The 59,608-nt window shown below is 59.6% G+C and overlaps 1 protein-coding gene across 1 annotated transcript; it reads left to right on the forward strand.

Annotated features, from left to right (window-relative positions):
- Nucleotides 1–24,770: 24,770 nt before the first annotated feature.
- LOC117646327 (histone-lysine N-methyltransferase set1-like) lies at nt 24,771–56,312 on the forward strand (the record flags this gene model as incomplete). Its single annotated transcript, XM_034387204.1, is given in 4 exon segments — nt 24,771–24,788; nt 25,849–26,425; nt 32,336–32,371; nt 56,169–56,312. Coding segments are annotated over 4 exon segments (775 nt in total), but the record flags the coding sequence as incomplete, so codon positions are not given.
- Between the last annotated feature and the right edge of the window lie 3,296 nt (nt 56,313–59,608).

Raw genomic sequence — 59,608 nt, forward strand, 5'->3', positions numbered from 1 at the left:
TCGACCTTCTGAGTCAAATTTAAGAAGCAGGAGGGATTCGCGCAAAAGTTGACACTTTGTTCAGAACCACAAAAAGAAATTTCAGAGAAATTTCAAATTGCGATATCTCCTGAAGTATTCATATTTCGACCTTAAAAATTTAGGGTCATCTTACTCTAGTGGTAGGTAACATTTGACCACAAAAGGAACGAAATCGGTAGTGGTCACCTACGCAGCCTGCTAATTGGGTCTGGAATGCCCCACCGGCGGATTGCAGAGCCGCGTCTGTGGCCGCGCGAATAGCGCGTTACAATCCCATAGCAAGATTCCGCGTTCGAAACCGTACTCGTTTGACATTTTGTTTGTCGCCACTCAGGCGCCTGCCCGGGCGTTCGTCCAAAGAGTGCCCACCCGTTGAGGGAGAACGATTAGGCGCCTTAGATTAGACGACGCAGGGGGTGCCTAACGTCAGCCCAAACGACGATTTCTATACATTTGTTACTGTTTCGACAAACTTTGCTGCAATACCGCTGCAAAATTAAGGTCGCTAATCGCACTCCGTAACAAAGGTGTTTTAAAGGAAGGCCCAAAGAGTACCCACCCGTTGAGGGAGAACGATTAGGCGCCTTAGATTAGACGCAGTGGGTGCCTAAAGTCAGCCCAAACGACGATTTCAACACATTTGTTCTGTTTCGACAAACTTTGCTGCAATACCGCTGCAAAATTAAGGTCGCTAATCGCACTCCGTAACAAAGGTGTTTTAAAGGAAGGCCCAAAGAGTACCCACCCGTTGAGGGAGAACGATTAGGCGCCTTAGATTAGACGCAGTGGGTGCCTAACGTCAGCCCAAACGACGATTTCTACACATTTGTTACTGCTTCGACAAACTTTGCTGCAATACCGCTGCAAAATTAAGGTGGCTAATCGCACTCCGTAACAAAGGTGTTCTAAAGGAAAGCCCAAAGAGTACCCACCCGTTGAGGGAGAACGATTAGGCGCCTTAGATTAGACGCAGTGGCTGCCTAAAGTCAGGCCAAACGACGATTTCTACACATTTGTTACTGTTTCGACAAACTTTGCTGCAACACCGCTCCAAAATTAAGGCTGCTAATCGCACTCCGTAACAAAGGTGTTCTAGAGGGAGGCCCAAAGAGTACCCACCCGTTGAGGGAGAACGATTAGGCGCCTTATATTAGACGCAGTGGCTGCCTAAAGTCAGGACAAGCGACGATTTCTACACATTTGTTACCGTTTCGACAAACTTTGCTGCAATACCGCCCCCAAACTAAGGCGCAAACAAGGAGAAAATACAAGGCGAGGCGTGGCGGGGCGTGGCGCCTCGAGGAATGAACGCAATGTTCATCGGCGCGGCCGAACCTAACCTAACCTCACTGCCGGAGCGGCGGCGGCGAGCTGCGACGACTGGCTGAATGTCGTCCTGCCTTCTGCTTCCTGGAACGGAGTCGCATTAATACCCTCCATGCAGCGCCGCAAGCAGCCGAGCCAGCAACCGAGCCGGTCCGCCGCGTGAGACTCGCTGACAAACCTGACGGTACTGACGCTTATTCAAGGGAATTATATTGTGGCTGGCAGAGTGGCCGAGCCTTGCAGCACGATAAAAAGGACACGGCTACCGCCGCGCAGACCGCGCCCGCCCTTTCTCTCTCTCTCTCTCTCTCTCTCTCTCTCTCTCTCTCTCTCTCTCTCTCTCTCTCTCTCTCTCTCTCTGTGGTGTGAGGGAGAGAGAGAGAGAGAGAGAGAGAGAGAGAGAGAGAGAGAGAGCGTGTGCGCGCGCACAAATGAAGAGTTACTTTAATTGCCGCATGGAATAATAATAAAAATGAGACGATGGCTGTTGAGTTGAGCGAATGCGACGGCGAGACGCTTTACTTGGATTCCTGGACGAAGGGGTGGGGGAGGGGTGGGTGAGGGTTGGGCGAGGGGTGGGCGAGAGGTGTGTGACGTTTGGACTGCCTTTAGCCCTTTGTTGGGCCCTTATAAATAAAGATGTGTCGGTGCGCGCGGCTGGCCCTACCGCACCTTGCTTGTGCCCTGCTTGCTCACTTTGCTCCTAGTGCTTCTAGAGCTCCCATAGTGCCACCTGTGCTTCTTGTCGTACGCGCGGTGTGCACTGCAAGCGCCCCCCCCCCCCCGATAATCAACTCAAGGTTTTCATGTACATTGATTACTAAATTATCAAAATTAAAAAGAATGCTTATTGATTGATTAGGGCAAAGCCCACATCGCGAGCCGCTGCTGGACTGCCTGCCAGCGCGTCGTCAAATGGCGCACACGGCCGGCGCTCCCTGCGGTCCGGCCGCCCGGCAGGTCCGACTGACAACTTTTTCTCCGCGGCAACATTAGGAAAGTCTGTCGCCTCAAGCCTTCCTCCCTCCTTCCCCCACGCGGCCGTCCCTGGCCCACGCCAATCAATGGGACATAATCAACTCTAATCAAGCACACACGATAAAGAAAGAAAAGATAAATACTCATCGGCCTTTTGCTGCTCATTGCTGGGACGCCACGCGAGCTTACCTCATCAACCCCCCCGCCCTGGTCGCCCTGGTCGCTCCGGGACGGTCCCTGGGCGCGTCCACTAATTGGATTAACTACTGTTGACTGGGGGAGCGTCAATCATCGTTAGGCGATATATTGGCAGCCGGCTGCTAGCCGTCCAGGGCCATCAGACGAACTCCCCGCTCTGCGGCGCGTTGTGTGTGTGTGTGTGTGTGTGTGTGTGTGTGTGTGTGTGTGTGTGTGTGACTTGGAAATAAGGGGGTGGTCGTGTGAATGCGTAAAAACGGGGAAAAACTGAGAAGTCATCCGCATGTCGATGCGAGCCTGCCCAGCCTACCGCCCCGCTGCACCCCCATTATCACCGTGCTGTGCCAGCGGGCGTGCTGGCTTGCTTGGCGTGCTGCTGGACGCCGCGACGTCAAGGCCGCTAAAAAAATATCCAATTCTCAAATTTTGTTTCTGCAATCCGCAGCAATTAAAACAAAACACGGTCAGCGTGGACGGTCCGCAATGTCAAGCTCCGCGATGGCCATTGCAGAGAAACAAGCAGAGAAATGGTCCGCGTGAGCAGGCCCCGCCGAGCCGCCTGCCGCCCCTTTTGACTGCCGCCCGCTGCCGCCGTTGGCGCTTGGACGGTGGCGCGCTCTGGCGGCGGGCCCACGAAGCTTGCTGCTGCCAGCTCTGCCAGTGGCGCTGGGCCAGCGCGTCACACAGTCAGCCCCGCTGCTATTCGTATTCAAATCCACCCCGTTCCAGCCGTCGCCACCCCTTGCCGCGCGCCCCGCACCGTGCCGCGCGCCCATTGGTCGGCGCGGCCGGGCATAAGCGAATAAAAAGAGAGGAGCGGCACACCACGGCGTGCCACGCCGCGCGAGGCGACGGGGTGACGGAGTTGGACGGAGTGCGGCGCCTAGCGGCGCCACCCCCCGGCTGCGTATTCAAAGGAGGGCGCGGCTTGGTGGGAGGGCGGTGGAAGCGGCGTGGCGCCGCAGCACCGCGATGGATGGCTGGTTTTAAAGTCACCTTCCTCGGCGCCACGCCCCGCGACCACCCCGCGACCGCCCCGCGACCGCCCCGCGCCACCCCCTGGAGGGTGCCAGGAATACCCCGTGAAATATAGGGCTGTCCTCGCGGCGCGCCTTTCTGCCATCCGTCTTGCAGCCCCTGCCCCCTGCTGCCCCCTGCCCCCCCGTGCGCAGCGCGACTTGGACGCAAACACGTTATGGTTCACGGAATGAAATTCAGAAGCGAGAAGTCTGGACGCCGTGCTTATCCTCGACGCCGTGCTCGTCCTCGATGCCGTGCTCGCCCTCGACGCCGTGCTCGACCCCGACGCCGTGCTCGTCCTCGACGCCTTGCTCGTCCTCGACGCCGTGCTCGTCCTCGACGCCGTGCTCGTCCTCGACGCCGTGCTCGTCCTCGACGCCTTGCTCGTCCTCGACGCCGTGCTCGTCCTCGACGCCGTGCTCGTCCTCGACGCCGTGCTCGTCCTCGACGCCGTGCTCGTCCTCGACGCCGTGCTCGTCCTCGACGCCGTGCTCGTCCTCGGCCGTGCTCGTCCTCGACGCCGTGCTCGTCCTCGACGCCATGCTCGTCCTCGTCGCCATGCTCGCCCTTGACGCTGGCGCCGTCCTTGGCGGTATTCAAAAGGGGGCGCCGCCGCTGCAAATTGACTAGGCCCTGCCTCCCGGCCTAGGCGCCGAGGAGGCCCAGTCGAGGCGCCAAAGGGCCTGGCGACGGCGTCGTCTCCCCGGCGCGGCGGCCTGGCGTCCTGGCGTCGCCCGCATGAATATTTCATCCTGAAAATGGCGCCGGCGTCGGGGCAGAATATCCAATTCAGAACCGGCCAGCGGCCCCAGCAGCCCCCAGCAGGCGCAAAGGCATCGAGGCCGCGAGGAAAAAAGGGGGGGGGGGCTGCTCTCCAAGTCCAAGCAGACTGACGCTCACCCGACCTGGCGGAGTGGACGGAGTGGACGGGAGGACCGGCCAGGAAACGAAATGCCGTGACGCGCTGTGACAAGAGACTAACGCCGCGTCCGGACTCGCCGAAATATCTTTGACGACGTCCTGGCCCAGGCAGGAGGAGGACCGGGAATGGCGGCGGTTAGACCCAGTGGCTTAGCCCCAGGTAGAGACGCAGTGCGTTTAGACCATCTTCTTGCCGACATTTGGTCCAAATCATCACTTCCAGACATTTTCCACCGTTTTGCCCAGCTCTGCGGCATCTCCCGAATGCAAGAAGAAAGTCCCTGATGACGATCCCGTAGAGCGCAGGGGCAGCGATTTGGTGAGCACGGCCAGGATGGCCTGGACCCCTCGCCGACGGAGCGCAACATGTATACTGTACTACCGTGTGCAAAAGAATCCGACCGTCACTACTCCACGCGTCAGAGATTTACAACGCTAGCCTTATGGATGGTCTCTTGCGCGCGGGGTAGCGCGGGGTAGCACACGGTAGTACCCCTGCAGCGCGGAACGATCCCACTGCGCCGTCGATACCCCAGGCACAAAGGCCGGCCGTAGGCTGCTGCATTGGCAGTCTCCGAGGCGCGGGGTATACTGCTGGCGGGGCCAGGCCAGTGAGCCCTGCAGCCTAAAGGGCCTAAAGGGCCCAAAGCCAGGAAGGGACAATGCCACTGCGACGACCACAGGGCCGCTACTTTGAATGGCGTCGTTGGCTCCGGCGACGCGGTGCGCCCCACCGCCTCCCTGGCAGGGCCTGGCAGGCATGCCGCGGTGGCCACTCCCTTCGCGCGCCTCTCGCAGGGTGTATCGACCGGACGGGCCCTCCTGCACGCTGCCTCCCCCTCCCCCCTCTCTCTCTCCCCTCTCTCTCGAGCCCCTCGAGGCGCTGGCATGGGCCCGTCATCGCGCTGCGTTTCCTCATACCACGCTTTTCCGATTCGCAAATTTTCCGCCTTGGGTTGCCTCCCTCCCTTTGGTCCCATCTTTTGCCGGAGGAGCGGGCAGCCGGTGGATAAGAGGCCCTGAAACTAGGTGCTCGGGTGAAACTGGGCGCTTTTTGGCACCCTATGAAAAGTGTGGGGAAGGGCGAAGGAGTTGCCCATAGTTTGAGAGTACTGTAGTACTCAGCAGGCGTACATTCGTCGCTCTGAGCGCCTGCAGAGTACTACAGTACTCTCAAACTATGGGCAATTCCGTCGCCCTTCCCCACACTTTTCAGGGTGCCAAAAGCGCCCAGTTTCACCCAAGCACCTAGTTTCAGGGCCTCTTATCCACCGGCTGCCCTCCTCCAGCAAAAGATGGGACCAAAGGGAAGAAGGGTACGCAAGGCATCGCACCAATATCGCACGCCAGAGTGAGGCACTGCTTCGTCCGCGCGCGGTCCGCGCTGCTGGCTGAGTCGCGCTAGTCGCGCGGGGCGATCGGGAAGGAAAAAAAAGAGAAAGGAAGGAGGAGCCGAACCGGATCGGGTCGTCGCACCGCTCTTCGTCTTCCGGCTACTTCCAGCGACTTGCACTGCACCCGCCGAGGCGCCGAGCACGTGTCCGACGTGTCCCTCCACCGCCAAACTGGATCACCAGTCCCCAGGGCCGATTGATTCGTCCGTCCTCCTTTAATTGGCCTCGTACACCTCCAGCGCGGACACACACACACACACACACACACACACACACACACACACACACACACACACGCACACACACGCCCGCGCGCCGGACAGAGTGTGTGAGCGTGCGTGTGGGTGAAACATGTGATCGATCAATTGGAGGCGTTTTGCGTACTTCCATATACATTTCTCGCCACTGGGCGGGTGTCCTGCATGTATGTGTGTCTGTTTCTGTGTGTATGTGAGAGAGAGAGAGAGAGAGAGAGAGAGAGAGAGAGAGAGAGAGAGAGAGAGAGAGAGAGAGACTGCGTTAGGTAAGCGCACATCTCTGCCCATCGCTAATTGTGCAAGAGTAGTGCCAATTAATCGCTCCAAGTGACGTCCTTATTTATCTCGGTGAAATATCCAGGCGCGGCTGGGGAGGCCCCGCAGAAAGTCTCTCCATCCGCTCCTCTTTCTCCCTCTTCCGGGCCCCTCTCCCCTCCCCTCTCCCCTCCCCTCTCCCCTCCCCCGCCCCGGCCGTCTCATGACTATCATATTTAAAACGCGGCGTAATAAGCATTCATCAAATGAGTCCTCACGGCGGCCCTGCGCGCGCCGCCGCACGACTCGGAACCAAAGTGTTCGTTTGTTTGTTTATTTATCAGTTTGTCCGGGCTGGCTGGCTGGCTGGCTGGCTGGCTGGCTGGCTGGCTGGCTGGCTGGCCGGTCCGGTCCCGGAGTCGGTCGGTCGGGAGGTCCAGACGGTGCCGGCGAACTTCAAAGCGGTCCGGCCGATGTTCGTCTATCTTTGTCGAATGTCGTCCGGGCACCGGCCGCGAAGAGGCCGCGGAGAGGCCGCGGAGGGGCCGCGGAGGGGCCGCGGAGGGGCCGCGGAGGGGCCGCGGAGGGGCTGCCCCGCCGCGCCGCGCCTTGCACGGCTAGCGAAATGTCGCAATGCCGCAGTGTCGCGTCATGCCGACGACGTCGCGAGGAGGCTGCGCTCAAAGGGGCGACCGCCGAGCCCGTCTGGGAGGAATGCAGATGTGTTGTGGCAGGCCGTCGGCCCGTTGTTGGGTTTTGTTTCGTTTCCCGTCCTGGTACCGCAGTTTGTCCGCACGTTCGGAGGCTCTGAAGGAAATCGGCGACGGGCCGCTACTTGGCAAAAGTGGGCGCTGCTGTCCTCGAGCTCACCTGACCTGTGGCCAGGCTGTGGCCATGCTTTGGCCAGGCGGCGCCCCTTCGGCTGTCGGACAGACTCTCGGACGGACTGCTTCGTGATCGGCCAGCGCGGCCAGCGGCACGGCCTTTGAGGGGGCAGATTCATATTCCGTTGTCTCGCAGCAGAGTGATTCCGAACGGCCATCTCTGCCTCTCTCGCACTCACGGGGCGACCAGCGGGAGAGGCAGCAGCGTCGTTCAGCCCGCTGAGCCTCTCGCTGTGCCCGGCTCATCAATATATTCCCAGGATGGCCATGGCCGCCCCCCTCTCCATCATCCACGCTGCGCTTTTACTTCATTTTAATTGGCCCATTTTAATGCCCTGCCGGAAAAGCCCTGCCGCCGCGTCACCGCGCCACCACCCGCCGGGGAGACATTTTCCTCTCCGCTCTTACCAACCGCCGGGGAGGAATTTCACTCTCCGCGCTACCAACCGTCGGGGAGAAATTTCCCTTTTTGCACGAACAACCGTCGGGGAGAAATTTCCCTCTCCACTCTACCAACCGCCGGGGAGAAATTTCCCTCTCCGCTCTACCAACCGCCGGGGAGAAATTTCCCTCTCCACTCTACCAACCGCCGGGGAGAAATTTCCCTCTCCACTCTACCAACCGCCGGGGAGAAATTTCCCTCTCCACTCTACCAACCGCCGGGGAGAAATTTCCCTCCCCGCGAGACTGCTCTCCCAGTGGCGCCTTTCGCCCCGACAGTTGGACCTCGCCGACCTCGCCGCAATCGCTGCTTTCTGCCGAGCACTGCCGAGGTGGTCGCGCGGCGTGGTATTGATGGTACGAATTCGGGCTGGTACCCGTGGTGGCCGCGTGGAGTGGAGCCCCATGGTTCCGGAAAGGGCAGGCTAAACGGTCCAGTGGCACGCGAGCCGAGCCGAGCCGAGCCGAGCCGGGACGGGTAGGACCGGAGCACGCACGCCGCGACGGCCGCGCCCGCGCCACCAGACCCTCAGCCCAAATTGGAATGGGACCCTCGCACCTTGGGCGTCGCCTACACGCCAAAAAATAGCCGCGATGGAATGAACTCGCAGATAAATCCACTCGTCCGAAAACGAGAGATACAACCCGGTGTAAAACATGAGTTGGCCACCCTGTTGCGCGCTTCTCGGCCGTTGCGGCTCTTGCGGCCCTTTTGCCCGGTGGCGTGCGACGTGCGGCCTGCCGCGTGCCGCGTGTGTAATCCTGTAAACAAACCGGTGTCACACGCGCGTGTGTCTGCGAGGCCAGACTTTGGCGGTGCCTTTGTGCGTCGTCTGCCTTGCCGTGCCGTGCCGTGCCGTGCCGCAGAGCTGCGCGGCGTGCGGTCGCGGGCAAGTGTCGTGCGCCACGCGCGTGGCACCGCGGGCCGGCCAGGTGGGAGGAGAAGGAAAAAAAACAGCCAATTGCAACAAAACCCGGAAGTAAAAATTCACGGCTCTTTGATGGTTTGACGTCACCGTTGGACGAGGTTCGGCCCGGCGGGACTTTCCGCGTGAGGCACGCGAAGCAGGCAAAAACTTTGGGGCTGATGTTGATACGCTATTCCGGACGACGGCCGCCATGGCCCATCTGCAGCCCAAGGGGGTGGGCCGTCAGGCCGGCAGGGCGGCAGGGCGTCAGGGCCAAATCCGAGACGGCCGGGATGGCCGGGGGGAGCGGGCCGATGAGATCCGCGAAATTAATTAAAGAGGGAGAGAGAAAGAAAGAGGGAGAGAGAGCCGTTTGAGATGCAAGTCAGGCAGGGACTCAAGAACAATGTACAATATGAGGGAAAGGCCGGAATGAGAAATGGAACGAACGGGGATGGAGAGCCAAGGCAGCCAGCAGCCAGGCAAAAGGGGGTGTCTCTCTTGCTCCTAATCATGGCCGGGCGGGCCGTGCAGGGGGCGTGCGCAGCAACCCCTCAGCGCCTCGCCCACGCACCTTGACTTCCCTGCTAGAAGAGCGATGAATGAATGAATGAATGAATGAATGAATGAATGAATGAATGAATGAATGAATGAATGAATGAATGAATGAATGAATGAATGAATGAATGAATGAATGAATGAATGAATGAATGACACACCGCACAGCGGTACAGGATGTGGTAGTAAAACCCGGCTTGTGGTCGTATAGGGAGGCCATGGAGTGGTTTTAAGGTGGCCATGAGGGCCGGTCAGCCTGTCGAGGTGAAGGGTGTCCTGGAGGGAGGGAGGCTTCCACGTATACAGCTCATATATGAGCATCCCAGTACAGCATGGAGTCCGCACCCCGGCCGTATATCTTCGTCGCAGAGCCGCTGACCCGCTGTCTTGCGGCCCGTCAAGAAAACCGGTAAGACAATGTTTATTCACACCCATGCTTTGCCGACGGAAAAGGGCAGCGAGGGGGTGGAAGGAGCAGCCACTAACTTGACCCTTTCCCGCCCGCTGCCCTCCCCACCGCGCCCCTGTGATGACAGGGCTGCCATCGCCAACAGTGCCAACAGTGCCTCGGAGGTGATTATGACCCCCGTAATGAAAACGGCCAGTAGCGGTGCACGATGAATGTCTGCCTCTCTCTTCCACCCCTTGAAGGCGGGCAGCCTAGCCGGGCCCCTGACAAGGCCCCGGAGGGGGGCGGGGAATATTGCTACATAACATCTCTCGGGATATAAACGGCAACTTCCATTCCCCCGCCTCCGACTCATCTCTGCGCGCTTCATTCGCTTTTTGCGCCCTTTTTCTCACTCCCCTTTCTCCCCGTTCGCAAAACCTGGCGGCCCGCCTCGCCCCGACTCGCCCGCCTCGCCGGACTAGCGGGGATCAAGAAAATGAATTAAAGGGAGCGAGGCCTCATCCAGGAGCTGGCTGAACTCAGACCCACTCAAGCCAGGGCCAACATGAGTTTGTCCGAAATCGGAAATTTGTGTGGACGCAACCGCATTTTGCGAAATGAATGTGCATTGTTTTTCATTTTTTTTCCTGCGGTTGGTCACAGTGCGACCTCACACCCCTTTATTCCGTTGTTGGCAGCGCGGCCAAGGCAGGGAGGCGGGAAACGGAACGAGGACTAGACTTATGTCTCTGCGTAATGGCCGGTACATAACTCTTTCCCATTCATGCCCCTATTAGCGGGCGGCGGTATAAATAATTAGGATGTTACAGTGCTGCTTGATTTTATTTCACAAACCGGGAGGCATCTGGCTGTGTGCGGTCGAACCTAACCTAACCGAGGCGACGCGGCGCGCGTTGGGACTGTCGTCGTCGGCATGACGCATGCTTGTTGTTGGCACTGAAACTTGCCCGCGATGCTGCCCGCGCCTCCAGGACTGCAGGACTGCAGGACTCCAGGACTCCAGGACTCCAAGACGCCAGGACCAATGTCCTCTTTATGGCGACTCGGCGGTGTCCTATGGCGATCATCGTCCCTTGGCGTGCAGCCGTCTAATCGCAACCCGGACTCTAGCGTCGTCCGCCGCATCGGCCAGGAGGGGAGGACAAGGGAGGGACTCGCGGCCAGCCAGGCCAGCCAGCAACGCGGCGCCACTGCAGAAATGCCGTTTCGGCTCATAAACCCCACCTTCCGAAACAAGCCGAGCACATACGTCCCGGAGACTTACACACTCGTGCACACACACAGACACACTCTCCGCAAACGCATCACGCACATTGAATAAGCAGAGGCAGTGCTTTCCTATTCGGACTGCCTGCGCTCCATCACGGTGTGCATAACGTGTCGGACACGGGGCAGAAAAACAGAAAAGGGAACAGATTGATAGGAACATTATTTTCGGATCCAAGAAGCAAAGCGAACTTTGTCGGAGGAAGAAGCGTCTCTCTCACTCTCTCTTTCTCTCTCTCTCTCCCGTCGTTGCGTTTGCAAACACACTCACAAAAGGGGGGTTGCAATTTGTTTCGCAATCGTTCCGAGAACCTGGATGCGTCATCCAGACATTCCAGCACCCTTTAGCCCTTTGGGAGCTCAAGGAGGCCCACACTGTAAATCAATGGCTCGGCGACAATTCGGTAAGGTGCGGCGCAAGGTGTGCCAGTGCAGCGAGCCGAGGCAGCCGCTGTAGGCAGCCGGGGTAAAAAGAGGAGAAAACGGCCATTCTCCGTAAAGCACCGAGACGGCTCGCCCGGGCCCGGCCCCGGCAGCCCTTTTCTCGCGAAGGACGACAATGCAAATCGAAGCTAAAACAACTTCCTCCTCTACCTGTGCAGTGCGGCCTGTGCAGGTGACAGTCTGTCATTGGGTTGGCGGCCTGGTCCTGCCGCGGCCGCCCGCAGTGTAGTGTACAGTGTCGCAACGCTGTTGTTGACTCTCTTGCTTCACTCACAGATGGCGACACCGTCACACATTATTGGCCCGCGGGGAACCCCGGCCTGTCGTCCGATTCCGCTCTGTCTCTCTCGCACCCTCGGGGCGCGCACCCTGAGCGCGAGAGAGACAGAGCCTCCTCTGCCGGCAACCCTTTTTTCGCGCGCTTTTTTGCCGCCATTCATCCACGCAGTTCCGGGCGCGGCCGACGGATGGCGCTGGGGTCGGCGTCCGCCGGGACTCGCCGGCCGGCCGGAGAGTCGTTTTCGCGTCGCTCTGTCTCTCTCGCGCTCATGGGGCGTCCCGTATGGGTGCGAGAGGGACAGAGGGACGGAAACGAAACGACTCTCGGGGCACCCTGCGCACGGAGACAGGGAGTCGGGCCCGGAAGGTGACATCTCGACATCCCGCCTTCGCATCCCACGAGCATTTCGTCCACTGTCATGGTGGATGAGTTGTAAGACCCATACTTTCTGAACTAAAAAGCGAAACTAAAAAAGAATGAACGTTTTTCAAATACTGATCATTGGTCGATGTGTCAGTTTTGGAGTATATAATTTGCAAACGAAGAAAAAGGGCCAATTACTGCGCTGACAGTGCTTCAAAAAACTTGCAACGAACAAAGTGCAGTGAATGTTCCAAATCTATGAACTTCTTTCTCAACGAACTCGACGACGTCGCCGCTGCCTTGTTTTGTCGGCGGAGCGCATTTTTTATGTCTTTCATATAAAAAGAGCGAATGCCGTCGGGGGGGAGGGAGCTTTTTTTTATAAGCTGCCGCGGAACTCAACCGTCGAATTACCGTTTCCCCTTTTCGCCGAAATTATATTCACCCTTCTTTACAAAGAAAGGGGAAAGTATTCGAATGATAATTACGCGCAACCGTCGCAGTGACATCAAGCAGCCAAAAAACGGAAATTCACCAGCGAGATTGATCACTGGGCCGCCGTCTTGGACGAAAACGCCGTCAGGTCAAATCCCAATGAATTCCTCGAGTGGTGGTGCACTGCAAACCATGTCGCAGCCGACCGCAACGGCAGTGGCAGGGTGGGGCACCGATGCCACGCGAAAATAGTGTCAGGCGAATCTCAGTTTGCGATCGCTTACTCGGAGAGAGAAAAAAAAAACACGCTAAATACGCGCTGTGGGTGAATCACGCTGCGAGATATCGAAGCGTTGCTAGCGATAGTATCGCGGGCAGCACGGCCAGGTAGGCCCCGATGTCAAATAGGAAGGTCCTTTGCTTTGCGCGGCTTCGCGGGGCCCCCCCTTTCCCTTATAATGGTTCGGGCTTTCTTCTTATCGCGAAAGGTTGGGGGGGGGATGAAGAGAGGAGAGAGAGAAGAGAGGAGAGAGAGAGAGAGAGAGAGAGAAGAGAGAGAGAGAGAGAGAGAGAGAGAGGACTTTTCAAAAAAATGATTGTCCTCGGCGCGGCGGAGGAAAAAAAGTTGTCATTGACCGGGCACGGCACGGCACGAGATGACGTTATGCAGCCCGGCTGCTGGGTTGATGCTCTGTCGTCAGGGAAAAAAGTCCTTTGTAATGCTAAGTCGTCCGTATGCGATCATATGTGTGTGCGTGGAAAGGGGCAGGGAGGGGGCGGTCGTGGGTTCACCCTCGGGGAGAGGCGGGGGGGGGGGGTCGAAGAGAGGATTCGCGAACGCTGAATCGAGCGAGTTTAGTCGCGACGGCGGAGCGCAGCAGAGCGGCCTCGTGGTTGGCAGGTGAAATGATCCCAAAAATTTGGTTTTCGGCAAGAGGGGGGGGGCAGCCAAAAGACTTTGGGAAAAGGGGGGGAATTGCGGGGGAGGAGAGAGAGAGAGAGAGAGAGAGAGAGAGAGAGAGAGAGAGAGAGAGAGAGAGAGAGAACGCACCGGAATGGCGCGGCCTTTGTCGTTGGCGTCAGTCCGCTGCGCCACCGGTGCCGGGCCTTTGCCTTTGACGCCCTGGGCCAAAGGGCTTACCTACAGTGCACCGTGGCTCGCTGGAGAACGGTTCAATCAGGGTTGCCCCGCCCCGCCGCCGCGGCCCCCGCGGCCCCACCCTCCACTGTGAGCGCGGCGCGTCTTGCCATTGGCGGGGGCAACCCTTCCACTTCCCCCTCCCCCTCGCTCTGCTTGCGTTTGCATACGGCGACGCGGTGGGCGCGGCGGGACGCGGCGGGACGCGACACAGCCACGCAGCGCGACGGGGGAAAGTGGGTGGGGCTGCCTGCCTGATGGGCTGCCTGCCTGGCAGCCTGCCAGCCTGCCGTGGCGCCGCGGAGGAACGCCATGACGGTCGAGAAAACGGAGCGACCAAAGTTGGACGCAAAATTGCTCGTCTTTGGCAGGAATAACTTTGGCCGCGGACGGGCGGTGCCTCGCGCAGTGCCCTGTAGGTATGGACTGGCATTCAGGAATAAGTTCATTGAACGAACATCTTCGAGCCCTCTTCACACAGACAGACACAGCACACACACACACACACACACACACACACACACACACACACGCGCGCGCGAGTCTCTTCGCTCTGGGCTTGCAAGGTTTTCATTTCGTGCAGTTTGCTTTCCCTGTTGCCTAATGCCCGATCTGTTGCTTTCCATCTGATCGGCGCTGCGTGGCCGCGCTGTGGCGGCTGCGGCTCACTGTCTGTCTCACTCCCAACTTGGCTTCTGGCTGTTGGTTGCCAACCCTTTGGCCAGGCAGCAGTGCTGCCCGACCAGCTGCAGCTAGCTCACGTTCGTCGCTCTGTCTCTCCCACACCCGTCGGGCGTTCCCGTGCGAGAGAGACAGAGCGTTGTTCGGAATCGGTCTGCATATCGGCCCCAAAAGCAGACAGGCCGTCCAAACAACTGACACCCGATCCGGTCCATTCAACCGGCCGGCATAGCCACGGCACGGCCACGGCATGGCGGCGCCGCCATTTTTAAACGCGCGCGCGCTTTGTTCTCGTGACGTCATTTGAATAATGGGTCGGACAGAAGGGGTGTGCAGCTCCACGGCCAGCCGTCGCGCCGACCGAGGATTCCCGATTCTGATTGGTCGGGAGCAGGCCCTAATTAAAAGCGAAGCTTCCGCTCGTCGTTGAGTGCGCGCGCGTGTGTGTGTGTATGTGTGTGTGCGTGTGTGCGCACATGCAGAGAGGGCGTGTTTTATCCCTTTCCACTCCATGTGCTGGATAGGCCGCACCAAAAAAATTATTTTGGATGGAATTGCCCATTTTCTCTTTTTCCCTGTCAAAAATTTTTCGTTCTATGTCGGCAACCCGGAGGGGGGCCAAAGTTTTCCGGGGGGAGCGGGGTTTTTAGATTTCGGCGGCCCCCGCCGGCCGGTGGGCCGAAGACAACCACTCCCGGGTGGCCTAGGGGTATTAATGCACGGTGGGCCACCGGGGGCCACCCCGGAGGTACCCCCAAAAACCCAAAAAATGAACGATTGGTTATTTAAAAGGGCGCACGGCGGGTGCGTTATGGGGGGCAATATCTAGTAAAAATGCCAAGGTTTGCAGGTGCGAGACCTTCCCTCAAAAAAAGCGAAAAAAACCCCCCCGGGATTCGTTCAAAGACGCGGGAAGCCCGCTGGTAAATGGGGGAGGGGGCTGCCACGGGCCGGCCTGCCTGGTAGGTTGGCTGGGGCCGGTCCCCCATCCCCACCAGGGGCTTTCCCCCGGCGTGGTTTGAACAATCCCGGGCGGGCGCGATTTTTTCTTGCGCTTTTTGAGGGACGCAGGTTCGCATCCTGACACTCTTGTGCTCTTTACAGCTGTGCTGTGGCCCCGGCTAAGCGCCCCGCCCTGGACTTTAAAGTGACACAATACGAAATAAAGTTTTCGCGGGTTTTCCCGAGGTACATCAGGCCGCCGGGCCCCGGTCGCCCCGGGCCGTGCTGAGGGTGTAGTACTGACCCTTAGGCTCACAGGACCGTCGGTTGCCTCTGCGGCCGCACCGGCGCGGCGCGCGGGGCCCCGCGAAAGGCGGGGGTAGGTAGGCAACCCGCTCCACCGGAAATTTGAGTCCCCGTTGCTCCGGGTTGCCCATCGCAGAACGTTCAAATTTTGTACAGGGCCGTTTCTCATCATGCTCTTTCAGAAAATGGGCAATTCCAGAAAATTTTTTTCACTTTGGTGCGGCCTATTGCTGGATAATACGGGGACACACGTCCTTTTCCTCCCCCGTGTTCGCTCATTTTTTTTTTTTTCTCTCTCTCTCTCTCTCTCCCTCCTCCTCCTCCTCTCCCCTCTCTCTCTCTCTCTCCTTCCTCAGATCGCGCTCTTTTTCTATTTATGTTGGCGATCAGACCGCGGATGGAGGGGAGCGACGCGACGGCTCCTCGTTTGATGCTGGTTGTTGAGAATTTGACAGGCTGAGATTTCTCTCCGCTCGGCCGATGGGACTCTCGATTAATCGATTCATCAACAATCGAAATGGTGTGCGCGTCGCGCCGCGTCGCGCGTGCGGCCGGCCTGCCTGCTTCGTTCCGGAAAAAAAATTGTCAACACGAAAAGAGAAAAAAAAAACAAGTTTTGTGAACGTGCTGTACAAATTGCTCAGATAACAGGAAGGTGCACGTCTAGTTTAGAAAGTTTTGGAACTTCTCTTTCACTTCTCACTTCTATCTCAATTCAATAATTTTATAGATTGCGGAACTAAGTTGATAAATTGAAAATATTTTTATAAATTAAAACTACTTTTTAAAATTTCAATCATTTTCTTTCCTGTGACGTATTGAAGCAAGTGTTCCTTCAAAACTTTCAGTGGTCCAGCATGCTTGTTAGTCCAAAGCGCCGACCCCGCCGCGCACAGAGCAGTTGGCTCGATAAATCTCGTTAGAAACGCGGCCGAAAATGTGGCATTCCCATTTCCCCATAAAACGCAAACAAGCCAACTGTTCGCTTCCGCGTGCGTGTCGCGTTTTTTTCTTCTTCACCCTTTTCTTTTTTTAAAAAGATACTTCTCCCCAGGCGCGGCCACTGATGCCAGTTTCAAGTGTCAAATCGGCGCGTCCGCAGCGCGCCGGCACCCCTCCGCTCAACCCTTTCGGTAATTCACCCTCAACCCTTTTTAAACCCCTCCCCTCCCTCCCCTCCCCGGCCGGCACGCGCCGCGCAGCCGCGCTTCCATTCGCGGTTTGCATACGGGGTTTTAAATCCGACCGCCATATTCGAACCGAAATGGAATGGATTTCGGTCGTCGGGGACGACGTCGGCGACGTCGGCAACGCAGGGGGTGGCGGCGGGTGGACGGGGTGGACGGGGTGAACGTGGACGGGGTGGACGGGGGGAGCGCGACACACAACGTTCCCAACGGATCGCAATCGGACGCCCGGGAATGGATCAAGCAACGAGTGTTGCAGAGTGCTTGTCTTTCTGTCTGCCTGAATCTGCAATTGTGGGAAAGATGGCCAGCCGCCTGGCAGGGCACGGCACGGCAGGGCACGGCAAGGCATGCCGCCTGTTAGCAAGGTGGTGCTAAACGCGTCGGCCTCCTCGATGACGACGGCCCGCCCACCTAGAGCGGCCCAACTGGGTCAGTCAGCCTTATCAAGCGTCCCGTACTTCTGGCCACAGTGGTGGGAAAAAAAATTGTGGTGAAAAAATAAAGCGTTTTTGCAAGATTGTGCGAAACCGGGACAGAGCCCACGCCCACAGCATGCAAAACGGTCAGGTGACGCCGAAAAAATAAAAGCACTCAGTGAAAAAAAATTACGAAGTGCTGTGAAGGAGTTTGCATCTGCGCGCTTTTCGTCCTTTTTATCCTTTTTAGCAGCAAGTTGCCGCGCGGCAGGTAAAGGAGTGTGAGAGAGACGGCCGAAAGCCGAAAAAGGGATGGCGAGCCCCGCTGCGTCCTAGCCAAAAAAAAATATATGCAAGTTTCTCTTTTTAGCAAAAAAATGTCGGATAGACCTTCCCGTATGTCTGCTGCGCTTGCTGCGTCGATGTGTGTGTGAGTCGATCACGCCCGAACCTACATTATTGTCTGGCCGTCCCGAATAAAGCAGTTTCCCCCGTTCCTCCCAAAAAACATCACACGAGGGGAGGAGGGCGCACTCTTTGGGAAGCTGGGCGGATATTATTTATAAAATGTAGGTCAGGTTTGCCCCATTTCTGTTGCACTTCTGTGCGTCCTCCGGGCCCGCCAAAGCCTTTTCCCATGAATTCGTTCGATCGTGTGCAAAATGATATTCTGGAAGAGAATTTAATTTTCTAAAATATACGTAGCTAAATACTTCTTACACTTACTGCTTGACTGTAATTGGAACACCAAGCCGAACAATGATTGTAATTGAAGACCGTTACAAAAAAAATAAAAAGAATAAAATTAGAAAAAAAAATCGAAATGGCTACTGAAATTGTCCTCGGCATATCGCCAAATTTGCGGAGAGGGTAGCCCAGCCTAGCTCAGCCTACTGTTACATTTGCGTCCCTGGCAGGCTCGCAGGCCTCGTAGCGAGAATCGGCAACACTGCCCGGTTTGCAAATAAACCGGCCGCCGCCCCCACCCACCCTTATTCATTGGCAGCGGTGTTGTTCTCATCGATCCAGCATCCACGGCCTGCACAGCATTGCACAGCCGCCTCGCCCTCTCTCGGTCTCTCTCCTCGGAGGACACCATCCTGGACACCATCGACTACTCTGGACATCCCGAAGTGAAATGGAAAACACTTAAAACCGTCAGGCTTTCTCATGCGTTTTCCACTGACCTAGTATTCCTCTTCTACTGAACGGAAGTTTTTTTTTCGCAATGAAGCAAACCACCCCGGATTTCTATTTTTTTTTCTCCTTCCAAGAAATCACACGCGTCTTAGACGGCACATCCTGGCCTTCCCGTCTGACCCACATAATCAATTCCGCAGACGGGGAAGCAGACTGCGTTTTTTGTCCTGTTTACGCTCCCAAAACATACGTGTCCACACAGTGCCGCTTTTTTAAAAGCCTCGCTGCTTATTCTTTTTTTTTGTGTCATTTCCCTTCCTTTCTGGCTCCGACCGTATCGTCCCCATGAAAGGGAAGATGTATGCAAAAGCACCGCTGCGCTGTGCAGCTCGACCTTGGCATTGACTGCGAGGGGTGCCGGCCGTGGCCGTCTGGTCTGGCCGCCTGGCCGGAGGGGTCAGTGCCGCCAACCTCGGGCCAAGCTGCCAACGGGACAGGTTGCCGCTCATCCAACAATGTGCATGCACTTACGGATTTAAAAAAAAAAATGCATTTAAAAAATCGCGATCGACGTGCAAAAGAGTGATGATCCCGCATATTATGAATAATTTCCGTGGGAATTCTGCGTTAGCGTATGAAGATGATGAAAGAAGATGCGGTTCGTTTTTTGAGGCGTTTTTTTTTCGCTTTTGAAATTGGTGAGTCATCAGCGATGCATTTTTACACGTCGGTCTTTTCTCAGCCAAAGCACCGGTTTCCGCGTGTAAAATCAGGTCCATCAGGACCGGGCTTTTCGGCTCAAGGTCCGAGTCATAAGCTTGGGGCTGTTTGTTAGGTCAGATTAGGTCCAGAAAGTCCAGTAGGGTTGCTCAAGTCCCATCAGTCCAGTTAGTTAGTCCAGACCCCAGGCTCCAGGAGTAGTTCACCTGCCAACGGCAATTCACGCAGAATATTCGCCCGATGACCTTCAACTTTTATGCAGTGTGGGGCTGAAGAAAGGGCTTTGTCGGTCCAACGCAGTGAAGCTTGCCGCGACATTGCTGGAGAGAAACGGCCGAGGTGCCGGCCGGGGTAAAGGGAAGGGAGGGGGGCATGGAAACCGAAGTACGTAAAACGCAAAAGATTTTCACACGAACTTGGAAAGGGGGAGAGAGAAGCTAGTCCCCGCAGTTTCCAAGTCTACGCTATTTTTTCACAAAAAAGGTGCGTGATGTACCGTCAGCGGGCGCCTTTGTGTGTGTGTGTGTGTGTGTGTGTGTGTGTGAGCACACCTTTATTGCGACGCTAAAAAACGAGGGATTCGTCATGTTTTCGGGATCTTTCTCACCGAGTCTGCGCTCGCCAGGGGTGACTCCTCCGGCCTCTCTCCATTTTCCCACAAAATTCACGGACGGCGGACGGACGGCGCGTCAAACTGGTCAAACTCGCGTTCCGTCAAACACGGAACCGCAGGAACTCCAGTTGTCGGCGACTCACCTGTAATTAGGAGGGATGTCGTTTTGTCCCCCCGATTCTTACTCTAAGTTGAAGGCCCGGCTTGAGGCCCGGCTTGAGGCCCGGCTTGAGGCCCGGCCCCGCCCGGCCCGGCCCACCGGCTTTGGAATCATTTTCGCGAAACCGTTGGTGCAGCCGCCGCGCGAGGCTGGCAGGCGCGCCTACCCCCATCGTCGGCATCCCCGCTGCGCCCCTGCCCCCGGCACCGCCAGGAAGGGGACAAAAGTTGGAACGAATTTTGGAATTTTTGTCCTAAAATTGTGGAATATTATTTGTTTCGAATTGCGCTCTTTATCACGTACCGACGAGAATCTTCCTTGCATTTCGGCAGGCTCGGCAGCTGCAGATGTTTGTTGTGCCTCCAAAAACAAATGGCACGTCAATAAAACGGGCCTTTGATGACGGCACAGCCTCGCAGTGTGCCACGCAGCGCTTCCGAGCCGTTAGGCAAAGGGCTGCCCTTGGATGCCCTTGGATGCCCTTGGCCGCTGAATGAGAATCCTTTCCACTCTCAGTTTCGCCACCGGGACGGCGACGCGGCGACGCGGCGAGTGGCACTGTTAGATGAGGGTCTTTCTCTCCTCTTTTTACAGCTTGATTGCTATGCAACTCGATCTCAAGGCCGGCCTTACTCCCGAAATGGCGGGAAAGAGGGAAACCCCTTCGGACCCTTCGGTCCCGCATTCGCTCTTCGGAAAGGATTCCGCCCGCCGTCGTTTTCATTTTCGGGACGATCGAGGTTATCGTGGAGCTCGCCGCGTCAACAAGCAGTGGCGGACCCAGGGGGAGGGAGGCAGGAATGGGAATGACAGTCAAAAAGCAGGGAAATCGGCGGGACGTTAATTTCCGCCTGTTTACCCACCAAGCTCCTTTCCGGCCGTTGGCGGCCCCAGCGGCTCCAGCGCCTCCAGGAAGGACTGGAGCCTCGTTGAGTAATTGGGGAGAGAAAGGGGCAAGCAGCGCGACCCGAATCCAAGCGCCTCTAATCTGACTGCGCTCTGCGATGCCGGAGGACCGCCTCTCCGTCTCTCTCGCCTGGGATGCGGAGATCCCGGCCATAGGATACCACTTTGAAGTGAGATTAGCCGACTTGGTTTTGGGCGCGGCTCGAGCTGTACTATCGTCGCGAAGCTGGGCGAAACGGTGACCAATTCCACTATTTACACAAAAATAGTTTTTGTTCGTCGGGTCGGCAACCAGCTCGCCGCTGCCACAGTGGGCCAGAAGCCGGTGGAGGCGGCCAAAACTCTACACGCGTTTTGAGCTCCAGAGTCGCTAAATGGGACTCGAACCGAACGTGTGAACCCACCAATGGACTGCTCTCCGAACGAGGAATCCATTGGTGGGGTCACACGTTCGGTTCGAGTCCCATTTAGCGACTCTGGAGCTCAAAACGCGTCTAGAGTTTTGGCCGCCTCCACCGGCTTCTGGCCCACTGTGCGCTGGCCGCCCTTCCGACGAAAGCGTGTTGCAATCGAGATGACAGGCAAACCCTCCCCGACCTGACGAATCCTTTAGCTGCGTAAGTCGACCGCAGAATGGCGTGCGGCAGAACAAGTGCTTTTTCGTCGCTTCGTCTCTCTCGCAGCCAGACGGCGCGCGCCGCGAGTGCGAGAGAGACGAAGGCGCTGTTCGGAAACCGGTTGAGTCCGGGCGGCGCCACGGCGTGGCCTGCCACTACTCGGCCGTGACCGTCGTCTCCTCCACCGGGAGCACGCCCAGGGAAACACGACCGCAACACCTGCCCGAACTGGAGCACGCCGCCACGCGGCAGAGGGTGTAGTGGTGGCCGTCGGCCAGGTGAGGTTCGCCCGGGCTGTAAATCAAAACACGCCCGGCTTTTCTTTCCTCCTCTTTCTGCGGCGACAAGTGCATCAGCCCGGCTGGCCAGCCAGATCGCCATCGCCTCGCCAGCCTCGCCTGCCTCGCCTCACCGCAGACCTGTCAATCAGGCCCTCTGACGTGTGCACTGTCCGCGTGAATAAGGGATGGGCGCCAAGCCGCGCCTGTGTGAGTGAGAGAGTGAGTGTGTGAGTGAGAGAGAGAGAGAGAGAGAGAGAGGTGTGTGTGTGTGTGTGTGTGTGTGTGTGTGTGTGTGTGTGTGTGTGCGTGCGGGGGCGTTCCGTGTACACGTGGGTGGCCGCGTGCGCCGCCGTTCCCGTTGGACTCCATGACCCCTCCGCGCACGCCGCGCACGCCGTGCCATGAGCGGCTTGGCGGCCACGGCTGTTGGCGTGAGCCTACACTCTTAGGCCGGTCGCGCGCCGATGCCGATAGTACCTACACCGTAACGCAGTGACAATAACGCATACCAGTATGTCGGGCCCTACAGTGGCCCACCCAGCCGGACGCCCGCGATGCACTGGAGAGGTTAGAAGGCACCCCGCCCACCCTCGTCCGCTACACTGCCGCTTGGCTCAAGCCACAGGTGCAGTGTTCGATGACGCAGTGATAGCGTTTGGCGCGACGAGGACGCTCTTTCTGTGTGCCAAAACAAAAGGGCAAAAGGGGGCGCTGCTTCCTTTCTTTTTGCCGGGCGAATAATTAGCAGCGTCTTCCACACACACACACACACACACACACACACACACACACACACACACACACACACACACACTAACCAACACACTCACTAACCAACACACACACGCACGCACACAAACGCGCGCCAGGCGCCTGGCGCCAGTGGCGGCCGCCCTGGAGCGCCTCGGCGCGGGCGACCGTGGGTGCGGGGGTTGCCGGGGGGGGGGGACCTTTCTTTGAGGTTTTGGCGGACCCCTGGTGATTTTCGCAGGGTGTGTGACGACGGACTTTCCCCCCGTGGCAGCAGTGGCGTGGCAAGCGCCCGCCCGGCCAGGCAAACGGGTCATTGGAGTGAAATAAGGAAGTTGGCGGATCGGGCTGCGGCATCATGGATGCGGGTGGTCGTCTGGCCGCGTCTGGCCGCCCCACAGTGGGCCAGAAGACCGCTGGAGGCGGCCAAAACTCTAGACGCGTTTTGAGCTCCAGAGTCGCTAAATGGGACTCGAACCAAACGTGTGACCCCACCAATGGATTTCTCGTTCGGAGAGCAATCCATTGGTGGGGTCACACGTCCGGTTCGAGTCCCATTTAGCGACCCTAGAGCCCAAAACGCGTCTAGAGTTTTGACCGCCTCCACCGGTCTTCTGGCCCACTGTGCTGACTGTTGTCTGGCGTCGCCGCCGACGTCGGTCACAACATGGCGTTCGGCGTGCAACAAACTTGCTTCTTTACTTCTTTAGGGGCCGTGCATTAATCAGCGAGAGGCCATCCAGTTTCGCGTGTCTCTGTCGCACTGGTGGGGCGCTTCGAGAGGATGTGTCTGTGCGAGCGAGAGGGCGCGAGATGGCGAGTCTGAAAGTGTAAAACGCGTTGGCGCCGCCGGGAGGCGATAATTGAACCAATCCCACCGAGGCGAGCCGAACCGCCCTGACCCGACCAATCAGCGAAGCGTCCCGAAGGCGTGCCGAAGCCGCCGGGCCGCAGGGCGCCGAAGGGCCTCGGCGACCCGAGCGATGCCAAAGCGCCAAAGTAAAGTGTGCCTCCATAATGACGGCGTGCAATTTCCTCCTCCTTTCGTTGCGCAACGGAGACCGAAGGCACCGAAGGAACCCCAAAGGAGGCCCGGACCAATTTTGGACGATTCCGTGAAAAAAGTAGGGATATAACGACCGGAAGCGATGACTTCGGGGAGCTTATTTTTCGGCAGGGCCTTTCCTTGCCGACGGCTTGCTCGGCTCGTCCGGCCGGCGCGCTGCGCGATGCTAAGAGGATGGCAGGCACTCCCGTAAAACAGTAAAACTAGCCGCGCCGCCGCCCCGCCGCCTGCCGCGTCCTGCCGCCACAGGCCGGCCGGGGTGCGGGGGGTGCGCCACCCACCGCCACCCACCCCGCCGACTCGCGACGGGGACGTCCGGACCGTCAGGACGCCCAGCAGTAAAAGAGAGAGAGAGGGGAGCAGACAATGAGCGAGATGAATAGCAAAGGAGGGATGCAGCAGGTTGTGCCGTGCACTGCCAAGGCACTGCCAAGGCACTGCCGTGCCGTTCGCTTCCTGCCGGAGAAAGGCCTCTGGCAGCCCCTCGCCAACCGCCACAGCGCGCTGCACGGAGGGCGGGCGGCGGCGCGGCGGGGTGGGCCAGGCCAGCCAGGGCCAGCCGCCTGCCTCCTGCCTGCCCGCCTGCCTGCCTGCCCGCCTGGGAAGGCGCCAGGCTGGTGGATATCGCAAGGTGTGCCGATCGGAGAATGTTGCACCTAGGCCGCGCCGCCGCGTCGCCGCGCTGGTCGATCCTGGTCGATCCCCCTTCGGCCTGCTTCGAGTTTATTTATTTTCGGGGGCCCGACGCCCGTCTTTTGATTGGTTCGATAACTGGCGCGAAGGATTACCGAAGCAGCCCAGCCGGGGTCCGGCGGAACCCTTCCCAAGGAGAGTGCCCACCGGCCGCCACACTGTGTGGAGTGTGGTTGTACGGGGCGGGGAAAACGGCGCACTTTGGCAGTCAGAATTTAGTGCCGCCTGTGTTCCAAGCGTTCCACGGACGGGCTGATAGCGGAGGCGCTCGTCGCCATGGAGACGACGCCCGGGGCGGCGGGGCGGCGGGGGTCCGGGGCGGCGCCCGCCCCGTTCCGGCACTTTCTCTCTGTTCGCCACTTATGATAAGCGCATGCCGCTCTTGCCACTCATGGTGTCCATGATCGTCGCCGTATCGGAGGCAAAGCGCGGCGCGGCGGGAAGGGGAGGTTCGGCGTCGTGCCCGTCGTGCCCCTCCACCGGCAGGGCGGCAGAGCGCTTGCGCTACGCTCCTCCCCTTGGGCCCCGCGCCCACACTGTGCGCAGCGCGCAGCCCCGCCGACCCCGCGCACCCCCACCACGCCGCCAACACCCCACGCGGGGTCATACGCGCCCCACGGGTAGCCACGGAGTGCGAAGCGCCAGGGCCGGCGACGCGCTGATGCACTATGCAAATCCTTGGCCAGGACACTCTCGGGGTGGATGGCAGCCCCGTGGAGGTCGCCGTCGTGGAGTGAGCGGCGGATGTCCCGGACTGCAGCACGTGATTTGCAGGTGATTTGCATGCAAGATGGCGCGGCGACGACAGGTGCGCGACGAAGCGCAGCGCCTCCCCGGCGCCATGCCGCGGTGGCGGGGCGTGCCGTGGCGGGGCGGGCGGGGCGGGGCGGGGCGGGGCGGGGCGGCCGCGCCTGGATTGGCCTGCCGCCTCTAATGACATGCAAGGGAAGGCCGTGGGCGTGGTGGGGCCGCGGCGCGACCCGCGAGCGACTTAGGCCCGCGGAGCGAGCGGCCGCGCGCCGAGGCCTCGGATTGGTGGCCGCGGCCCCCGCGGCCCCTCCTCCGCCCCCACCGAGGCGCCGCGGCCGCCCCACCACCGCCCTCCCCTCCGGCCGCGCTCGCCCGCCCAGCCCCGCGTCCCCGCGTCCCTGCCCCGCACCGAGTTGGCGGTCTCCGTCTCCGTCACCCGCGCGCAGCCATGGCACAGCCAGCGCAGCCGCAGATAGGACCCTCTCAGCCCCTCTCTCCCTCTCTCCCTCTCTCCCTCTCTCCCTCTCTCCCTCTCTCTCGCTCCGTATCGGAATATGCATTAGCCGGCGCAGCCAGGGCAGCGCGGCGCGGACTCCGGGCCGGGAGGGTCTCCACGGCGTGGCTGGCGGCTGGCTACGGCTGGCGTGGCGCGGCGCAGGGAATTCATCATCGGACGGTCTTGCGGACCGAAGGCCCGAGCCCAGCCCGGCGCGAGGCTAGCAGGGCCGGGAGGCGTAGGGAGGCGGGGAGGCGGTGTGGTGGGGGCGCTGGAGTGGGGGGCGGCGAGCGCCCGGCCGCGCTGGCGCGAGGCGCGCGAGGCGGCCGGTGGTTTGGTTTAGCAGCCTAGCAGACTGCTGTGGAGCAGCGTTGAGTGTGGAGCGTATCGCGCGCATCCGTCCATGTGCCTTACGTTACGACTGGACAAGACGAGTGCAGCGGAGTGCAGCGCAGTGCATCACAGTGCCGTGCCCTTGGATACCCACCCAGTGACAGTGCAACAGTGCAGTGCGTGTGTGTGTGCAGTGTGACGGTGTCGCGCGGTGACGTCCAAGCTGGATGTGATAGTCGCGCGCGCCCCCGGCCCTCTCCAGGAGCCGCTAGTGCCGCTTGTGGCCCAGGTACCCGTCAGACCGACGGGCGACTCCAGGACACTGGCGGAGGTCAAGGGAGACGCGATCCGGCAGTGGGTGGAGCAGGCCGCCGCGCTGGCCCTGGCCCGCTCCCCCAAGTCCATCAACAACAACAACAATCACATCGCCAACAACAATGAACTTTTGAAAGCCGGCGCGCTGGGTTCGCTGGCCGGGCCGCTGCCCAAGCGGCAGTGGTCGCCGACGCTGCCGGCGCCGGGCGTCGTCCCGCACCTGCCGTCCGGGCCCTGGTCCCGGGCGTCCGTGTCGCCCCCCGCCACCGTGGTGCCGGCGCCCGAGACGCCCCTGCCGCCCCGCGACGCCATGATGGTGGCCGCGCCGAGGTGCCTGGACGAGCAACCCCTGGACTTTTCCGTGCCCGAGCACGTCAAGAAGAATGGCCTCAAGCACGTCATCACCAACAACAACAACCACAGCCCCACGACCAGCCCGTCGTACCTGCGGCCGGGCTCGTCGTCGGCCAGCACCTCGGAGGACGAGGGTGTCGGCAACAACACCGAGTCCTCGGCCGTCGAGTCGTCGCCCATGGCACCGCGAGCCGACGGTGAGTGCACACTGCCAAACAAGAGGACTGACCCCAGGGAAGGCCCAGTGGCGTCGCGTGTCGGCGGCATGACGTGCGATTGGAAGCTAGAGGCTTGTCGCGGCCCCATCCCCTGTCTTCCTTCTACCCGCCGCGCCAAGCCGCGCCAACGCCGACGTGTCCGCCACTGCATGTAAAGTAGCGCCGCCCGCGCCACTGTAAAGCGATGATGGGCGTCGACAAGTCCCCTTGGCGCGCGGCGCCGCGGGGAAGTGGATCTGGCGCTTGAGGCATGTGAAAGCCACAACAGGTGTCGGAATATGATAAGAACAGGGAGGGCGACTTGGCAGGGCGCGGACGCGGAGGGGTTGCTTTCTCTCTCTCTCTTTCTCTACCCTCGGCAGCCCCTCCTTGGAGGGTAATCGCGTTGGCCACGAATAAAAATATGACACAAGGAGCAACCCTCGCCGACACCACCCGGAGGGCCTGCTCGCGCGCTCGCGCCCGGATGGTCCCGGACGCGGAGGAGGGTCTGGCGGAAGGGTGCATCCGCTTCCCCGTCATTTGTTTCCCATTTCTCGGCCTTGTTGGCGGGGGCGGTCGTTTTCCGCCAAACGGGCGCAACCCAGAATATTATCTCTACGTAGCGTCTATCGGATGCACCGGTGTCGCGCCCCGAAGGCCCCGAAGGGACTCCTGGACACCCCGTGTCACTTTCATCCTCCATCGGGCTTCTGCAAGGGGTTCCCCAGTCCGGCCTACGCGGAAGGCGGACGGACATCGGGCTGCCCCGCCGCAGCGCAGTGCAGCGCAGTGCGCACCTGCCTACCATTTGCAAGTGTGCCCACTTCCCGGAAATACTGCGTTCGGCCAGGCGGTTCTCGCGACGCGGGAATTTGGGTAAAACGCGCGGCGTGGGAGTCGGTTGGAATGCCGGGCCGTGCGCGCCTCATCGCCGTCCTCGCGGCCCCGGCGACACTGGCGGCACTGGTGGCCTTTCGCCACTAATTACTACCAGCCTGGTCGGCGTGCATGGCGACGTGCATGGCGGCCTGCATGACGGCCTGCACGGTGGCGCCCGCGCCGTGCCCTGCCAGACGCCAGCCCGGCCGGCCCGCCCAGCCTTGCCAACGTGGCCGTTGACTCCTCCGCGATTCGCGCTGGAAATTCCCATTTGTAGGTTGGCAGGCCAGGCAGGCCGAGCGGGCAGGCCGGGCGGCGTCTTGGCGGGCGTCCACGGCACGTCGCGGCCGGCGCTCTTTTCGCGACGTCGACGGTGTCGCGGTGTCGTCGACGGCGACCTGGCTCGGCTCGGCAGGCATGCCCCGCACGTCGCAGGTACTACACGGCCGTCTGCGGCAGTCAAGGGTTGTGCCGTGGCGCGTGCCGCCAGCGTGCCGCGCACCCTCGCGGCGGAGCTTCGCGGAGCTCGTCTGTTTCATTATCGGCGTGCCCGCGGCGGCGGGTAATCCGGGCCGCGGGTCTTGGCCTCGCCGCTGACGCGCTGGCTGGCCGCCTGTCTGGCCGCCTGGCTGGCTGCCTGGCTGGCTGCCTGGCTGGCCCACGGGCCGGCGGCCGGCTCGGGGCGCGGCTCATTTCGACTGCACTCCGGTTTATCTGGTCATTAGTCCGCGATGCGACGTACAGCACCAGAAATGAGTGGCCGTCCGCCGCCAGCCCCGCCGCACCTCGGCGATGACGCGGCGGCGATGGCGGCGTCCGCGTTACGTGACGCCCTAACCTAACCTGCCCTGGTGCTAAGCGGCCGGAATCTCTGGTTTCTTTACCCTTGTTTTCCGCCGGCCGAGGTATGTCGCCTATGTCGCTAGCGCAGCTCGCGAAGCTGTACCGAGTAGACCGAGGTTGTGCTGAGATTATCCGCCTTGGCCCGCGATTGTCTGGCCGCTAAGTGAGTTTGCGTGTCTGCCTGTCATGGTTGACATCCATCCCCCCTGGCTGCCTGCCGGCCTGCCGTCGGGGCGTTAGCGCGGCGCTCGGCGGCGTAAGGGGCAGCAGGGTGTGCGCTGCGAGCGTTCCCCGGGGCGCACTTGTCCCGCGTCTTTTCGGCGTGCCGCTTGTTCGCGCGCGCGGCCCTGCTCGGCCCTAGGCCCTACGGGTGCTGCGACGCGCCCCGCCGCCCCCGCCGCCGCGGTGCACTGCTTGGCGGCACCATATTGATGATAGGAGTGCGACAGTCCGGGCAGGCCGGGGACGCTCCCAGTGGCGTGCCGTGCTGCCCGCGTCGCCGCACAGTGGGCCAGAAGACCGGTGGAGCGACCTAAATTCTAGACGCGTTTTGAGCTCCAGAGTCGCTAAATGGGACACAAACCGACCGTGTGACCCCACCAATGGATTCCTCGTTCGGAGAGCAATCCATTGGTGGGGTCACACGTTCAGTTCCAGTCCTAATTAGCGACTCTGGAGCTCAAAACGCGTCTAGAATTTTGGCCGCTCCACCGGTCTTCTGGCCCACTGTGCGCCGTGTCGCCGTGTCACTGCGGCCCGTCCCTCCTCTTCTTTCGGTTGGCAATTACTACACGGGAAATCTCTCAGGATATCGGCGGGGCGTCGGGCTGGCCGGCGTCTTCCCGGAAGGGTGGTGGGGGTGCGTGCGGGCTGGCCGGGCTGGCCCTGCGTTTGAGTCTCCGCGTCGCCACCCTGCGTGGCGATTTGATCGGAATGCATTTCGAGGGGGGGGGGGGGGGCACGGGGCCACGGTGGCACCGGGGGAGAAAACGACACGCCGACACCGCCGCGCGGCCGTGCGTTTGCTTCTAGTGTGCGACGCTTGGTGCCCCGTAAGTACTTCGTATTCCCAGTGCACCGTCCGTGGTGTGGGTCCGCGCGTCGCGGAGCCAAAACGGCCACGCCGGGCCGGGCCGCGCCTCGCCGCGAAATGGCCGCCGAGAGGCCGAGAGGCCCAGAGCGCACGTCCGCGCTTTGGCATGCAGAAAGAAGCGCTTTTTCGCTTTCCGTGGATTGTATTTTGATGCGCGGGCCGCCACCTGCCTGCCGCCGCCGCGCCGCCGCCGCACGACGATGGGGCCTGTGCCAAAACCCGGCTGCGTATGTGTGTGTGTGTGTGGGGGGGGAATTGTTTTACTTTGTCGCGAAGTGCGCCCTGGTATACGCCCTGCGCTGTCGCCGGGCTGCGAGGCTGCTGCTGACTTCTCCACACCCACAGCGTCCGCAGAGCGTCGGGGGGCCAGGCCCTAGGGCCAGACTGGGGCCAGGTCAGCCAGGTGGACAGGGCCCCCGGATGCCTTGACAATAGATTGCACGCAAAGGCAACATTGCATCGTCAGATCGTCAGGGAGTCGCCTTTTCTTCGCCTCCCACCACACCGATCATCAGTCAAAGCCACATGCAAAGCAGTCCCCTGAAAAAAAAAAAACAGCCTCACCTGCCTTCCGTAAGAAGCACAGAAATCCTACTCGCACCGTGAAATAAAAATTCTGGCACCATAAGACGTAAGCCTGCCCTGGAGCAGAGCGGCGCGCTGCGGGGTTGCCGAGGGATATGTTTTCCGTCGACGCGTTCTTTCTGGGCGTGTACGAATATGCATACGACGGCTACCTGGCGAATCGTGGCTCCCCCTCGTGAGGGTGGCTGGTTGGGCGCTCGCCGTTCGCACACATCGCTGGAGTGTGCATTCTTCGAGACGATCGCTCGCCGAGGTCAGCCTTTTTTTTTTGGTCGAATTCCCGTGTATTTCTAGCCGCGCGGTGCAATCTGGGACGATTTCGGTTTGATTGACAGCGAGTCTCTGGCCGCCGTGTCCGCACGCCTTGTTTTTGGCTTACATCGCCCCGGCCGGCGGTGCCACGGCCACACGGCCCCGCGGGGACGCATGGGATTGTCCGAGACGGGCGGGGCGGGGCACAGTGGGCCAGAAGACCGGTGGAGGCGGCCAAAACCCTAGACGCGTTTTGAGCTCCAGAGTCGCTAAGCAGGCCTGGAACCGAACGTGTGACCCCACCAATGGATTCCTCGTTCGGAGAGCAATCCATTGGTGGGGTCACGTTCGGTTCGAGTCCCATTTAGCGACTCTGGAGCTCAAAACGCGTCTAGAGTTTTGGCCGCCTCCACCGGTCTTCTGGCCCACTGTGCGGGGCGGGGCGGGGCGCATGCGCAGTGCAGCCGGAACTTGTCATTGGCACGGAGCGGAAGGGCGGATGCGTCGCTGCGATTCGAGGCATGCACTGCGCTGCGCGTGCGTCTGTGTGTGTGAGGCACTTTCACCCCGTAAGCCTGGCCGGCCACTCCGTACGTATGGCACTGCACTGGTAGTGCACTGCCTGGCGCGGCCTCGGCCGACGCCTCCCGCACGGCGTGCCGCACGGCGTGCCGCACGACTGGCTCACGATGTGTGTGACATCGCGATGACAGTGGTGCATGGGCTTAGCCGAGAGGCGAGCCCCAAGGCAACCAGCTTAACGCGTGCTCGCAACCTCCTTCTCTCTTACCTGGAACGAATATTGTCGAGTTTAGGTCATCCGCTTTCCGCGTATGGGGGCCCGTCCCGGGGCGGGGGGCCGCGGGGCGGGCCCTCGGGCAGGGCCTGGCCGGACCTGGCCTGGCTGGGCGTGGGTGGCACTGCACTGCAAGTGGCCGCCCAGTGCACACACCATTGACGGGCAGCGTCCAGTCTGACGGGGGTCTTGTCTTTCGCGGAAGGTCCGCGTCAAGCAGGCAACGCAGGCAACGCAGGCGAAGCAGGTGTGAAAAGGCAAACCGCTGGACGTGCTTCCAGAGAAATAACAACAGACAAGGTGTGTGTGTGTGTGATGCGTGTGGCGCTTGGCAGTGTAGTACGCGGTGCCCGGGGCTGGCGGGGCTGGCGGGGCTCGGAGAATCTGGTGGCTTCACGGTACATTTGAATACCCCGGAGCGCCTCCGAGTTCCCTCTAGGCTTCCCATTGGCCCTGCGGTCCTGCGGGTACTTTGGGGCTTTCGGGTGCCGCGGTACCGCCCGTCATCCTTCGCACACCTGTGAGTCATCTTCGCCTCATTAAAATGCCTATGCAGCGGCCGTGGCAGCGTGGCGGCATTGGACCGGCGTTCGACCCCATGCAGCCAGGGCAGCCAGGGCAGCCAGGGCAGCCAGGGCCCCACACTGCAGATCGCCCGTCGACTTGCCCGATTTCCGATCCCCGCACTTTCATCCCCCCCCCCCTTTCCGTTTCCTTCACGCACATTTCCTCCCGTCGCCCACCGAGATGTTTTTAATCTCTCTCGCTTCCCCCCGCCCTCCTCTCTCTCTCTCTTCCTCTCGGTGGGTGCTTCAATCCATCATCATTTATATGCACGAATTCCTGTGAATAATGCCTGTCTGAGACACGACGCAGCGGCGCAGCCTCCGAGGCAGCGAGGCGAGGCAGCGACGCCGATTCGGCCTGTATGCCTCTATTCAAGTTAGGCCCGGGCTAATGATGATGATACTGTTGTTGTTGCTGCCGGTGCTGTTGTTGTGGTCGGGAGACTGTCGGGAGACTGCCGGAGATGGAAGGATTCATTCCGAGGCGTTGGCGCTGCCGACGATACGCATATCGACGCGATTCAGAAGTCGGACGACGCCGTGCCTGTCTGTCTGTCTGTCTGTCTGTCTGTCTGTCTGTCTGTCTGTCTGTCTGTCTGTCTGTCTGTCTGTCTGTCTGTCTGTCTGTCTGTCTGTCAGTGTGCGCCCGTCTGTTCGCCCGTGGCGGAAATATCGGACCAGCAGCCATTCGTCCCGGAAAGCCCCTGAGTGGGAAATAATCTGCATGAATCGTGCATTTCGTTGGTACGCCGCCGTGCCTGGCTGTGCCTCCTTCAATTTGACAATTACGTTCATTACTTTATTTTTCCCCGCGTCCCGCTGCGTCCCGCGCCCTGCCGCCCGGGGCCTTGGAGTGGTAAATGCGCACGCTGACTGTCTTTTGTTTGTTGCAGAAGTCGACCCGGAGAGCCCGCTGTACAAACCCAACGGTGAGTACGAAGCGTGTGCGTGCGTGTGGGAAGGGACTCCACAGCACCTGACTGTCTCGACATTGGTGATTGAAATGGGAGTGTGACGCCGCGACGCCGCGGCTGGAGGCTGCTCGCTGTCTCTCTCGCACCCGAGCGGGACGCGCCACGAGTGCGAGAGAGACAGCGCGATGAAAGCGCTGCGAGATACGACCTTGTTTGCCGGCCGGGCGGCTGGGCACGTCCGCGCCGCGTCATTTCCCTGCGTCATTTGCCTACGGCCGGTAGCCTCGCGCAGGGCCGCAGGGCCGCAGGGCCTAGCCTCGAGGAAGGCAGTGGCCGCGCTGGCGCCGTGGCCTCGGCACAGTGGGCCAGAAGACCGGTGGAGGCGGCTAAAATTTTAGACGCGTTTTGAGCTCCAGAGTCGCTGGGACTCGAACCGAACATGTGACCCCACCAATTGATTGCTCTCCGGACGAGGAATCCATTGGTGGGGTCACACGTTCGGTTCGAGTCCCATTTAGCGACTCTGGAGCTCAAAACGCGTCTAGAGTTTTGGCCCGCTCCACCGGTCTTCTGGCCCACTGTGCTCGGATGCCGTCGGCACCGCGCCCTGTCCGCACTGAGAGACGGCCAGTGAGTCAGTGTTCCGCAAATCGCGGCCGAAAGGCCCAGAGTGCGTTTAGTTCGGTGGTTTTACCTGGCTGTCCACTCCGGGATGGCCTGCATGCACGAGCTGGACCGTACTCTACCTGTGCGGCTCCGCTGCTCTGCGGCGCCAGAGGTGTGACTGCACGGCCTGTCATTAGCATGGCCTCGTCATGGGCGTGGCCGCCTGTCTCTCTCGCACTCGTGGGCCGTCCCGCTCCGGTGCGAGAGAGAAGGGCGGGCGGCGCGGGGGCGGCCAAAGAGGCAGCCTGGGGCCCAGGTCTGGGGCCGCCGCCGCGATAATTTATTCGTGATGCCGCTCTAGCTGTCTCTGTCACACGCGTGGGGCGCCCCGCCCGCGCCGTGTGGGTGCGAGAGAGTCGGACTGCTGCTCCGTTTTCCCGGTCCGCCGGTCCGCACAGTGGGCCAGAAGACCGGTGGAGGCGGCCAAAACTCTAGACGCGTTTTGAGCTCCAGAGTCGCTAAATGGGACTCGAACCGAACGTGTGACCCCACCAATGGATTCCTCGTTCGGAGAGCAATCCATTGGTGGGGTCACACGTTCGGTTCGAGGCCTGTTTAGCGACTCTGGAGCTCAAAACGCGTCTAGTTTTGGCCGCCTCCACCGGTCTTCTGGCCCACTGTGGTCCGCCTTTGAACGGCCGCTCGGCCCTCGACTCGGCCGTAATCACCCACCCACCCCGCCTGTGCCGGCGGCCTGTGGCGCCGCTTCGATCTGGACCTCTGGACCGCGTTTCGGCGGATGCCTGGCGGACGCCTGGCGGATGCGGAAGGGGCAAGAAGAAGAGGGGAGAAAGGACGAACAGACGGGCAGACGGACGGACAGAGAGAGAAATTGGAGGGAACGAGTACGACCTTGACGCCCTACCTCGTGATTACTGTTCATGGCGGTGGGGAAACGAGAAGAAGGAGAAAATATTAAAAAGACGCCGGGCGAGAAGAAGAAGAGCCATGTCGGTGCCACCGCGCACCGCGGCCTCTCTCTCTCTCTCTCTCTCTCTCTCTCTCTCTCTCTCTCTCTCTCTCTCTCTCTCTCTCTCTCTCTCTCTCTCTCTTTCTCGACGCGCTGTCCACGCGGAACGGCTCGTGGTCTAATTGTCGGTCTTATCTGTTGGCCCTGCTGGGATTTCCTATCCTGCTTCTACAGTGTGGTGGTGGCGCCGTGCTGTCGCCGGCCCCGCCGGGGGCGGGGCTTGGCGGGGCTTGGCGGGGCTTGGCCGAAAACTGCAAGTCTGCTTCCTTTATCTGGGGGATAGGAATGTGTGTGTGCGAGCGAGGGGATGGAGCGCACACTCATGTCGCCCTTTGTTTATGTGAAAGTCCTAATAATAGGAACAGGTTGTGCGGGGTAATGGTTTTTGGCGGGCCACTTCCTGCATGCACTCAACCCCGCTCCCTCCGGGCCCTGCCCCGCCCCGCCCCGCCTAGAAGACGGGCGTCAGGTTGTGCTCGGCGCGCAGTTTGTGGGTGGTTTTTGCCAACCCTCCGCCCCGCCAGGGCCCACCCCGCTCCACCCCGGGCCGGGCGGCCGAGCGGGCCGAACATAACAAGCATCTGCCTGGCACTTCTCGCGCAGCTGGGCGGGGCGGGGCGGGGCGGGGCGGGGCGGGGCGGGGCGGGGCGTAGCGCAGCTTATTGAGACCCTGCGAGGTGATTATTACAGGTAGGCAAAAGGCCCGTAAAAGGTTCCCCGAGCCGAAGCGCCGAAACCGAAAATCGTGCGCGGGGCGTCGGTTCGGGTTTGGACGACGACGACGACGACGGCGCGGCGGCAGGCGGGCAGGCCTTCGTGGCGACATCATGACGCCAAATAATTACGTAATTTGCTTTCCTTTTGGTTTCCGTGGCAACGCGGCACCGCCGTGCCGTGCCTCCAGGACCTCCTCCTCCTCCTCCTCATTTGCTCCACGTGTCCTTCGTCGCTTCGCCTACCTGTCGCCGAGGCGGCGCGGCAGCGCGGCAGCGCCAGGGACTCCAGGGACTCCAGGGACTCCAGGGACGCGGCGACGCGTTTCCTCAATTTGGTCCTTGATAGTTTTGGGGCCCAAGGCGGCGCAAGCATAGTATGGCCTTTAAAAAAGAATTTGTTTTGCAGTGTGGGGGTGGTCGTTAGAGAGGCATTGGCTCTGGACTGGCGTGCACGTCGTCATAATCGGGACGCGCTAATCACCCAATCGGAATCGAGACTATCGAATTACACAAGTCTAGCGCTTTTTTTTATTAGCATTCTGCACAACTGCTCTGGCACGTCTCGCGCGCGCACACACACACACACACGCACGCATATTCCGCTGTCACTTTGACATGGCTGATCTGCAGCTCACCTCCACCCCCTTGTCATATTCCTCAGGAAAATGTTTTTTACCCTCCTCCCCGCCGTTTTGTTTTATTATTTACGTATTTTCAGGGGCCCAGGTAGGCAGGGCGAGGCAGACCCGGCCCGGCCCGCTCGGTTTCTGCACAATTAAATGCGAGCCATTGTCGGACCGGCAAGATGGGCACTACAGAGGGGGTGTTATTTTTTTGGGCGCGCATTTGGTGGGGGTGGGGGGTTGGAGAACCCTTATGCATCCCAGGTACAGGGGGGATTTGGCCAAAAAGACCATCTGTTGAGTAATACAGTGGCCTACGTATCCCTCGGTCGCTCTGCCTGCGAGATCGCTTCTGCCGAAATTGATATTTCACTCGGATTTAAATGTCTTCCCCCCTCCCCCTCCTCTGCTCCGCGCACTTTCGAATCCCCGCCGCTGGCCGCAACCCGACTCGCGCGTTCTGTACGGTTCAATGTCTCTAAATGCGTCGCCATATTTGGACACTAATTCGGGTCGGAACGGACGCCGACCGTAAACACACACATGCGCTCGCTCTCTCTCTCTCTCTCTCTCTCTCTCTCTCTCTCTCTCTCTCTCTCTCTCTCTCTCTCTCTCTCTCTCTCTCTCTCTTCCTCTCCGCAGAAAGAAAAGGCGGCGGCGTTGCTGTCCATACATTAATTTTACGCTCATGACGGTTCCGAATCATTTGCCTGCGTGCTCTGTGCCGCCTCTAATCTCGGGCCTGCCGCGCAGACCGGCCAGAAGGAGGGAAAAAAGTGCCATGATGATGTGGAGGGACGCAGTGCTCTGCATGGCGAGGGGACGAATCGAACGAATTTTTCGAATGAATGCATAAAAATTTCAGCCACTGAATAAATTTTGCAGTGAATGATGAGAACTTTTTATGGATGAATTTGAATGAACGGCTCGAATGATGGTTGGCTGAAGGAATGCCTTTGGTGGCCGACACGCGTCGTCACCTGGACGGCCAGCCCACGGCCAGCCTGGCCACGGCGGCCCCTCTGCCTGCCTCCCCTCTCCCGCAGCAGCGCGTAAAAAGAGGACCGAAAAGTGTTTAGGGTTTTGTCACCGTCGTCAATTCGTCGCGTGGCCGTGCATTTGGCTTTGGCTGCGCGCTTCCGGCCAGTCTGTCTCTCTCGCACTCGCGGGGCGTGCCCGAGGCGTGCCGCAGCCGCACGGGGGTGCGAGGGAGACAGAAAAGACCGCACAGTGGGCCAGAAGACCAGTGGAGGCGGCCAAAACTCTAGACGCGTTTTGAGCTCCAGAGTCGCTAAATGGGACTGGAACCGAACGTGTGACCCCACCAATGGATTCCTCGTTCGGAGAGCAATCCGTTGGTGGGGTCAACCGTTCGGTTCCAGTCCCATTTAGCGACTCTGGAGCTCAAAACGCGTCTAGAGTTTTGGCCGCCTCCACCGGTCTTCTGGCCCACTGTGGACCGCGTGCCGCCAACGGGTTGGGAAGACGACGACCGGCGGCCTCCCCTGTTTCGGCTCGCGTGGCTGTGCTGCGCGCGCTATGCACTGAGAGATTTGTTTCACATCAAGAACGAAAACTTTGGTCTGCGGGATCAAAATGTGTTTCATCCGTCCAACCTTAACACAGGTGCTAAAGTTTCGGTTCTACGCATCAAAAAATTTCGTTTCAGAGTTAAAAGTTTTGATTCCTAGAACCGAAACTTTAGTATACCTGTGTTAAGGTTGGACGGATGAAACACATTTTGATCCCGCAGACCGAAGTTTTCGTTCCTGATTTGAAACAAGATCTCTCAGTGTGTGGTGCTCTGCACCCCACCGGAGGATTTCTCATTTTCCGTCGCCAATAAACTCGGTGATAAATCCGCCGAGCGCTCCGCCCTCCAGGCCCCTCCAGGCCCTTCCGTGACGAACGCGATGGCGCGCTAATGACTGGGAGACAATACAGTAGCACTCTACATGCGTCGTGCACAGCCGCCTTTTTTGTGAGGTTAGGTTGTCGTCGAGCTGTTAGGCCGTGCCGCCCGAGTCCCGCCTCACCGCCGCGCCGGCAGCACCAAGTTGTGCTTCTCTTATTTTTCGGCCAGAGATGTTTTTTTTAAATGTCATTATCACTAATTATGCATTCGTTCGCCGCATGCTGCCGGTCCCTTCCCCCTCTCTCGCCCCTCTCTGTCCCTCTCCCTCGTTCGCCGCGCCGCCCGTCTCTCTCTGCCGTGTGTGGCACACTGTGTGGCGGCCCCTCAGCCAAAAATGATGTGTGTTAGTGATAGAAAGCGGAGCCGTACGGTCGTCATGGTCGTAATTTTGCATCGCATGTCATCGTGTCGTACACCGCCACGTGATGTTGTTTTGTTTTCCCGGCCAGGGAGGTGCGACGTAATTGCGATATTGAAAAAACGGCGAGGCCCTTGCTGCTGCGGTGCGTGTGGTGGAGTATGCCTCCGCGAAGGCGGGGGTCATGCCATCCTTGAGGATCAAGAAGGTGCCTGTTTGCAGTGCGGCCAACAGTCCCGGAGTTTGAAATTGGGGCTCCAGTGCTTAGAGGGCGGTAGCCGCCACCAGCCTCCCGGTGTTTCACTGTCCCTCCATTCGGGCGGTATTACCAAGCACTTCTCCATGCGCGGTGCTGCATAGCTAATTACAATGCCTTGGGCCCACTCGGTGCGTCAGTGTCTCGGCGTGGCGCGACGGCGTGAGGATCGCATTACTTACCTTCGGTTCGGTTGGCACCATAATCCATCCGCCCTTCACGCGTCTCCACCGCATCTGAAATGTCATTACCATGGCGGTGTCGCGCCGGGCCGCGCCGAGCCGCGCCGAGCGGCCCAAGCTCCAGGAGCCGCGGCCCGTCTGGCTCCAGGCGCCTCCAGGGCCTCCAGGCGGCCGCGGCGTGGCCTCGCTGGAGGCTCGCCTGGCTTTAATGTCGTACTTCGCACTTGACTCGTCATTGAATCTGCTTGCTCTACCCAAACAACAACAACAATGCGCACTGGAGGCGGTTGTTGTTGTTGGGCCGCTCGTCAGATCGGATCGCCTGTTGGCGGTGTAGCTCATATCGGCGATGATTTGCATATTTTGTATGTCGAATGCTGCGGAGTTATTCTCCGGCCGGTATTGTCCCGCGGGGCCGTAATGATTCCTTCTCTCTTTTTACTCGTCTCTTTTCATTTAGGACCCTAGGACCCGGGGAGGGAGAGGTGTCTTTTGAAAGGATGTTCGTCCATTTTTGTTTCGTATTGCTTTATCACGCCGTCTCTCTCTCTCTCTCTCTCTCTCTCTCTCTCTCTCTCTCTCTCTCTCTCTCTCTCTCTCTCTCTCTCTCTCTCTCTCTCCTTCCTCACGTCGCCTCTCGTTATTAATTATTCCCTATTCTTAATCCGTCGCCTTTATCGCCCTCTGCTTTTGTCCTCCTGAATTATGTTTCTTATTAGCTCTATCTGGAGAACGCATCTCGCATTCACCCACTCTCCCTCTCTCTCACTCGGTGTGTGTGAAGATCCAATTTGAATCTCAGCCAGGGCGTATTCAAATTTGCACTGTCATTAGGTCAATCAACCTGTACGCGTTGATTGTGAGTAATCAAGCAATCACTTGTGACTGAGGGAGACGGGGAGGGACGGTGTTGGGGGCGGCGGGAGAGAGAAAGAGAGATGCATGCAGGAATAATGACTGCGGAAGGAAAGCAAGGTCGACCCTCTACACTTTTTTTTTCTCTCCCTCTCCTTCCATTCCTTTTCTGTTTCTATGAAAGTGTGTCTCTGCGTCGACTACTGCTATGCACGGGCGTACGTGAGCGAGTACCGTGCCAAGAAGGGCGCTTCTCCTCGCTGTGTGTGAGAGAGAGAGAGAGAGAGAGAGAGAGAGAGAGAGAGAGAGAGAGAGAGAGAGAGAGAGAGAGAGAGAGAGAGAGCTTGACACATTGCACAGGGTTCGCGTGCCGCGGTCTTCAACTCTTTACTTTTGTTTTTGTTGTTTTTTCGGGGCTGCGCGACATCCAAATTGGGCAGGAAGTGTGGCGCGGGAAACGCAACGGACTGTGTGTGTTTGTGTCTTAAAAACAAAAGCCAAAAAAATACGGTATTCCTCTTTTCGTGAAAGGCGGAGCGCGGCAGCTGATTTTGCTTGAATTAGCCGGCCTGGTGGACATAGAGGCCCCTAGGCCGTTGGCCGCCGCCCCTGTCGCCTTGAACGGCTTTTGTCTGCTGCCGAGTACGGTGAAGTGGCGAAGTGGCCGATCTGGAGGTCGGGACGGAGTGGCAGCAGCAGCAGCCCAAGGACGACTTATTCGGCGAATACTGCACAGCGCGGCCCGAGGCGTTCGCGCCAGTCAGCGTCTTTCAAGACCGATCTGCTGGTATTTCCGCCTCCGTTCCGTGACGCCGTGCCGTGCCGCACCGCGCCGCAACGTGCCGCGCCGCACCGCGCCGTGCCACGCCGTGCCGTGCCGCGGTGCAAGGACAGGCCGCGACTTGGGCCGCGAGGTTTGAGCGCTCTATGCTCGTGGCGCCTACCGACGCTACACCGTAAAAGTGGGCCTTATTAGCCCTGTAGCAGCCCCTCCTCCGGGGCACGAGAGGGAGGCGCACTATTCTCTTTATTTTTTCCCGCTAACGAAAAGCGTGTGCAGCCATTATTGTTTTATTCGCCTTTTAATAGCAATCCGACGGACTGGTGCTGCAGCTGCGAAGGAGGAAGCTTCACATGACTCGCCCGCCCCTTTTCCCTCCTTTTTTTTTACTGTTGCGCTCTTAACGCTGGAAATGGGCTGCTCTTGACAACATCCATGCTAATTTGGCCGTCATAACGAGCAGATAAAACGCAGCGGAATGAAAACGGAATTAATCCGAAACGCGAGGAAAACTGAAGTGATAAATCGGTGGGCCCGCGCGCCGAAAGGTGGCGCTCGATCGACGCGGTGCCGCGCCAGTAGGGTATGCAGATGCGGCTCCTCTACTTTGTGTGGCGCTGCGCGTCGGCAGACGCACCATCGGTGAATCTCGCGAAAGACGCGTAAAAAGGATTAACGGCGTGGCACGGCGCGGCGTGGCACGGCGCGGCGTGGCACGGCACGGCGTGGCACGGCACGGCGCGGCACGACACGGCACGGCACGGCCAGCCAGGGAGCTTCCGGGCGGCGCACCGGGCGCGGGGGAGAGCGTCAAATGTATGCAGATGGCCGCCGCGCCCGCCGTGCCCGCCCAACAAATTTGAGGTGATAACTTTTATGAGCCCGCCAGGCTAGCTGGGTGCCTGGCCGGCTGCCTGGCTGGCCGCCCGGCCGAGGAGGATTTGGCGGTGGTCTGCGGGCTTCCTTCGGCGCCAACAACGTTCGAAGCTCGCGCCGCCTGCGCTGCCGGCAAACGGTGGCAACGGCCGAGGGCCGAGGCTGGGAGAGCGGCCGGCTATGGCGAGGCTGGAGAGGCTGGAGGCGCATTGCCAGGCACGGCATCGAGGCAGCCGTGACATTGTGATTTATTTTGATACGTTTGACACGCGAGCGGCGTGTGTGTGTGTGTGTGTGTGTGTGTGTGTGTGTGTGTGTGTGTGTGTGTGTGTGTGTGTGTGTGTCCGATGAGCAAGCGAATCAGACTGGCCATCATTAGCGCTCGCGATGAGCTTCGTGCATGTCGAGGACAAATAAGAGTGTCGCACAAAGTTTTTCATGTTTTGTTGATTTGGGCCCGTTTTTATTTTTTCTTTGGCCCGTATGGGACACGGATTTGTTCCACATCGCGCTTAGAGACTCCTGCTATGCATGCGGCAGTGGCGGCCTGGCGCACGCACCCACTGCACGCACGCACGCGTGCGCGGGGAGCAGTGTGGCGCCAGCAGCTACCACCTGTCGCGCTGCAGGGCCACTGCAGGGCACTATGGCCGAGGTGAAGCGAGCTGAAGCCCGTACGGTTGGCCCCCCTGGTACCGCAAGCTAGTTATTTTGGTGTGGTGTGGGTGGCGGCAGTGGCGGCCCGAGTGATTACGGCGTATGTGGTCGTCGTTGGCAGCACTGCTGCATGCGGTGCTGTACTGCTGGACGCGGTCATCAGCATTAGTATTCAGGCGCCCTGCCGGCCGGAGCCTTGCCAGCGACGCCACGACGCCAGCCTTGCCAGCCGTGTGAAGAGCGATGGCACGACGACCAGCATGGCCAACCCAAACGGTATCGCCTCACCCAGAGTTCGATACTCTCGAAACGGCTGTTTCTCCGCCGCGCCGCGAGATGGATACTCTCGAAGCGGGCTGTGGGCGCGCGGGCACGTAGTGTATGATACTCCGAAAAATCCGCCACTTTCTGCCCAATAATCTGTGTGAAACTAATTGGAGGGGAAACAGGTAGTTGGAGTGACCCACTTGTAATGCTTTGCGGCTGCGGGTTGCGCGTCTTCCCCGAGTAGTTCTGTCGAGGCCCGCCTCACGTGTGTGCTGACCACACGTGTGTGTGTGTGTGTGTGTGTGTGTGTGTGTGTGTGTGTGTGTGTGTGTGTTGGCCCTGGGAAGACAAGTACCCGGGTATTTCTGTAGCCCGCACGGTAGCCGTCGATTCGTGCACTTTGCGGTAATGCCGCTGACCGAAGAGAGATCAATTTATTTTCTACGCGCGATCGGCGGCGCCCTGGTGCCGCCCTGGTGCCCCGCGGCCACCGCGCCACCGACAGTGTGGTTTTTGGACTAGGCGCCGCGGAGAGGCCCGACCGCACTCCCGGAATGTTTTCCGTTATTGATGACGGAACGTTTTAAAAATCGACTTTTCCGAGTGGCGAGAAGGGGCGGGGCGGGGCGGGGCGGGGCGATGGGGTGCGAGTTATGGAGAACGGTGTGGGAATGGCTGGCGATCGCTCTGCTGTGGTCAAGCCGCCGCCGCTCCGCCGCTCTGCCCTGACGCCTCCCTGGCGTGCCCTGGCCTGCCCTGCCCTCGCACAGTGGGCCAGAAGACCGGTGGAGGCGGCCAAAACTCTAGACGCGTTTTGAGCTCCAGAGTCGCTAAACATGACTCGAACCGAACGTGTGACCCCACCAATGGATTGCTCTCCAAACGAGGAATCCATTGGTGGGGTCACACGTCCGGTTCGAGGCCTGTTAAGCGACTCTGGAGCTCAAAACGCGTCTAGAATTTTGGCCGCTCCACCGGTCTTCTGGCCCACTGTGCCTCGCCTGCCCTGGCCTGCCCTGGCCTGCCCTGGCGTGCCCTGGCACCGACTGTACCGCGAGCGGACTCTGTCTTCTATCTTGGCACAGTTTATGCACAAGTGTGGATTCATTACGCGCGCTTATAAACATGAGTAACGAGTATGTTACGCACTTTTAAATTGGAAAACGAGAATCCTTTTAGCCGGGCGGCCGTTTAACTCTGCTATCGTGCCGTCCGAATCAAAACGACTGGCTTCCTAGTCGAGTGCGTCATAGCTTTCTTCTTTCTCATTGGCGCTTTTGACGCTTTTTCGCGCCATTTTTCACAACTTTTTTTGGAGCTCTGGCGCGGCTGGCCACGGCCCGGTTGGCCCGGTCGGCCAGCCGGGGTCAAGGTGTGTTTGCATATTAGTACGAGCAGATGATGTCCCGGCCAAATAGAGCCGTGCGTGATCCCGGCCGGCGGATGTGGCAGCCTATATTAGGCTCCCCGAATTTGACTATGGACTAGTCCGTTCTCTGTGTGTGTGTGTGTGTGTGTGTGTGTGTGTGTGGTTCGTTAGTGTCTTTGTGCTGGCGGTGCTCTCGGAGACCTCGTTTTGCATCCGTTCCCAGCCGCATTTGCGTGCGCGAACCAGTCCGTGTTAGTGTGTTGTTAGTTGTGAGTCGGAGTAGTAAATACTCCCCTCTGTGTGTGTGTGTGTGTGGTGTGTGCAGGTGTGTGTGTGTGTGGTGTGTGTGTGTGTGCGTGTCACTGGTTGAAATTTCTCATGAAAAAGGTTGTCAAAACAAGTAATGCACTGCCTTTTTGCCTCTTATCTGTGGGAGGTGCACCCATTATGTACACCACCACTGTCTTCTGCCTGCCGCGCGAGGCGCGCAAGGCCGTCCCACCGTTGCCACGCGCGTGGGCGGCGTGTGTGGTGTGTGTGTGTGTGTGTGTGTGTTTCATCACTGCCATAAAGCGTTTGTTTCTTCCACCCCCTCGGTGTTCCTATGCCGCGGCTAATTAGAACCAGTCTCAAGACCTTTAGCGTCAGCGTTACCACCCACGTACGCAAATGAGGGGTGAGGGAAATGGGTGCGAAATCACGCTGAATATTGGTCGGCACATCACGCTTGGGTTCTCTCCTCTCTCTCTCTCTCTCTCTCTCTCTCTCTCTCTCTCTCTCTCTCTCTCTCTCTCTCCTCTCTCTCTCTCTCTGGGAAAACTTCCCTGTTTGTGAGAATTGTCTGGAGTCGATGCCTGGAGGCAGGCCGGAGGCAGGCTGGAGGCAGGCCGGAGCACGGCGAAGTGATCCGCCCGCGGTGGAGGGCGAGGGGAAGGGGGAAGGTGCGCCTTGCTCACGTCCGAGGTTTGCTGGGCCCACGGCTGGGCCCATGGCTGGCCCATGGCTGGGCCTCTCTGCCGCGGTAATTATACTCGCTTCCGTACGTTCAAATACCGGCCGTCCACTCGGGGCCTCGTATTCGTCCGTCCGCGGCCCTCGCGGCCCCCGCGGCCGGAGCTCTCTAAAAGCAATAATCACCAAAAATGATTTGACTGTGATGGAGAAGGGGGCGGGCGGGCGTATGTGACTGTGTGCCGCGCCAGTACTTGCGCAATGCATCGTTGTGCGAGCCACACTGCCCGAAAACCGTGGGCTAGACGTGAATAATTAACGAAACTTTAATAACTGTATTTTTAAAACCAAATTTTTTTTGCTTTGGATTGGCTAGAAATGTGGTTTAGCTGCCACGTTGTGGTCGTAGCATGTCGTCGGGCCACTACGATAAAAATCGCCTCGCCTCTCTCTCTCTCTCTCTCTCTCTCTCTCTCTCTCTCTCTCTCTCTCTCTCTCTCCTCTCTCGCTCGCTCGCATCCTCTTGACCGATCAACCGGCCTGCATGCATACTGTAAAACAAACTAATTTCATCCCGAGAGATGCGAGATGTGAGTCATTCGATATTTATCGAAGCTAATCGATAACGTTCCCACGCCGAATGTAATTGCTTTCACGTTCCTTTTTTAAAATGATTATTAGTATTTTTTGATGTTCATTTTCCCGCCGGTGGCCGTGTAGTAGTAACACCTTCGGCCTTGCCGCCTCGCCAGTCGGTAACCTCGTTTGGCGGACCGCTGAAAAACCAAACGTGGTCTAGACCGCACCAACTGGTGTGGTCAAATGGATGCCACATCTGACCACATTTGACCACATCAGTTGGTGTGGTCTAGACCACGTTTGGCTACGTTTGGTGCGGTCTAGACCACGTTTGGTGCGTTTGGTGTGGTCTAGACCACACCAAACGTGGCCAAACGCGGTCTAGACCGCACCAAACGTGGCCAAACGCGGTCTAGACCGCACCAAACGTGGCCAAACGTGGTCTAGACCACACCAACTGATGTGGTCAAAATGGCACCCATCTGACCACACCAGTGGTGCGGTCTGGACCACGTTTGGTTTTTCAGTGACCTGGCTGTCGCTGAGGCTGCGAGTTCTGCGAGTCCGGAAAATGTAACGGAAAAAATAACCCACCCAAGATTGGAAACGAAAGCAAGTGCTCTCACGTAGTCAAAATAAAACTTCCGTCCTCCTTTTTTTTTCCCTTTTTTCGTTTGCTCTGGCCGCTGGCCGGCGCTGCGGCCCAGCTGCCGTACTAGGCGACCGGCTGCCTGTTCTAATTAGTGTATGGAACAGGTTTGATGCGCGGGCGGCCCGCTGGCCCGCCGGGCCCCGCCCCCTGGCCAGACCCGGGCCCGGGCCTGGGCCCCTCGCTCTGACTCACTCTCCGGCGTATCGATTCGCTAGTCCCATAAGGTGGCCAAAATGTGGGGCCGATGATGACAATCAGTGCCTATTCCCAATAATGATGGTGCGGGTGGACCCGTTGGACTGGACAAGTCTGTGGCATTTGTTTGATGGCGCCTCGCCTCCGCGGCTCGGACTGAGAGTGGTTTCTGCCTCTCTCGCGTGAGTGTGAGAGAGACGACTGCTGTGGGAGGGGCTGTGCATCGGGAATGATCGCGACCCGTGGCCATTTTTCCCCTATCCCCTGCAGAAACGCGAGAGCCCTAACTTGGGTCCTAAACACGCACCTTGCGGGCCCCTTGCAGGCCCCTTCCAGGCAGTGGTTTCACTGAAGGGGGTGTTTACAGGGCGCTTCAGGGAAGGCGTCGCAGGGGAGATGAGACTTTGGAGAAGGTTGGACCGGATGGAGATTGGGCCGGTGCAGGCAACGCGCTGCAGCCTTGCAGTCTTCCAGGGAGCGCGATGTGCATAGTTTGCTTGGTGTGTCATTATGTTTATAGGCATTTCGGCGGCCCAGCCCGTCGAGGCCTTAAGGCGCGCTAAGCAGTAAAGTCCGAATTATGCTTCTCGGAAAACTCCTCATCCCGATGGGACCTTTTAATGGTTCTTTGTTGGTTTCAAGACGCAAATCTCGCCTCGCCAACCCCGCGCTGCACTGCGGGTACCGCCGGGTACCGCCGGGTACCGCCGGGTACCCGGAATGAATGTAAAACATTTAATTGTTCTCCGGTTGGGTGTGCAGGTACAACTTATTGAACGGAGTGCGCTCCCCTTCCCCTTCCTTCCCGGTCCCCCTCCCCTCCCTCCCTGGCCTGCCCGATAATTTTCTGCGACGCTGATCTTCGCCGCGTGCCGCCGCCGGCACTCCCCACTCCGGAGGGCTTTTCGCTGAATGAATTCAGCGACGCGCACGTGAACAAGTCGCCGCCCCGCCGTTCCCTTCGGCCCTTGTTCCGCGTAGCCACGGCCGCCACGGCCGCCACGGCGCGGCCACGCTCGGCAAACACTCAGAAAAACGGCGCCGGCCAATTGAAGGCGAGGGAAGAGAGGAAGGAAAGGGGTGTCGGGTCCGGTCCGGCCCGCCTGGCGGATAGGCAGGCCCTGCACTCCCTCGCAGCCACAGGGCCGCAGGGCCGCAGCCTCGCAGGATGGCAATTGTGTGCTATTACCAGGTCTCTTTGTGGCCGCCGGCCCGGCCCGGCCGGGGCTGCCTGTCGAGCGATTCCAAACTTGGCCGCTCCGTCTCTGTCGCGCCCCCGCGACACGCCCCTCAGTGCGAGGGAGACGGGAGGGCGACCGAGGCACTGCGCAGGCCCCTCGTGCTGGGGGCGCCGGGCGCCGCGCCGGACCCGTCCCACGGAAGGGGGTGTCTCCATTGTGGCGAAATGAAGTCACGGAACGGGGCGTGGCGCGGCGTGGCGTGGCGCGCTCGACTATGTGTGCGTCCTCTCGTTTCCGAACTTCCCCCTCCCCTCCGTCGCGTCGCCTCGCGTCCGTCTTGCCCACCGGACCCGTAAATCGAATTGCGCCCCTCATTGGCCCCCAACATGTGTCTGCTCCCACCGCGCCCTCCGCGCCCCGCGCGCCCCGCACGACTTGTTGTCAACTAACTCTTTGAGTGGACCTCTCGAGGAGCGCCGCGGCGGGGCAGTAGTAGCGCCCTCTGCGTCGCTGCAGCAGTTGTTGTTGGCCCATTTGACTAACGCTTTGTTTCTTTTCTGCATCCGCAGGTGAGTAGCCGAGGAGCAGTTCGCTTTTGGCGGCGCTGAGCTGGCAGCGCGTTGGGTATGTTCCGAAACGCGCGCCACACACACACACACACACACACACACACACACACACACACAACACACACACACACACACACACAGACACACGAGCGCGGGCGCATTCAGACGGTCTGAGAGCGTCGTACTTTGCGTGAGGCTCCTTTTTTATGGGTTTCTGAACGCTTTTCATCGTGAGCTTCGTGCGCGCGAGGCGCCACCGCCGCGCCAGACTCATTTGCATATATGTCCGTGTGTGTGCGAGAGAGAGAGAGAGAGAGAGAGAAAGAGAGAGAGAGAGAGAGAGTTGCTTTTCGTTTATAGGCGGGGGTGGAGGATTGAGGCCTCGTTAGCGGCTAATGCCCTCCATCTGGACGAGATAATCTCGGTCACACAGAGGTATAACTCCACACACACACACACACACACACTCACACACACACACACACACACATATGCGGCCTAAAGTAATGGAGGCCACTGCAACACGTATGGTTATTTGGTATTGGTACCGATGATTACTCCCGCCCCCCAATCGTGCCGATCCGTGGCGTCGCGAGAGGGCCCCAACTGGTTCGGCTTTGCCTGGCGTGGCCTGGCTTTTGCCTGCCTGGCCGTCGGGCTGCGTGGGTGCTGCCTGCCGCTCGCCTTTCCACCCAATTTGCTCCCAGCGACTTGCAAGCCGCGGCCTGCCTTTCCTTTTCGACGGTCTCTGTGTCGCCGCGGAGCCGCTTCTGTCTCCTCTGTCTGTTCTTCGCCTCTTCGTTCGGCCCCCGCGGCGTGCGCTATGGAGCGCTTCTTTCCGATTCTTCGGCCTTTTAACGGTTCCCGATTGTTTCGAAGGACTTGTCCCAGCCTTCGCCTTCGGGCAACCTACGGACCAGCATCTCGTCGCGCTCAAAACCCTCCATCCCGAACCTAACCAAACCGAACCTAACCAAACAACCTAACCAACGCAACCAAACATAACCAAACCTAAAGAAACCAAACCTAACCAAACCCAACTTGGGTGGATCGCGTCGATCGTCTCTTCTAATTAGACGTATGATTTAGGAGAGTGTAAACAGATAGAGGCATGAATATGCAGCGTCTTAAATCCTCGCTCGTTATTTGCGGAAACAAAATGTTTTCGCCCGCATAATGCGACATCGCGCGGCGCTTCCTCTCCGTCTGCCCGTGCATTCATCCATTCATTCATTCATTCATTCATTCTTCTTGCTGCTGGGTCGCTGCTCATTAAATTTCGACCGGCATTTTGATGATGGTGGTCATATGATAATGACCGGTGGTTATGACGGCGATCGGGCCGCGGCGTTGGTTTTTGAGGATGGAGAGAGATGGATGCGCTGTTAGACCTCTCCCCCTTTCTCCCCCTCTCTTTCTCTTCCTGTCCTGTGGCGACGACTGTTGAAGTGTCGAAGGCGGTCAAATGGGCCGCCTCGGCTGCCGCTGGCTGCCGCGCCTCGCCAACGGGTTGCAGCGTTGCAGCGCGCTGTGATTGGCTGCGGAGGCCATCTTGATCCCCTTTATGTATATGCATCACTCTCCAATCGCAGCCAAGCCCTCTCTCTCTCTCTCTCTCTCTCTCTCTCTCTCTCTCTCTCTCTCTCTCTCTCTCTCTCTCTGAATATGCGCATTCCCGCATCGCTCATTATTTTTTTCGCCTTTGTTTATCGTGTTTCGCGTTGTATGCATTCGCTGCCGCTTTGCTTTTCGGTCGGGCCGGCAACGCGCGCGCGCGCGCGCGTGTGTGTGTGTGTGTGTGTGTACGTCATGTTTCATGACCGCTCCGTCCCACGCTGCATGAGTGTGCGTGAATGCATCTGTGTGTAGCTGTCTGCGACCTGTGTCTGCGACACCGTCTCCGCGCTAAGTTCTTCATGCGAGCCGTTACGCGAAGAGCGTCTTGGGTGAACGAGACAAAAGCTTCCTCTTGTTATCTACTTCTTCTGCTGCCGTTTTTTCTCGCAAGTTCTCGCTTGTGCCTTCTCCTCTAACGTCGGATATTTCGGCCAACGGTTTTATTTGGTTGACGTGGCGCCCTCCAACGGCAAGACTCCGCGACGCACCCCCTTAGGTCCGCGGCGGAGTGGGGGGCGAGTCCTCGCAACGGTCTTGGCGGAGACGGTTACAGTTTGCCTCGTTTTTTAAGGGAAAATGGACGGGGGTCGTATCTTGACATCGCCAAATAATAATAAGGCTCGTGAAGCGAAAATCTCGCCCTTAAAAAAAAAGGTGGAACACACACGGGAACAGGTCCGCCGGCCTCGCGGGGTCGCCTGTGGGAAAGTCGAAAAAAGCGGAATCGAAAATCGCGTAAAAGTGATAAAATGTAGGAAACGCGCACCCCTGGCGGCGCTGTGGATTCCGCTTCACTTGTATTCGCGAAAAGAGGGAAAAGGCTGGGGATTAAAAAGAGGACCCTCGGCCCTCCCTTCGCTCGCCCTCCTTCAAGCGTTTTTTTAGGACGAGTCTTTAAAAAAGAGGGAGCCTTTCAGAAAACGCCCTTTTTATCGAAAAATAGAGAGGCCGCGCTCAATCTCGTAATGTATTCTTTTGAGGCTCCCCTCCCCCCTCCCTCCGGCCGCGGACCCTCGGCGACGATGCATCTCCTTCCCGAAAACGGGCGAACCCTTGCCGACCTTCGCCCCCTGTCCTGGCTTCGCTGCCTGGCGGGACAAATCTAGCACCATTTTGCAGGAAACCTGACCTCATGTAAGACAAAGTAGGGTGGGAACGCGATTTTTTTACGGCGTTTCCCCGAGATATGCGAGTGGGAAAAAACGCGAAGAAGGGACGGCTACTTCAACTGTTGCACAATTTTTATCGAAAAAAAGAGGAAAGACGATGTGAGGATTCTTGTGCGGCGCGCGGGGTTTTGGCTGCGCATAGCCGAGGGGGAAGTCGCCGAGTTGATCACCGCCACCTTGTTTTCGGGGTTGACGCGAGACCTGCGTGAGAGAATCGGCTAAAATACACGGGAAACGGCACAAAAATGGGGAGGGGCCCTAAAAAATGCGGCAGGGATGCGCTGCCTTGCTGAAATGCTACCGTTGGCGTTCTCACGGACCGGGGCGCCCCGCCAGCCTTCGCCCTCGGATAAAGTGCGTGGTCGGTTAGAGAGGTTTCACTTCGCAGATAAAAAGTATAAAAAGTAAACGTCGTAACGGCTTCCGCGGGCTCCAACGGATTCTCCCTGAAAACGACTTCGGCGGCCCCGCGGCCCGAGGCTGGGCACCGCGTCGTCGCCGGCCTCGTCGTCCTCGTCGTCGGCTTCTTGGACCGAAAGGGAAGTTGGTTTGACGAGAGGCGCTGCCTGGAATAAACATGTGTCGTTGGACCCCCTCCCTCACCCTTCCCTTTCTCCTTCGCGATTGGCTGCCGCGGCGGCCGCCGCCACCAATCAGCATACAGGCCCTGTTTGCTTGCCGACAAGGGTCAGGCAACGGCCAGTCCGCGGGCCAGGCCAGGCCCACTTCAATTAAAAGAGAGAGATCGACCTCTCGAGCCTCTCCCTTCCTCTCGCTCGCCAAACAACGCCGATTCAATTTGGCGTCCGCGTGCTTCCGGCCACCGCCTTGCTTGAAATCCGGAGCCGGCGCTCTCGATGAATCGAACTTGTTATCCAAGCGTTAGTGGAATTAGTTTTTCGTGTCGTGGCGCCGTATCGGGCTCCATATCAGCCGCGGATCGGCGGAGAGGCTCTTGGGGGCGGCGAGGCCGGGTGAAGTTTAGTCACGCGGCGTGATGTTGTCTGCGCGATACCGCGGCACCGCGGCACCGGGGATGGATCTACTCCCATTCAATCACGGCCTGCCCGACCAAGCGGCAGGGCGGCCGGGCCTGGCGTTGGCGGAGGCTTTTTGCATCCCCCCCCCCGGCATGGCTGGAATTCGCTTTCCCTTGCTGAGCTTTTTTATTTTTTTTTATCGGTAAACGTGCGTAGTAAAACGAAAGCAAACCACCCCCTGATGATTGGCCACGGCCCGTGCGGCTCGCACATTGTGTGCCTCTCTCTTTCCAAACGGCCGCCAACTGAGCAAGCACGCCGAAAGGGGTGGAGGGAGAGAGAGAAAGAGAGAGGGAGGAAGCGAAAAAAAAAAATGGAGGTGTGTTTGACACATGAGCCGCCATTAACACGCGCTGTGCAACACGGGTTGCAATAACCCCACCCTACTCAATAAATGTCGATTTGAGACCCCCGCCCTCCCCTCGCTCGTCCATATTTCTTGGCCTGGGCAGCCTCGGCAGCCTGGGCACCAGCACGTGCTAAAGCGGATGCGTCGCGCACACAACCCCTTTTTCGGCTTCCTTTATTATTTTAAACTAAAGAAAAAAAAACCAACAGCGAAAGGGTAGGAAGGAAGGGGAGGGGTTGCGCGATGTCGCTGCACGCGTGGCGTGGCGTGGCGGCCCGGCCCGGTTGGCGCGCTGCCTGATTGGCCCGCCAATCGGAGATGCAAAGAAGGCAGCGTCGCTCTGTCTCTCCCCCACTCATGGAGCATCCCGTCGGTAGACAGAGCGACGAAAAATGACTCTAGGAATCTCCCGGCGCACCTTGACGCGCTCGAAGGGCGCGGCCAGCACCGCAAAAAATGAACCAAAAACTCGGGGACGGTCCGCGGCGCGTTGATCGTCGCGTCGCAGTCGCGAGGAGACCGTTGCGCCACCGAGTCCGTGTCCCAACCGTCGCCGAGATCCGAGGGATCCAAGACCCGCACGCCGCGACTCCCGACCTGGGTCAACCAACGCGGCACCCAGCCACCCCTTCTTTGGCGTAATCTGTTTCTCTTTTTATTTGGGAAGGATCGAGAAGGAACGTTGAAGTTTTTGGCGGGCAGGTAAAAGCAAGGGTTGGCGACGGTTGGCTGAGGTGCTCGGAGACGGAGGTGGCTTTGTCCGCCTGCTCGTGCGCGGAACGTGGCGGAGGCTGGAGGGTGCCGACGGTGCCGAGGGGGTCGCGGTGACGGGGAGGGTGTCCGCCTCGGTGTCCGCGCCGCGCGCCACGACGCCGCACAGTGGGCCAGAAGACCGGTGGAGGCGGCCAAAATCTCGGACGCGTTCGTGCTCCAGAGTCGCTCGATGGGACTCGAACCGAACGTGTGACCCCACCTATGGAATGCTCTCCGAACGAGGAATCCATTGGTGGGGTCACACGCTCGGTTCGAGTCCCATTAAGCGACTCTGGAGCCCAAAACGCGTCCAGTGTTTTGGCCGCCCGCGCCGGCCTTCTGGCCCACTGTGCGCCGGCCTCGGCGCGGGTGGCGCACCCGTGCAGTTTGCAGCGCGCTTTTTAAACTAAACGGGTTTCGCAGCCGCAAGTTGCGACAAAGGGTTGCCCGGCCACCCCCTCGCGCGCCTCGCGCAGTTTGGCGATTGGGCACGGCAGCCTGGCCGTCGTGGCGGCGGCGGCGGCGGCGGCGGGACTCGAACCCGGGCCGCTGTGGCGATTTGGCCGATTACCGCCGCGATTGGCCCATGAGGCGTGCAGGAGCGAGATGGCCGCATCGTGTTGGGGAAAGGCCGAAAAGGGTGCCGCGCCGCCGCGTCGCTTTGCAAAGCTCGTTACGCGTCTGCTGTCTCTCTCGCACCCCCACGGAACGGCCCGCGAGGCCTGGAGGCGAGGCCCGCACAGTGGGCCAGAAGACCGGTGGAGGCCGCCAAAACTCTGGACGCGCTTTGAGCTCCAGAGTCGCTAAATGTGCCTCGAACCGAACGTGTGACCCCACCAATGGATTGCTCTCCGAACGAGGAATCCATTGGGGTGTCACATGTTCGGTTCGAGGCCTTTTTAGCGACTCTGGAGCCAAAACGCGTCTAGAGTTTTGGCCGCCTCCACTGGTCTTCTGGCCCACTGTGGCCCGGTGCGCGGGGGATTGATTCGTTGGAAAGTGATGCCCTGCCCATTGACACCGGGACACCGGGCACGGCAGCGCACCGCACCGCAGGGCCATCGCATCGTCCGAGTTGAATCCGCGACCGGAGCGAGCAGAGAGCAGACGCAGTGGTCAGGGCGAAGAAGAGGCGCACAGTTTACCTGAGGTTTTCCGCCTTATAAACCCCGAAAGGGCGCGCTGCGCTGCGCTGCCGGCCCGCCTCGCCCTTCGGCACCCCTTCGTCGCGTGCTTCGCACGTGGGGGACACGGGCCGGCCTACACTGTGAGGGCCGTGCCGCCGCCGATCCCGGACAATCCGAGACAATCGCACAATTGGACAATCGGGCGACAGATGCTTGACACCTCCCGCTGCGAGGCTGCGCCGGGCTGCGCGAGGCTAGAGGTCCAGCCGCGCCCTGTCCAGCCGGGCAGCCTCCAGGCGGCCAGGCAGGCAGCCAGCCTCCAGCCCGACCCCTCCCGGACAGCTGGACACTGCTCGGACTTGAATGATAACGGGGTGGGCGGGCCGATGCTTCTACGCTGCGGGCGTTGCTGGCTTTGCAAAAAGTCCCTGATGAAGTCTGTGACAGATTCGAGGAGGCTGGAGGCTGCGGAGCGCTGCGCGGCGCTGCAAAGGGTGGAGGAGACGGCGACAGCGCGGCCCGCCCGCCTCGAAGCCGATTATCTTCATGAAGTCCCTGTCGTCGTGGAGGCCTCGTTGAAGGCGGCAGCGCCGCGCCCGCCTCAGCCCGGCTCAGCCCGCCTCACCGGCATCTGGCGGACCGGGACGGACCGGACCCAACGACGCGCTGCGGACTGTCTGTCTCTCTCGCGCCCCGTCGGGACTGGTCGGGACGCCCCGCGAGTGCGACGGAGACTGCAACGTTCGGAATGGGCCTCGCCGAATCGGCCGAGTATTCGAAAGCAATCAGGAACTGCTGTTTCCGCCCATCAAGGGGTCGAGGAGCAGGGGGCAGCCGTTGGACGTTTGGAGCGTCGATTCGGTAATGTTTTCATCAGTTGCCGAGTGTCGGGCTTGACCCGTGGGGCAGCCGGGGGCTGGCCGCAGGCCGCAGGGCAGCTGTGGCCCCGCCCCGCCCCGCCCCGCCCCGCCCCGCCCCGCCCCGCCCCGCCCGCCCCGCCCCGCCCTGACCGCTTCAGCAGTCGCCCTTTTGTCATTAACTTCCATTTTTCGTCCAATTTCATTGGTGACGTTTCGTCGGTCGAAATTTTATGGGGCTGGCCATGAAATGTCGCGCTCTCGCAACGGTGTGCGTGCGTGCGTGTGTGTGTTGCGATAAATGCATTCCGTTTTGAAGCGGCCCAATAATGGAAAAGGTCAGAATGTGGCGTCGGTGCGTGCGTCTGTGTGTGTTTGGCGTTCGTGGGAGATGACACAATTACTGAGCACGAGTCTGAAAAGCGCCGGACGAGCGGCTGGCCGTGCTGGCCAATGGGGGGACGTTTGTTGCGCGAGGGAAGTGATTTAGTGTCCGAGTGGCTGAGGGCTTTTTGAGAGGTCAGGTCCGCGATGGGTGCGCGCCCGGTGCCCTGCCGCTGTCTGTCTGTCTGTCTGTCTGTCTGTATGCCGGTCGGTCCGCCGCAGCTGATGTGTTGATAAAGTGCAGGGCATGGCCGGCACCGGGCCGCCCTGGCAGTGCCCTGCCTAGCCGCGCTGGCCGCCTTGCATCCGTTACGCTTCTCTGTCTCTCTCTGTCTCTCCCAGCGCTGCGGGGCGCCCCATGAGTGGGAGAGGGACAGCGCGACGGAGCCCGCAGTGGCTGGCTGCCGCTGGCTGCGAGGTGTGAGATGAGCGGCTGCCTGATTGCCCCCGAGTCGTCCGAGTCCCACATGGGCTGCCACGGCACCGCCGGCCATGCCGCCATCACTCACACCGCCTATTTTTCACTCCGCGGATTCTTTGTTCCTTCCTTGTCCTTGTTGTTGTTGTTTGGTTTCTAATTCCTGTCCGGTGATGTATTGTTTCGCGCGAGCCAGCGGGATGAGGAGGCCGAGAGATCGTGCGCGTGTTGTTGCAGTGTAGGCCACGCGCGCCGCGCCTGCCGCGCTGCCGCCCGATTCGGATCGGGCCAAATACAATAATGATCGGACTGCAGCGCTGCAGCAGTTTGCACGCCGGCCAGGCTTGGCCAGGCTTGGCCCGGCCCCGCCCCGCGCTGTCGGCGCCGCCCCGGAATACTTGATCTTGAATTGGATCTCCGCGGACGGGCGGCGGCGCGGCGGAGCGGCGGAGCGGCGGACGGAACACGGTAACGAAGCTTGTCGCCGCGCCGCCGCGCCGCCCTGCGTGCAAGTCTCCTGTCCGCGGAGTAATGAGTCGAGGCCTTCATGATGCGGGCGGCGGCTGCTGCACGGCCGTGAGTGTGTGTGTTAGTGTGTGTGTGTGTGTGTGTGTGTGTGTGTGTGTATGTGTGTGTGTGTGTGTGTGGAACTGACTTGAATTGCAAACAGACTGAAATGGGTTTGGTACCGAACGAAACGAGTCCGGATCACAGAGTCCTTTGACGGCGCGGCGGCCTTCCTTGAAGACGCGCAATGCATTCTGCTGCCGCCCCCGCCGCGCCACGCACAGTGGGCCAGAAGACCGGTGGAGGCGGCCAAAACTCGAAACGCGTTTTGAGCTCCAGAGTCGCTAAATGAGACTCGAATCGAACGTGTGACCCCACCAATGGATTCCTCTTTCGGAGAGCAATCCATTGGTGGGGTCACATGTTCGGTTCGAGTCCCATTTAGCGACTCTGGAGCTCAAAACGCGTTTCGAGTTTTGGCCGCCTCCACCGGTCTTCTGGCCCACTGTGCCACGCCGCGTTCGTTCCTTCCATTTGATTCCATCGTGATTCGCTGCCCCCTCCGCGGCCTCTAAAATCGCTCCACCCTTTCCGTCTCCCACCCCTTCCACCCCGCCCCCTCGGCGAGGACGCGCCGCAGGACGCGGTGCAGGCCGTGCTGGCTGCGGGTCACGTGTCGGCGTGCTGGCCGTGCTCGTGTCGTCGGCAGGGGAAGGGAAGGGAGGGGGCCGGCCGGCGGAGAGCCTCCTCCTTGGACGCGCTGCCGACGCCGCCGATGCGCTGCCGACGCGGAGCTCAGATCCACGCAAGCCGGCTGGCCGCGCGCCTGCTCCGCGCCGCCCCGCTGCGTCCCATGCAGGCCCTCGACCTCCTGAGCGCGCTTGTTGGCCTCGTCGCGGACGTGCTGTGTACCTCGCCGTCGTCGCCATGGTGGACACACTGACAGCGGCCTTTTTCGCCCCTTGGTGTGCAGATAAGCTGTGGCTGGCCGGCGACGCGCTGAGATGGCACATCCCCGAGGACCACCACCACCACCATCACCACCACCGGGACCACGGCGAGCAGCAGGAGCTGCAGGCCGCCGCCGCGCTGCGAGCCAGGATAGCCCTCAGCCATGGTGAGTGTGGGTGCAAGCAGAGGCCGTGGGGCCGTGGTCTCGTAGTGGAGTTGCAGCCAGTCTCAAAGTCAACCAAACCCTCTTTGAACCATCCCTGGCGTCCTCGAGCACGGCACACTTCCCGAAGGCCCGAGATAGCTGCGTCCGGCGTGCCTTACGTCCTCGGAGGTCTTAATGAGCGCTTAATGTAAGCTGCCTCCGCCTCGGCCGCCGCCTCTCCACGCCGGGCCGAGCTGCTCATTGCTCATTTCGCAATCCAAACGCGCAGAAAGGCGTCGCTGCTTTTAATTCCGATTAATGTAGTGTTGCCTAGTGTCGGCGCGAACGGGTTTGCTCTGCGGGCAACACGACACGGCCGCGCTATCGCGGTGCGTGCCGCTTATCTGCCCCGCCCAGCGCGTTTAAGTGTTTTAATTCGCTATGCAAAACGAGCGGGCAGCCCGGAGACGGACAGGCGGGCAGGCAGGCCGATGCACAGTGGGCCAGAAGACCGGTGGAGCGGCCAAAATTCTAGACGCGTTTTGAGCTCCAGAGTCGCTAATAGGACACAAACCGACCGTGTGACCCCACCATTGGATTCCTCGTTCGGAGAGCAATCCATTGGTGGGGTCACACGTTCAGTTCCAGTCCTAATTAGCGACTCTGGAGCTCAAAACGCGCCTAGAATTTTGGCCGCTCCACCGGTCTTCTGGCCCACTGTGCGATGTGCATCGCCTCGGCCGTCAAAGGTTCGGATTGTAAAAGCCTTTTGGCGGTCGCGCCGTCGTCGTGGGCGTCGTGGAGTCACGGCCGGGCCGGGCTGTGCCACGACACTGCCACGACGACACGCTGTCTGACGTGTAGGTGTGGCGCGCCGGGGCCTCACGTCCGATCAAGGAGGATGACGCGTCAATGCGCACGCGCGCGCACTCCTCACTCACTCACTCACTCACTCACTCACTCACTCACTCACTCACTCACTCACTCACTCACTCACTCACTCACTCACTCACACTCACTCACTCACTCACACACACACTCACTCACACACTCACTCACTCACTCACTCACTCACTCACTCACTCACTCACACACACACACACTCACTCACTCACTCACACACTCACTCACTCACTCACTCACTCACTCACACACTCACTCACTCACTCACTCACTCACTCACTCACTCACTCACTCACTCACTCACTCACACACTCACTCACTCACTCACTCACTCACTCACTCACTCACACACTCACTCACTCACTCACTCACTCCCACACTCACTCACTCACTCACTCACTCACTCACTCACTCACTCACTCACTCACTCCCACTCACAGTCGTAAAATCAAGTGCAGAGCCAGCACTCAATTTTAATTTTTATCGAAATTTCAGTGTCGAAAACTCACCTGGTTGAGAAAAGGGCAACATTTTTTTCCCCAGCAGAGATTGTCCGTAAGTGCAGTGCGCGGGGCGCATTCAGGTGGCCAGTCGTCGCTTTACCGTTGCTGTCCTTATCGCACGACAGGCTCGCATGAATATTCCCTTCCTTTTCTTCATCATTACTGTGTTTTTCTCGTTATTTCTTTCTCTCGATTGAATAACTTGTTGTTTCGGAATCGTGTTATTTCCCTTTGGAAGTATACAAATTAAGACTCATTGCGTGGTCACTGGTCGGCCCGTCACGCAGCACAGCGAAGCACAGCGAGGCACAGCCGATGCCCCTCTCCCCCCACTCTTTACCATACGTAGTTTTTTTGTCGTCTTTTTTCCTCGTATTGCCTTTTTTTCTTTATTGGAGCCATTCTGCATGCGTGCATCCCGGTGCTATTTTTCCCATGACCCCGGCACGGCGTGGCACGCCACTGGCGACGCACAGTGCACCGAGGAGGTGTCCCTTTGTCCCCGACAGCTGATCGACTCATTTGCATGTGGGGATGGTTCGCGAGGGGATGCACTCACAGGGATGGCACGATGGCCATTTTTTTCTTCACCTTCTCTCTCTCTCTCTCTCTCTCTCTCTCTCTCTCTCTCTCTCTCTCTCTCTCTCTCTCTCTCTCTCTCTCTCTCTCTCTCTCTCGTGCCTTTGTCGCCATTGCACCTGATCGCATCTCGTGATGTATTCTGTTCCCCGTACCCAAATCACGAACGGTGACTCGGCACACTGCTGCGCCATGCTGCCTTGCTGCGCTGCGCTGTCCGATGCAGATCCACGCCACTCGACAGCCGTGCAGTTATTCTGCTCGGCCAAACAAAACATTCGCTCGGAATGCGGGTAGTACCGAGTACTTCCGGTCCATTCTCAAACATTTTTTTAAAAATTCCCGGTTTGCACGAGTTTATCGCGGAAGGTGTCATGCTCGCTATACTACATTGTGTGTAATGCCGCGGCCTTGTTGGCGTTTTTGCTTTGCTCTGGTGACGCAGACGGCGGCAGTGACGCAGATCGGGCCACTCGTTGCGCAGCCACTGCACTGTAGCACTCCATGCATCGCATTACAGTGACCCAATAATGTCCATGCACGCCATCTGTCTGTCTGTCCGTCTTGTCCGTGTTCTCTGGGCGCGCCAAACGTTTGCGGGCGAGCTGCGCCCCGGCCTCCACCTCCACGGCCTTGCAGGCCTTAGCTGGGACGTGACCACCTGAATGGCGGCCTCAATGGTGTGGGCCCGGCGGCACCGCACCGTGGCACACTGTGGCGGCACGGCCCTGTACAGCGATGCGCCCCACAGTGGGCCAGAGGACCGGTGGAGGCGGCCAAAATACGCGTTTTGAGCTCCAGAGTCGCTAAACAAGACTAGAACCAACCGTGTGACCCCACCAATGGATTCCTCGTTCGGAGAGCAATCCATTGGTGGGGTCACACGTTCGGTTCGAGTCCCATTTAGCGACTCTGGAGCTCAAAACGCATCGAGAAGTTTGGCCGCCTCCACCGGTCTTCTGGCCCACTGTGCGGCCCCACGGCCCCGGCAGCTGGCCGGTTCAAATTCCAACTCGCCCGGAGGGGCCATAGTGCCTCCAGTGCCCTCAGAGGTGCGATGGATAGATGAGATGGATGGCCGGTGGTCGCCACGATGATGAAGCCAAGGGTCGCCGGTCTGTGGCTGGGGTGGGTGGCGCTGCCTTGGCGCTGCCTTGGCGTCCCCGTCAGTCCCTGGAGTCCCCACGCAACAGATACCTGGAGGGCGGAGGTGCCGCGCGGGCCGCGTGCAGGCCGCGCGCCCAACGCGTGCCGTGCCGCCGTGCCCGCCGCTTCCGTCTCGGATCACTTGGCGCGGCACGGCTCGCCTGGCCCTCCTGGCCTGGCGGGGCC

Source organism: Thrips palmi, unplaced genomic scaffold, assembly GCF_012932325.1.
Source record: "Thrips palmi isolate BJ-2018 unplaced genomic scaffold, TpBJ-2018v1 HiC_scaffold_19, whole genome shotgun sequence".
NCBI classification, from domain to species: Eukaryota; Metazoa; Arthropoda; class Insecta; order Thysanoptera; family Thripidae; genus Thrips; species Thrips palmi.